The sequence below is a fragment of the Carya illinoinensis genome, chromosome 15 (genome assembly GCF_018687715.1).
Source record: "Carya illinoinensis cultivar Pawnee chromosome 15, C.illinoinensisPawnee_v1, whole genome shotgun sequence".
Taxonomy (NCBI): domain Eukaryota; kingdom Viridiplantae; phylum Streptophyta; class Magnoliopsida; order Fagales; family Juglandaceae; genus Carya; species Carya illinoinensis.
The window spans coordinates 9,985,926-10,058,014 of NC_056766.1; the positions used below are offsets into that span (position 1 = coordinate 9,985,926).

The 72,089-nt window shown below is 37.1% G+C and overlaps 3 protein-coding genes across 7 annotated transcripts; 2 read left to right on the plus strand and 1 right to left on the minus strand.

Moving 5' to 3' along the window:
• Positions 1–10,366: 10,366 nt before the first annotated feature.
• Positions 10,367–17,983, plus strand: LOC122296352 (THO complex subunit 5A). 2 transcript variants are annotated; one of them, XR_006238467.1, is made up of 9 exons: positions 10,367–10,712; positions 10,950–11,240; positions 13,850–14,186; positions 14,582–14,919; positions 15,054–15,313; positions 15,853–16,453; positions 16,535–16,669; positions 17,154–17,515; positions 17,611–17,983. XR_006238467.1 is itself a non-coding variant. In XM_043105961.1 (8 exons), the coding sequence occupies exons 1-8, from the start codon at positions 10,482–10,484 to the stop codon at positions 17,418–17,420; spliced, it is 2,460 nt and encodes an 819-aa protein (XP_042961895.1). In that variant the 5' UTR covers positions 10,367–10,481; the 3' UTR covers positions 17,421–17,983. The 2 variants fall into 2 exon arrangements, 1 of the variants encoding a protein (XP_042961895.1); XM_043105961.1 differs by having other exon boundaries at positions 17,154–17,983.
• Positions 17,984–28,046: 10,063 nt separating this feature from the next.
• Positions 28,047–32,182, minus strand: LOC122297232 (protein DCL homolog, chloroplastic). Of its 3 annotated transcripts, none has more exons than XM_043107221.1 (4): positions 31,674–32,182; positions 29,987–30,101; positions 28,471–28,648; positions 28,047–28,350 (listed from the first exon to the last, which is right to left on the minus strand). In XM_043107221.1, the coding sequence occupies exons 1-3, from the start codon at positions 32,015–32,017 to the stop codon at positions 28,472–28,474; spliced, it is 636 nt and encodes a 211-aa protein (XP_042963155.1). In that variant the 5' UTR covers positions 32,018–32,182; the 3' UTR covers positions 28,047–28,350; position 28,471. The 3 variants fall into 3 exon arrangements, with proteins under 3 accessions (XP_042963155.1, XP_042963154.1, XP_042963153.1); XM_043107220.1 differs by having other exon boundaries at positions 28,047–28,365; XM_043107219.1 differs by having other exon boundaries at positions 28,047–28,383; positions 31,674–32,180.
• Positions 32,183–40,152: 7,970 nt separating this feature from the next.
• LOC122296530 (serine/threonine-protein kinase tricornered-like) lies at positions 40,153–49,302 on the plus strand. 2 transcript variants are annotated; one of them, XR_006238579.1, is made up of 12 exons: positions 40,153–40,888; positions 41,516–41,690; positions 42,059–42,142; positions 42,705–42,946; positions 44,159–44,390; positions 44,570–44,734; positions 44,817–44,948; positions 45,208–45,321; positions 46,765–46,808; positions 47,524–47,602; positions 48,368–48,424; positions 48,863–48,877. XR_006238579.1 is itself a non-coding variant. In XM_043106306.1 (12 exons), the coding sequence occupies exons 1-12, from the start codon at positions 40,701–40,703 to the stop codon at positions 48,919–48,921; spliced, it is 1,575 nt and encodes a 524-aa protein (XP_042962240.1). In that variant the 5' UTR covers positions 40,156–40,700; the 3' UTR covers positions 48,922–49,302. The 2 variants fall into 2 exon arrangements, 1 of the variants encoding a protein (XP_042962240.1); XM_043106306.1 differs by having other exon boundaries at positions 40,156–40,888; positions 46,761–46,808; positions 48,863–49,302.
• The last annotated feature ends 22,787 nt before the right edge of the window (positions 49,303–72,089 follow it).

A 72,089-nucleotide genomic window follows, 5' to 3' on the forward strand; every position in this document is an offset into this window, starting at 1 on the left:
ATATACTTCTATTATATTGGATTTGCCCTCCAAACGATTCATGGACGTGGGTCTTGTGTTGAACCACGTAAATCCATGTGTCTCATTTTCTACTTATATTTTCTATATTCTTTTTCAATTTACTACTATGAATATACATACAGACATTGTACCAACACCCCAAACTATCATCATGGGCTTCAGACCGCATCATCAAGGCTCGAGTCACCAATGTGGGTCGAGGATGACATTTTCTCCTAGTTCGGCCTATTGTGCGATTTTTTACTTAATAATTGGCGTTATCTGTGTAATCGACTTATTTTCTACACCGGAAGTAGGAGAATGATGATTTTTTAGCTTTTGGATTCGTCTCTGAATAACCAGATAAGATTTCCCAACCTTTTCATCTGTCATTATTTTTATTTTATTACTTTGGATAATACTGTTACAAAAGAAAAAAGAATAAGTGAGAGAACCGTTTCTCACTCATATGGTTAAGAGCACTGTGCACATAAAACACATGCACCCAACATTTTATGATCGAAGAGAAAATTTCTTACCCATGCAGTTAAGTGCACTGTATGCACGTGTAGCAAGCACCGTGCATGTACCATGCACAGGGCACGTAAAGACACACCCAGGGCACACATGGCGGGTATGAGGGTTGGCCACCTCCTTTATGTGGTGCAAGACAAGGCCTGCCTGATAGCCAAGTGGGAATGACAGTGTCTTCCACTTGTTCTTCACCGCCATGCTATGTTGTGCACACTGTGCATAGTGCATACAGAAGGTGCATGCCAATGTGCACCATAAAGATCCACAAACTAGGCAACCATGGCTGCAACCAACACCACACAGCTCGTCGACATCTTCTGTCGTCGACCAAGAATTACTCGGCTATAGAGACTCCTCCCAACAATTTCTCAACGCTAGGCACAATAATATACCCCCGTGAAGACTGAGAGTTGGAGAAATCGTCTGCAGTCGCTACCACAATCACCGATAGAATCTCCTACCTCCATTGGCACATGCCTATGAAGATGGGCGATAGGCACAACGTCTCAACTATCGACATTTTCTGTGTCCACCATGATGTTTTTGGCCACTCCAACTCGCCCACTGTGCACGACACCATGCAGACATCAACATGTAGGCAAGCTTCCTTGCCTTCCTAAGGTGTTTTGCTACCCACGTACGTAGCGAGCAAGCTTCCTTGCCCACCCAAAGCGTTTTATCACCTATGTACACAGTGATAAAAAGTTAATATTTATATCGGTTCGACGTCTCTTGGCGGGCAACTATACAACGTCTCCACCATGCAACCAGACTAGCATTGTCATCGTAGAGCCAAATCGACATTTTCACTATGCAACCAGATCAACACATCAATTGTGAAACAACTCACCATCCTTACCCAATGTAGCACCTAGCTAGGTTTTGGCGACCAATGTACAACCAACACTCTTTATTTCTCATGGCGAGCAATATCTCGCCAACTTCACCTTTGACAGCATCTTGCCACCCTAGTGGCTGGCAGCAAGCACATAGCGGGCAAGTCTTGGCCCACCACAATGAAACACGCATTCTCTCTGATCCCTCATAAGTCCAAGTCAACTCACCAATATTCTAGAGCAGTGTACATATCTCAAATGAAAACATTTTGAACCTACGGCAAGCAATGAATGTCATAAAACTTTTTGTTCTGTATTGTAATTGTGTGGAGTACAAGTTTGAACCTTCCTATGAGAACATATGACAGATTGAGTTGCATCATACATGTGGCCAAGCTGCAAAACATCTTTTCATCTAGTTATTTGGTGCCCAATGGATTTCTAAGAAAGATTTGTACCGTTTAGACATAGTCATCAGGAGTCTCAATTCAAGCAAATAAAGTAGAGAGGATATCCAAGTGAAAAAAAAAAAAAATTAGTAGCGAATAATCTCAGTCAAGGAAGAGTTGAAAGTGATGGCTAACTTGGCCCCAATTTGCTTTTCTCAAACCTGCTATTTAAATTTCATTTACACTAAATAATTTATTTTTTTAGAAGTTCTCCCAACAAGACTTCCCAAGGTTCCAAGATAAGCCCAGCGGCTACCGTCCTGGGAACGTACTTCTTTGAAAATCACTTGCATGTTGTGAAACACCAGCTACAAAGCTCCTCTTGGGCACTGCATCTTAATATGTTTTCATCATGATAGACCATTCGGTATCATCACAAGCACCTCGACTATTTATCATTACCAAAGCAAGGCTACATGTGGGCCTCAAGCCTTAACCAAGCTCTAGAAAAATGATTTAAGTTTGTAAATTTCAAACTTGTGATTTCGGTTATTTACACAAACTAGTTTGTATTTTTAGCATGGCCGAGATCCACCTCCCGTAGCAGCGTGGTCGAGATCCACCTCCCGCAACATCAACGTGGTCGAGCTCTATCTCCCGCCAAAGCAATGTAACTGAGCCCATCTCTAGTTAGGTTCAACCACACTCGAGCAGTCAGATTAACCTCCCTTAACGTTGTCTAGTACGTCTCCTACTAGGTCTAACCCTACTCGAGCACACGAGTTGCCCCTCAATGTGGTCAAGCATCTCCTTCAGTAAAGTCAAGTGTCCCTACACTCGACTTGTCTAAGTGTCTTATCTCTCCTCACAACCCAATGCAGTCGAGCACATCTCCTACCTAGTTATCTAAGCTGATGCTTTGTGCTCGCATCGGTGATCAAAGGAGGGAACACTTCTCCAAAGTATCACATCTCTCCTCACCACCTAAAGCGGTAAAGCACATCTCTTCTCCAACAAATGTTGAGTATTGACACCCATGCCACAATTGCCGCCAGCAGATTACCTTCAAGAATGAGCCTTTGAGTTATACAATCGCCTCACACGAGTTACCTTCAAGAATGAGTTGACAGACTCGAAAACTACCTGAGATGGACACGAGGAGTCGATGGGCTCCCTGACCACTTATTGCGGGTTACTACAAACAAACTCTAACATCAATACCAAAATGAAAACATCAACAACAACTTGCATCAAGGGGCAAAAAATCCACTACCACCAATAATAGCAAAAGCAATCGTAGTAATGCACACTCTTTCCTAACGATAAACGGATATATGCAACCATCTGAATGTTTGATTATTAGGCAAATGTTTGTACAAACAAACTTCCCGAGAGCCCATCCTTGAAGGCCATTACTACAAATTTCACAAGTTTTCTCCAGCTTCATGCTTGCACCTAGTGTAACCAAGCCATTTCTTGCATATCTTTCCAAGCCAAGCTCCACGCTTACACCTAGTGCAGCTGAGCCATTTCTTGCCTATCTCTCCAAGCCGAGCTTCAAGCTCACACCTGGCGCGACTAAGGCATCTCCCACCTATCTCTTCAAGCCGTGCTCCTCACTCGCACTAAGCACAGTTGAGCACATCTCCCGCCTAACTCTCCAAGCCAAGATGTGCACTCGCACCTAGCACAGTCGAGCCATATCCTACCTATCTCTCCAAGCTGAGCTCCGCACTTGCACCTAGCATGGTCGAGCACATCTCCTGCCTAGCTCTCAAAGTTGAGCTTTGAGCTCATACCTAGCGTTGTCGAGAACATCTCTTGCCTAACTCTCCAAGCCAAGCTCTGTGATCACACCTAGCGCAATCGAGCCATCTCTCCCCTATGTCTGCAAGCTGATCTCCTCGCTCGTAACTAGCGCGGTTGAGCACATCTTGTTTCTACTCTCCAAGCCGAGCTATGCCCTCACACCTAATACAGTTGAGCCATCTCCCACCTATATCTCCAAGGAAAGCTCTGCACTTAGAGATCTTCATTGCTTAACACAAACTAACAAAAAACCAGGGACCGATTTTTTAAATTTATTTTTTCTACAGATTTGTGCAAGCTATCTTTGTCACGACTTGAATCGAAGATTTTTAAAGCCTTCTTGTTAAGAAAATCAACCTTAAAAATTGTGGGCATATTATTGGGGATAAATCTACCAGGCCCAATATAGCATTCCAGGTCCAATCCATGGGAAGCCATCATCTGGAAGCAAGAGAAAAGAAAGGAGGGGACAAGATAAGAGGGGAAGTTAGACACAAAGAGGGTAAGGTGACATAAAGTTGCCATTCCTTATCACTCCCAAGGGCTCAAATAAAAGGGGATCTTATGGAAAAATAAGGGAGACTGCAACTGGAAGACGAAGAGACTCTAGATAGACCATCTTCTCTAGACCAAAAGAGGTCACCAATCCCTATCATACAAAGAGGTGCGAGAGACCAAGAGAGACTATAAAATACTTCTATTATCGCGGATTTACCCTCTAAATGACCCATGGATGTAGGCTCTGTGACGCCCCCAAATTCCGTTTGGGATCGGACGGACATTTGAAGCGTCGAGACATGTAACACAAGGTTACCTGCCCCCGTTCATGACATATAAGATGCAATAATCCTAACATGCATCTAACATTATGCAATATTCGCAGCGGATAATTTTTTTTTTAGCAATACTATGCACCAAACTGAAAATATCTCAATACTTAAAACATACTTCATACATAAAGATCCATTGAATAACTAAGATCACAGCACTATTCCAAAATAGTTATGATCCAAAAGTACTGGAGATGCAACTCCATCGTACAAGTAGTAATTTAACTACTATATTAACATTAACGACGCACCGTCGTTCAGTCGACTGTGTCTAGTTGGTCAGCTCCTGATCCTCCTTCAGGTCCTGTAACAAGATCTACCATTCGGGGGGAATGGTAGTTGGGACTACCACAGTGAGATTTGATTACAAATCTCAACAAGTTAACAAAAAACTTCCATACAGACTAATGATGCATGTATGACAGTAAAAGCATAAATGCATAATCAAATTCATAAGTAATTAAAGCATAACTTAGCGTACAATATAGCATAATTGACATAGTTTAAATTGAATCATGAACTGAACTTGACTTGACATGAACTTGATCTGAAACTTGACTTAGCATGAACTTGCTCTAAAACTTGAATTTAATATGAAAAATACATACTCCACAGTTGTTGTGGCCCCATGTATTCTACGTGTAAATACATACTCCACAGTTGTTGTGGCCCCATGTATTCTACACAAACTTGACTTAACATTAAAAATACATACTCCACAGTTGTTGTGGCCCCATGTATTCTATGTGTAAATACATACTCCACAGTTGTTGTGGCCCCATGTATTCTATACATCACTATGCAGTTAAATACATACTCCACAGTTGTTGTGGCCCCATGTATTCTACATAAACTTGACTTAACATGAAAAATACATACTCCACAGTTGTTGTGGCCCCATGTATTTTACGCATCACAATTGTAGTTAAATACATAACCAACTTGAGATAGTAACATTTCGTAACATGGCATAACATATAACAGACAACATATTTAACATGACATATTTGTAATGTATAGTAATACATGACAGAATATATTGTGTAACAGATAAAAATTGATGACAGAATAAATTCTGTATAATAGACAATTACATGATAACTTGGCATGGTATGACATATATGATAACATACACACATACACTGTAATTCTTTTACTTAGCACACATACACAGTAGACTGCTAGTAAGTTAAAAGCTAACTTACCTCGATCTCCGTGTTTCTTATAAAACTTAAAGTGCGATCACGAGGAACTGTAATTAGTGATTCTAAAAGTTAGAACTAAATCACTAATAATTTGAAATATGAAAAATACTAACTTAAAGAGTAAAATTTTCATTTTACTCTCTACATGTGGGAAAATGACCGTTTTACCCATAACTTAAGGATTTTGCATACTAACTCCAAAAGTTTCCAAAATTTACATTCCTCATGTAAATCTTGTCCTAAACTTAAATATCAACTTAGAAAAATTTAAAACAGAACACAACTATGAAGAACACACTATGATCGAAACATCCATAGGCAATTTCCCTTTATTTTTGTTGCAATTCCTTCCAACTTCAAAACTCATGCTTAAACCAAAATTTTGCAACAAACAATCCTAAGTTCAAAACCATACTTAAAACATCCATTTAAAAAAAACTAATAATCAACACCAAACTTTTTTGTAAAAAGATCCAAGCACTTGAATCACAAGTTTTGACCTTAAATCAAAACATCTCCAAGAATTTCAAAAAATCAAATCTTACTTCTAACATATTCATAATATCATCCTAATATCAACCATGCTTTAAATCATCAAACTAAAGTCACCAAAATCACAAAATAACATTTGGAGTTTTTGGTTTTACACTTAGTCCAAAAACATAAACTTTTCCCTCAACTAGTTTTGATAAATCTCTTGATCTATGACTTATAAATATATGATCTTCAAACCAAACCATCACATGGTTTAAAAAGATGTCCTAAAACATATATAAGCTTCTAATTCAAGATCATATGGTTAGAAATTAACCAAAACATAAATTTAGCCAAGAATATCCACACTTTGACTTATTTGAATATCTCTTTGCATAAAATTTCATATCTTTGAAACTAACATCAAATATCTTCAAAATAATAATATAACATGTATATAAGATGTTTAGGATCCTCCAATAAAATTATCAAAGTCATTAGAATAGGTTTAAACCACCAAAGAGTTAAACTTTCTCAAAACAGAAACTGTTTTTCCTCTTCCAGTTTCTAAGTTTCTAAATCTAAGAACATCTTTCATCAAAACCTTTAATCATGCAAAAATCCTCAACCAATAGTCACATATACATGTTAACAATACTCCATAAAAATTTCGGACCAATATCTATCCATTAGCTTGGTCAAAAACTCCAAACTATAACATATTCTCCAGTTTATCTCCTAGAATGACCTTTCTATAGTTTACACAATATTTGACTGACCAAATGATCTTCAAATGGGGCAAATAAGATATCCATGTAAACTAGACTCAAAAAGGAACAACTTATATGAAGGATACTTTATGATAAAATACTTACAACAGCTTCGAAATGGGCATGCAAAAGATCTCCTAAAATCTGTCCGAGAGAGAGTGTTTGATAATCTTTTATTAGAAGGAGTAATTGAAGATAAGTTCATGGGTGCTGGCTGGACACATTTATGGATGAGATAAGGGAGGTGATAAGGCTGGAGTTGAGAGTTGAGTGTGGTTTTCTCCTACCCAAAATATCTATAAAAGATTATCTCATAATATTCTATCCAATAATATCTACAAAAATCAACTTAAGATATTTTTATCTAATAATATCTATAAAAATCAACTCAAAATATTTTTACCCAATAATATTCACAAAAAAATTACCTCAAGATATTTCTTTTTATCCAATAATATCTACAGTTTTGAACAGACGTTTTGTCCGAAAATATGAAAAAATGTTATTGCGCCATAAGACTTTAAATAACCCTCCGAGTCTAATGGCACAAATCATAATACATTTTGACACTTCTAACTATCTCCAATAATCAAAAATACACTTCTGATACCATAGTAAATAATAACACTAACTATGTAGTTAGACAAAAACCTATACGATTAATGGATTCGTGAAAACTTATGGGTTTTTTACGAGATTCCTAAAGTTAATAGAAATTTCACAATTGAATTTCTAGCGGGCTGTTACAGGCTCTGTGCTGAACCATGTAAATCTGTATGTCTCATTCTCTATATATATTTTATATATTATTTTTCTATTTATTGCTATGGGTGTACGTATAGACACCTTACTGACACCCCCAAACTATCATCTTAGGCAGTAGATTGTATCATCGAGACTCGAGTCAGCTTCGTGCGCTGGGGATTACTCTTTTTCCTATTCTGGCTTGTTGTGCAAACTTATGCGTTAATAGGGTCGAAATGAATTTTGTCAACTATAAGGATTCAAAAGATCATCTAACTTATTTTGATAACCCTAATAGTATGGACCTAACTCATCTTGATATTTTTGATTTCTTTATAGATCCTAGCCATAACAATTAATTTTTTTTATTATGTAATCACGTTACGATTGAGGTTTTTTTTTTTTTTCCCCTTCCTTTTAGTACATATTGTTAAACTTTCATTTTCATTAATAAGATTATATATATATATATATATATATATTTGTTTATAAGTAGATATAGATTCTATTGATGCATTGACCAATTCAAGATGAATGGTAAAGATATGTATCTGGTAGATAGTTGTGCAACGGATACAATTATTAAAAATAGGAAATATTTTTAATATTTAACATTAAATAGAGTTTGTGTCAATACAATATTTTGTTCATCGAACTTAATTGAAGGCTCCAGAAGAGCCAATATCATATCACCTATGGGACAAAATTTATTATTGACGATACTTTGTGTTCTTAAAAATAGAAGAAACATACTTAATTAAAGATATTTGTCGTAATGGTTATCATGTTGAAACCGTCAATAAAAGTAGTGATAAATATCTTTATATTATAACAATAAGTTTAGGCAAAAAGTCACAGTATATATAGATGATTTAAATCTTGTTGGGACTCCATAAGAAGTTCATAAAAATTGCAACTTATTTTTAAAAAATGAGTTTGGAATGAAAGTCCCAAAAAAAATTAAGAGTTTGTCTTGGTTTGCCAATTAAGTACTTTTCAAATGCAACTCTTGTCCATCAATCAACATATATAGAAAAAGTCATAAAACACTTTTACATAAACAAAGCTTATATTTTAGATACTTTAATGGTTGTCCAATTACTTAATATGAAATCAATTTCTTCCTTAAGAAGAAGATTAAGAATTCTTGATCATGAAATACCATATCTTAGTGCAATTGATGTTTTGATGTATCTTGCAAATTGTACATGACCAAATATTGACTTTTCTATCAACTTACTAGCAAGATACAATTATGCATCAACTCGAAAGCATTGGAATTGTATCAAACATGTTCTTTTCGTAAAACAATTGACATGAGATTATTTTATCTAAAATGGACAAATCCTCAATTAATCTGCAAAGAGGAAGATCACAAAGATGATACATATTCACTTCTGGTGGTACTGTTATTTTATGGAGATCTATTAAGCAAACATTAGTTGCCACTTCTTCCAACTACTAGGAGAATATTGCAATTCATGAAGCAAGCCAATAATGCATTTGATTAAGTTCAATAATTCAACATATTCAAGAAAATCGTGTTTTATCCATAATCAAAGATAGCCCAACAACATTATATGAATATAATGCTACTTGTATCACACAAATTAAGGGAGGCTATATCAAAGGTGATAGAATATACATATTTCAAGAAAGTCCTTTTATACATATGAGCTCCAAAAAAGCGGTGATATTGATATCAAGTAAATAAGATCAAGTAATAATTTAACATATCTATTCACTAAAACATTACCAACTACAACATTTAAGAAGTTGGTATAAAATTCTGGAATGTGCAACTCAAAGATATTTCATTATACTATTGAATTTCTGTATACTTTTGATGGAGAGATAATGATTATAAGGATTGTACTCTTTTTTCCCACGCTAAGTTTTTTTCTATTGGGTTCTCATTGGCAAGGTTTTGATGAGATAATTTTATAACATTCCAAAGTACACAAGAACATTGTACTATTTTCCTTTGCCATTGATTTTTTTTTTTTTTTGTCTATTAGGTCTTTCTTTGGCAATGTTTTAATAAGGTAGATTTTTTGTGTTTGGTCATCCAAGGAAGAGTTATAAGTGCATACATGAACTTAGTGGATGATAATTTAGATTCCACATCTTAGAATTCTAGCCAATTCATTTATTAATCCTTGGAATTTTTAAATTTATGAATGTATCTTGTTAATTCATGTATCATCCTTTTATTTCTTTATCCTTTTATGCCTATAAGAGGATGTCTTGATGATATTTTTATACAATATAGAAATTTGAAATGAATGATATTGAACTTCTAAAGAATTATCTATATTGTAATCTTTCAATTATCTTATTACTTCTCTTAATTTTATAATGTTTTAGGATGTTTTTGTTTCGGAGTTGTATTTTTTACTTTTTGTAAAAGTCTAGGCAAAGATAGAAAGAACAAAAACAAAAACGTGAGAAGAATCTTTTTATTTTTATTTTTTTGTTTTTGAAAATGGAACGAACGGTGGCCCAGTATTTGGAAGAATTTTTGTGAAAGGTTTCAGATGAATTTTCAGATAGTTCTGCCTGGCCGAACTTTTAGATGAAAATTTTAAATTTTAAGATAAAATATTAAAATTTTTTATTTTAATATTATTATTATTTTTAAATTTAAAAAAATTAAGAAAAGGTTGAATTATTTATTATATTTTATATTAAAATTTAAAAAAATTATAATGATGAAATGAAAATTTTAAATTTAAGATGAAAATTTCATGTCGATAAATTGCAAACTTCTGAACTTCTGAAGTGGATAAATTACAAACTTCTGAACTTCGGAAGGCCACGGCCCGCACTCTTATTTTACAAGCTTCAGTAGACACGATCATAACCGGGACGCCGGAGAAACCACCGGACGATGGAAGACGGGGAGATAGACGAAGGGGCGATGGTGGTGGACGATGAGGATGCGCAGTCAGCAGTCCAGCTCAAGATAGAGAGGTCGGCGCACGAAATGCTGGAAGAGAGCAAGGCCTCGGTGGAGGATACCGTGGCCAAGATTCTCTCCATCAAGAAAGAAGGGCAGCCCAAATCTCTTGTCCGAGAGCTCGTCACTCAGATGTTCCTCCACTTCATTACCCTCCGCCAGGTACCTTCCCTTTCTTCTCTCTCGCTAGGGTTTGTAATTTATGGTTTTGTGTTTTGTTGTTAATTCAAGCGATATTGTTTCTTCAATTTGATTAAGCTTACCTCTTTCCGTGAGAAAATGTAATTTCTTTGTTAGGATTGTATCTATAGCCAAACTGAAACTGATACTATTTTGCCTATGTACTATTTGATTGTTTACATTATCCTCTCAATGATTCTTTGTGTTGTTCTGGCGCAGGCAAACCGGTCCATTTTACTAGAAGAAGATCGTGTAAAAGCAGAAACAGAGCGTGCAAAGGCACCGGTGGACTTCACAACCCTTCAGCTTCACAATTTGATGTACGAGAAAAATCACTATGTCAAAGCAATAAAGGCTTGTAAAGATTTCAGGTCAAAATACCCTGATATTGAACTGGTTTCCGAGGAAGAGTTTTTCCGTGATGCACCTGAAGATATTAAAGGCAAGACATTGTCCAAGGACAGTAGGCACGATCTGATGTTGAAAAGGCTCCATTTTGAGCTGTTCCAGGTGCTTGCTCCTTATTGTATTTGGTTACTATTGCCAAGAATATGTTATGCTCTTTTCCCCAGAAACTTTGTGCAATCCGGGTACTCATTGATTTAGGAGTTATTGGTCAATTGTAATAGATTTTAATGGCATGAATATCCTTGAGCTTTTTGTATCTTTAGACAATCATGCATAGGTGTTGCTCTTGTACATGTCTTGTATGCTTGGGCTATGCCTACTTCTCTCATCAATGAAATTCCTTTACAAATAAAAAATTGATAATAATGCAAGTCCCACTTGTATATCATACTTGGCCGAAGGCTAGCTGGTGCTTAAAGTGTGGCTCTTATTGCCCGATCTACGTATTGATAGAAGAGGTGGTTGGATGGGAATAATATTGAAGTTTTGCACTTCTTTACTCGCACTCAGTTATGTAATTCTTTGCTGTCAAAATTGCATTTGATTGTTTTTTCCTTCTAAATGGCTTATGGAATAATTCTATTACAGCTTTTGTTTAGCCTTTTCAAATTTAACATTGGATATGGAAGCTTTGGGTTTTGGCATAACACAACTTTTTTTTTTTTGAGAAAAGTAAGAAGATATATTCAAAAGAATAGGCAGAAAGCCACGTTCAGTACAAAGAATGTGCTACACTACGTAGGATCGAAAGAAATAAGAAACTCATGTAAATTCTGGCCATTAAAACTAACAGCAATAGCCCAAGTACAGAGAGTTCTAAAAAAGAAGACTTTCAGCTCCTCCATTGATCTCTCTTTATCCTCGAAAGTCCGATCATTGCACTCTTGCCACACGCACCACATAATGCATATCGGGATCATCTTCCAAATTGCCTTAATCTGGTTGTTGCCCCTCAGACCTGTCCAGCTAGCAAGAACCGCCACAACTGATTCCGGCATAACCCAACCCAAGTCTAGTCTACAGAAAACCTCGTTCCATAACCCTCGAGCTACCTCACAGTGTAATAAAAGATGGTCAACAGATTCTCCCCCCTTCTTGCACATGCAACACCAATCTACGATGATCACCCTTCGTTTTCTCAAATTATCCGTTGTGAGGATCTTGCCCAAAGAAGCGGACCACACAGAGAAAGCCGCTTTGAGGGGCGCCTTGTGTTTCCAAAGCTTTTTCCAAGGAAACTGTGAGGGTTGCCCTTGTGTTAGAGCCTTGTAGAAAACACGGACTGAAAACTTACCTTTTCTCAACGGTACCCACCACAACGAATCTAGAAGCTGAACACTTGGTTTGGTTGAGTACAAGAGGCTGAAAAAGGCTTCAAAATTATCCATTTCCCAGTCTTGAGCAGCCCTGCTAAAACTGATATTCCACTGGATTTGCTCCCCCATGACCACCATGACTTCCGCCACTGATTTCTCTTTGTCGCTTGCAACCAAAAATAATGTCGGGAATAAATCCTTAAACGCACAATTGCCACACCAGGTGTCAAACCAGAATTTGATCCTGTTTCCCTCTCCTAAACGAAGCCTCGTATAGTGAGAGAAAACCTCCCATCCCTGTCTAATATGGTTCCACAATCCCACGCCATGAGCCCCTCGCACTTCCTTAGAACACCAACCACCCCATAATTCTCCATACTTATTTGCAATCACCAACTTCCAGATAGCTTCTGGTTCTCTATGGTATCTCCACAACCACTTTCCAAGTAGTGCCTGATTAAAGATTCTCAGCTTTCTAATGCCCATAACTTGTTCATGAGCTTGATGTATCTTAATACAAGTATTGCATTACTGTGTGTCTTGGGATCTGAAGCCTATTCAAGAAATGAAAAGTTGGACTAATGACTCTTCCTAGTATGTGTATGTATAAGTGAGTTCATATATCAACCCACATGCCCTTGGGCATGGCGAATTCATGTGAAGATGTGGATGTGATATTTATAGAAACGATCCTTTTTAGAGGATGCATGGTGCTTGTCATCTATCCTATAATCAAAGTCAAGTATGCCCTTCTTGATTTGCAAATTTGATTTCCTTTTGTAGCGCCTCAATGGAAAGCCCAAACCACATGACTTATACTCCAAAAGAACTAGTCAATGATACAATTGGAACCCCATTAGAACCTTATAAAGAGCAAGAACTTCTTCTTCTCAAGGAATGTGTGATCTTATACACCACCTACCCTTATTTTTATCATTTAAAGTATCACAATCTCTCTCTCTCTCTCTCCCTCCCCCCCCCCCCCCCCCAAAAAAAAAAATCCCGATGTCCTCGTCGGCCCCGTTCTTCATAGGTGGCATGGCTCAAGTTCCACATTTTTTGTTGGGATTGACTCTGATACCAATGGTAATGCCTTAATGGAAGGCTCAAATCACATGGTCTATACCCTAAAAGGACTATTTAATGATACAATTAGAGCGCTATTGAAACATTATAAAAAGCAAGAACTTCTACTTCTCAAGTAATGTGGGATCTCATACACCACCTATCCTTATCCTTATTATATGGGGTATCACACCTTCCCTGAAAAACAAGTCTAGTTTGTCACAATAAATTTGTATTCATTTAAATGCTCTTAGTTCATGTTTGATATTGTCACTTTCTTTAATTTGTCAAGTATGGTTTGGGATTGCTGATTTAGTAACATCTTATCAGCGAAAAGAGCTATGCAAACTTCACGAGAAATTGGAATTGCAAAAGAAAAAGCTTTTGGATGCAATTGCAAACCGCAAGAAATTCTTGTCAAGTCTCCCTTCGCACCTTAAGTCCCTTAAGAAAGCATCATTGCCGGTGCAGAACCAGTTAGGGGTTTTGCATACAAAGAAACTAAAGCAGCACCATTTGGCGGAGTTGCTTCCACCTCCTCTTTATGTAATTTACTCAGAATTCTTGGCACAAAAGGAAGCATTTTGTGAAAATATGGACTTGGAGATAGTAGGAAGTTTGAAGGATGCTCAAGCTTTTGCCCGCCAGCAAGCAAATAAGGACACTGGTACACTCTTTAACCACTTGTTGGATATTCATCTAATGTTTCAAGTGTAGACAACCTCTATAATTGATACATCATGGTCAAAATCACGGCTTTTTTTTTTTTTTTGGAATTTATGCAAATCTATACTCCATATATGCTTTCACATAGTTGCTTTTCTTTGACTTGGTGATGATAGAATTCTGCATTTTGCACAAACCAGGGGGATCAATTATTAAATAATTCAGATATGTTATTCACATGTATACTCCCAGTGTACCTGGCTTACACCTTCTTTACATTAATAAAATTTAATATTACTTATAAAAAAAAATAAGTCAGATATGTTAAGCCCTAGGAGGTTGGCTCCAGAACAAAAAAGGAAGGGAAATGAATACTGATGTGGTTTAATGGTTCAGGCATATCGACTAATGTAGAGAGTTCCAGATTGGAGGATGATGCACCTGATGAGGAAGATGATGGCCAAAGGAGAAGAAAGCGGCCAAAGAGGGTTCCAAGCAAGGAGAACCTTGATCAGGAGGGATTATATCAAGTTCATCCTCTTAAAACAATCCTTCATATATATGATGACGAGGTCTCTGATTTGAAGTCTGCAAAACTTATCACTCTGAAGTTTGAATACTTATTAAAGTTGAATGCCGTGTGTGTTGGGATTGAAGGGTCCCATGATGGATCTGAGAATAACATCTTATGCAACTTATTCCCTGATGATGCTGGCATTGAACTTCCTCATCAGGTATGAATGTTTTGTCAATCTTCTTGGTGATTTTCATTTCAATATTCCCATTTTCTATCCTTTTTTTTCTTGCATTTGCCCCCTTTCTTTTTTCATTTTTACATTGATAACAATTGATCTGGATCTTGGTACAGGCAGCCAAGCTTGCAGTTGGTGATGCCCTCACATTTGATGAAAAGAGAACATCACGTCCATATAAGTGGGCCCAGCATTTGGCAGGAATTGACTTTTTGCCTGAGATGTCTCCATTGCTTACTAGCCATGGAGCTCCAAGTGGTGAAACAGCTAAAAGTGATGCTGTTATATCTGGTCTTTCACTGTATCGTCAACAGAACCGTATCCAGACAGTTGTGCAAAGAATTCGTTCTCGGAAAAAGGCTCAGCTGGCTCTTGTGTGAGTCACTGTTTTGTATGTTTAGAATACTGGATCATCAAGGACAAACTAGAAATCACTAGGAGAGTGGTCAAATCTGACTTTAAAATTAATGTTTTTGTTCACTTTTTTAAGCCTTTTCTTGGCATCCTTTATTATAATATATTGTGACCAATATATTGGTCATTTAAAGATCTTCATCCTGCTCTGCATGTTCATTACTTATATTTGCTGCCATTTAAAAGTGGGAATTATATATGTTGGTGCTGGAGGTTGTTTGGATAGTGAGATGAGATGAGATGGTTTTAGATGAAAGTTGAATAAAATATTGTTAGAATATTATTTTTTAATATAATTATTGTTTTGAAATTTGAAAAAGTTGAATTGGGATTTGAAAAAGTTGAATTGTTTATTATATTTTGTATGGAAGTTTGAGAAAATTATAATGATGAGATGAGATGGGTTGAGAGTGTTTCTCAATCCAAACGGCCTCATGTCTTGTTTGCCAGCATCTCAAGATAGGTGTTATGTTGAAATTTCAAATTCTTATTGGCTTACAGGGCACAGCTTGATTTACTTATGAAGCTTAGGTGGCCTGCTGTAACTTGTGAAAGTGTTCCGTGGGCTTTGCATAACCCTGTTTGCAATTTGCATGGTTGGTCAACTGTAGGACACCAATCTATTCAGGCTTTATCTTTGCCCGTTGTAGAAACAGAGCAAGTTCGGGAATCTATAGATGCTGATATGAATGGCCGATCCGGTACCTCAAAAGAAGAGCTAGAGAGTGCAAGGGAAGATGGGGAGCTTCCATCTTTGGTTCCCTCTGCATCTGTCACAGGTGATGTTAAACTTAATCGTTTAAAAGGATCTAATCATGAGCATTCCAGGCAGCTGACTTTAATTTCAAAGAGCCTAGTACCTCCAATATCCAAGACAAAATCCCAAAGTTTTAAGAAACCTGATGACGATTTGGATCTGATGCTGGATACTGATAGCGATCAGGATGGGCCTGCATATATTGAGCTTGAGTCAGAAAATACTGCTACTCAATATTATGAGATGGGTGAAAAGTCATGGGTGAATTATGGGGCCAAGGAATTTTGTCTTGTTTTAACCAGGAACATGGATACTGACCAGAGAATTTGGAAGTTAGAAGCCAAGGTAACTAAATTCTCTCTAAGTTCTTGAATTTTGTCCATTCATTGATTGTTGGATGCTTCACATTTCATTCAATTATGGCAGATCATGTTTGGCATGGAATATCCTCTAAGGCCTCCACATTTTGCATTGAGTCTTTACAATAAATCCTCTGGGGGAAATCATTCAGAAAGTGATGGTTCAGAGTGGTATAATGAACTCTGTGCCATTGAAGCCGAGGTAATCAATAACCATGGGAATAGCTAGTTTCAGTACTTTGAATATGCTGTGGCCTACAGTATTAATTCTTTAAAACGTGAAAGCATGGTGGAAGGGATTATAATCCTTTTTTTTTAATAAGTATTATAATCTTATTCCAACTTATTAGCTGCTCTCGATGGCATAGATCACAAGATAAATTTTGCATTTTAACTTTTAAGTTTTAAGTGCATGCTTTAGAGTAGCTTTCTCTGGAAGAACTTCTATCCCATCCTTCATCATGGATTTGCTGCTTTTTTCTCTCTAAATTCCAGAAGTTAGTTGCTACTGACTTCCTGACATTTTCTCAAGCAAAACACAGCTTAAATGAGTCTATCTGCCAATTTATTTCCTTCATAATAGTTTGCGGATCATTAATATCATTTTTTGCTTCTCCTTGGTTATTACGTGTGCTTACATACTGAAATCTTCTTACAAGTTATCCTTTACCATTTGCATCTTGTAGGTCAATCTACATATATTAAAAATGCTACCCGTGGGTCAGGAAAACTATATTTTATCTCACCAAGTGTGTTATCTTGCAATGTTGTTTGACTATTTCGTGGATGAGTCATCCCGATCCTCAGAAAAAAGGAGGGGTATTTCCGTGGTTGATGTCGGCCTGTCTAAGCCTGTCAGTGGTAGGCTTCTTGCCAGATCGTTTAGAGGAAGGGATCGTAGGAAGATGATATCATGGAAGGACACGGAATGCAATTCCGGCTATCCTTACTAGAACTTTTGATATGGGATCCAGAGTCGATGAAGTTGGTTCATCTGTTGCTGCTGCCAGTAAACCAAGTGCTGAAAGACATAATAGAAGGATGAATGGTAGATTCTGTTGCTTTGATAATTGAAAATATTTGATTTACCTATAAGCATGAAGCACTGATGTTGATTTGATTAATTTGCCTGGATGCATGAAGCTTCTCATTATAGACATGGGCGTTTGATTTGTGAAATCGTGGAGCCACAGTCCGGAGGGGTTTCTTCTTAGCCATAAGTCATGTACTGCATTGTCGCGATTTTGGGTTACAATGTTGTGGAGTCTCGAATGTGTTTTGTAGTCATTGAGATTTTGATGTTTGTCGATTTGTTGTCTCTTACTAAATTGTGAAGCAGCCCAGATGGCTAATACAAAGAGGTAATAGCTAGATTGAATCTTGTAATTTTGCTGTATTTTTAGTTACTTAAAACCTTTTTATTTTCCCTAGCAACAGAAACAATTATGAATTTTCAATGTTATTGTATTTCTTAATAAAAATTCCAACCAAGGACATAAAAACTCTTTTAGATAAATGAATCTTTAAAAAGTGAATCTAGAGCTCAAAGGCTTTGCTGCAACTCCGATGAGATGATCTGAAATTGGCATGAGATACCCATAAGTTCCCGATGAAACCTCCTCGAATCGGTTTAGTGCTAGGAAAATTGTTTTAATTGTATGAGGTGCTCAGCCAGTCAGCAAATTTGAAGAAGAAAGATACCAGGAAGTAGGTGGCGGCATGGGGAAGCAGCAGAGCGGGCGGAAGTAGCTCATCTCCTGCCATCGGACGATGCCGTGCTGGCATGCATGTGGCTAATTTCCATCTGCCCTAGGCAATCCCAAAACCCTTACAAGCACACAATACAGCGTCCCAGAAACCCATACAGCTTTCTAACCTCACTGCCTCCCTTACTTCCTCAATTGACTTGGTACCAAGAATAGTTTAGAAAATACTCAATTACTATTTATTACTTTATTATTATTTTTTACTTATTTTTTACTACTATTCAACATTCTATTATTATTTTTTCATTACTCTTTAACTACTGTTTACAAATTTTCTCAATATTTCTCACTATCCAAACGTACCAGAATCTGTCATCATTTTCTTCTTCTTCTTCTCATTTGTTGTTGTGGTTTGAAAAATAAAAGTAATACCTAGATACAGTTATAAATTGTGCAAGTATCGTACACTCATTTTGAAAAAAATGAGACATACTATTAAAAAATTACTTTTTCATGTGAATCTCATATTTATTCATATTTTTCAAAAGGCTTTATAATTAACAAAACAATTTTTTTTTTTTGGAATATCTTTGATAATTGAAAACATATTGATTCTCTACATCACTTATTTTGATCAATTCTAAGGATTGCCCAAATTGCAGCTGATGTTTCAAATTAAGGAGAATTGTAATAACTTTGTATGCTCACATTCATATTGCTAAAGGAATGATAATTTAATTCCAAAGTAATCATGAACAATGCACAAAAAATCAGTGTGTCCGTGAGCATCCACTGGAAAAGACAGAGAGTCCCTGCACAAATAATTTTTTATAGACAAAAAGCATTGCTTTCTACACGCTTCAAAAGATTTTAAGCCATAATTTCGCATGCTTCTCATCCTAAAGCAAAACAAATGAGATTAAAGTTCCTTATAATTTTATAATTCAGAGGGATATAGACATGATTATGCTGATTTCATTGTATTTAATATTTGGATTCACATTGTCTGTGGACATCATATAGTATTGAGAAATCTAAGGACTGTAACTACCTCTCAATTTTGAAAATTTTTTTTATTAAAAAGTTATATGGTTTTGCATTTAAGCAATATGGTGAAGAAAAATAACGATACACTTACAACTATTTACAACTCATTTCAAACCAATCAGCAATTAATATGATTGAACCACCTCATTAAAAATAATTTGATTTTTACATAATTAATCTCATTTTAAATCAAGTTGTACAATAGTTGTAAGCTTGTTATTTTCTATTATGAAAAATCAACAATTTCTTAGGGGTGGACATAAACTAATAAAACCGGTTGGACTGACCAAAATTAACTGTTGTATGTCCGAACCAGCCGAAACCGATGGAAAACTAATCGGTTAGCACGAGGCCGAAACCGACATCGATTGGTTTGGATCCCTGTTTGAAGCCTGTGCAAGTCGATGAACTGATAGATAATATATATATATATATATATATTGTTTTATATTATTCTTATATAAAACGCTGCCGTTCAACTTAAGTAGGTCAAACGAGGCAATTTGGTTTAATAAACCAAACGACGTCGCTTTGGTTAAGGCTAAAGCCCTGACCCCTTCTCTCTTTTTCAACCTCACTGATCTCTCTCTCTGCTCTCTGCTCTCTTTTCACAAACCAGCAATCCAATGATGGACCAGAACTGCAGATTGGCGGTCCCACAAGCCGCTCCTTGCCTCCTACCATCCTCGTCACCGATACAGTCCCATGAAGAACCAATGTTTATAGGAGTAACTGCTTGCACAACGCTTATTCACCCCTTCGGTTTCTTTAATAGTAAGTTTGAATATTAAAGTTTAAAATTTTTTGCTAGCAAGCTGTACCCATCAATCGATGCTGGACTGAACGATTCTCTACCCTTCCTTCGGTTGGTAGGGTCAGTTTGGACTACTTAAAATGGGCAGTCGGACAGTGTCGATTTCGGGAGAGAACCCAAAGTTTTAAATTTTCTACCGTACCGAAAAGCATCTAGATCAAATACTGACCGTACTGGCTGAATTTTAGTGTAATAGCTGAAATTAGTGAATTTTCGTAATTTTGATTTTTTTCATAATTTTTACTCTAATTTTTATATTTAAAAATTATTTTTTTTAATTTTTTTAAATCTCCATTTCTCAAGAATTAAAAATCAAATTCCTACTTCTCTTTTCATGATAAAAATGAGTGATTATTTTTTTAAATAATTAGATTGAGAATTTATAAGTATTATTAAGTTTTATAAATATGTGTTTTAATTTTTTAAAATTTGTATTGATATTATTTTGAAATATAATTTAAACATATATAATTAATTTATTATATATAGACTAACCTGAAATGATACCTAAAATAGTATTGATACTAAAATATTTCATTCCAGCATTTTAATCGAAATGGTAATCGAAACGGTTTTCAAAACTTTTCCGAAACCGCATCTATTGGTCGGTTTTTCATCAGTACAATTTTCCAACCAAACGTTTGTAGCTTCATTGATTAGAAATTATTTATACCAATTATTTATGATCAAACGTAATTTTTAAGATTTAAAGTAAGACAAAGATAGATACTTAAAATATTTATCAAGCATTTTTTGAAAAGGCGGTGCGTTATAAGGAGGAGTTTTCCTAAATAAAATGGCTTAAATCTAGGTAACATATATTAATATAGTATCTCTCTTTGGACTGAAGTGCAAAGAAAAATACTTGAAGACCTTGATCATTTTAAGAGAGAGAGAGAGATCGAGAAAGGATTAATATTTGTAAAATATGTAAAACAGAAACAGAGAAAAGGAAGAGAAGGAAATAGAGAATAGGAAAAGAATGAATTGAATTACTTGAATGAATACTGCTTTACATCACATCTATTTATATACACGTATTGGCATTGTAAGCTATCTGATTTTACTATATCAGATACAAGAAAAACAAGAAATGTAACTAACTTATTACATCAACTAACTTAACTGTCATATAACAGTTTCTTTATTTGATTTTAGCATTTTTGCTTCACATGATTTTAATTCTAATGCTTCAATTTGTTCTTGGATATTCCAACACCCCCCCTCAAGAGGGGAATGGATATTAATCATTCCCATCTTGCGGACTAAATGATGAAAATTAAGAGAACCAAGTGGTTTAGTTAATATGTCTGCCAGCTGATGTTTAGAAGGAATATGGATGATCTTGATCAGTCCTTCTTGTAATTTTTCTCGGACCAGATGGCAATCTAGCTGGATGTGTTTTGTCCTCTCATGTTGAACAGGATTTGATGCAATTTCAGAAGCTGGTTTGCTGTCAGTGTAAAGCAAAACAGCTTGTGGATGGGGAATATGTAAGTCAGCCAGTAGATACATTAACCATTGAATTTCACATGTAGTAGAGGCTAGAGCTCTGTATTCAGACTCAGCTGAGGATCGACTAACAGTTGGTTGTTTCTTTGACTTCCATGAGATGAGAGAATCTCCAATAAACACTGTGAAACCAGTGACACTTCTTCTAGTATCAATACATCCACCCCAGTCACTGTCTGAATAAGCTTTTAAATGAAGATGAGAATCTGCAGATAAGAAAATGCCTTGTCCTGGTGTTGCTTTAATGTACCTGAGAACCCTTTCAGCAGCTTGAAGGTGCTTGGTACTCGGTTTAGCCATGAATTGGCTTAATGCTTGTACTGAATAAGATAGGTCAGGTCTGGTTATAGTGAGGTATAGTAGACGGCCAACAAGTCTTCTATATAATGCAGGATCTGGCAGAGGAGGAGATGAGTCATTGACACTCAATTTTAGGGTAGATTCCATAGGAAAGGCTATAGGTTTACATCCTGAAAATCCACTGTCTTGCAAGATGTCTAAAGCATACTTGCGTTGGCACAAAGAGATGCCTTTAGCTGATCTAGCCATTTCAATCCCCAAAAAGTACTTGAGTTCCCCCAAATCTTTTATTGTAAAAGAATCATGTAGAAACTGTTTAACAGTAACTATATCATCAAGATTATTAGATGCAATGATGACATCATCAACATAAATCAAGAGTGCCACAAAACTGGTTGAATTGTGTCTGATGAACAAAGAAGAATCAGATTTTGCTTGAGTGAAGCCAAACTGTAGCAAGGATGAAGACAACTTAGAAAACCATTGTCTTGAGGCCTGTTTGAGACCATAGAGACTCTTTTTGAGTTTGCAAACTCTAGGATCAGTTGGTGAGGAGTACCCTGGTGGTAACTGCATGTAGACCTCTTCATTCAAGTCTCCATGAAGAAAAGCATTGTTTACATCAAGTTGATGTAAATGCCAATGCTTAATTGCAGCAATTGATAACAAAGTGCGTACTGTTGTCATTTTAGCCACAGGGGAGAATGTATCAAAAAAATCAAGGCCTTCTTGTTGAGTGTACCCCTTTGCCACTAATCTAGCCTTGTATCTTTCAATTGTGCCATCAGCTTTGTATTTAACACGATAAACCCACTTACATCCTATTGCAGTCTTATTTGGAGGTAGAATTGTAAGTTCCCAAGTTCTATTTAATTCAAGAGCTTTAATTTCTTCTGACATGGCAGTTTGCCATTGAGGATGTGAGCTAGCTTGTTTGAAAGTTTTAGGTTCAAAGGTAGAAGATATAGTAGAAATGAAAGCTCTATGTTTAGGGGACAATTTTGTAGTGGAAAGAAAATGTGCAATAGAGTATGGCTTACCAGGAGAAGGAAGATAGCAATGGAAAGATTCCTGAGATGCTGAAGCAGGCTTGACCATATTACCACAATAGAAATTCTGCAAGTATGGGGGAGGATTCCTTATTCTTTCAGATCTTCTGGGATTTATATGTTCATGATTTATTTGAGGAATAGAAGGTATTGAAATCTGAGAGCTGGAAGGTGAATGTGAAGGTGAGACAGGAGGTGAATTGGAAGATGCTAGAATAGGAGAAGGTGAGACAGAAGGTACTGTAATTGCAGAAGGTATTGCAATGTCAGAAGGTGAAATAGTAGGTATTATATGTTCAGAATTTGAAATAGGAGGGACTGTATTGTTAGAATTTGAAATGAAAGGTGCTGCAATATCAGGAGATGAGATTGAAGGCACTGCAATATCAGGAGATGAAATGGGAGGTACTGTGAAATCATATGGTGAAGGAAAATCAGGAAATATAAAAGGTGTATGATTGGTGTTTGGTATAGAAGGAAAGATAGTTTCATGAAATACAACATTCCTGGAAATGAAGATTTTAAGAGTAAGGAGGTCAAGTACCTTATATCCTTTGATATTAGGTGGATATCCAAGGAATAGACATTTTGAGGCTCTAGGTTGAAATTTTCCTCGACTGTTTTGAATTGTGCTAGCAAAACATAAACAACCAAAGACTTTGAGGTAGTTGTATGCAGGTGGTTTTTGAAAAAGAAGAGCATAAGGTGTATTATTTCCTAATACAGATGATGGAGTTCGATTAATGAGGTGTGTGGTAGTTAACACACATTCACTCCAATATGATAAAGGTAATTTTGACTGGAAAAGGAGAGCTCTAGCTACATTTAACAGATGCTGGTGTTTTCTTTCAACTCTACCATTTTGCTCAGGAGTTTCTACACAAGATAGTTGATGGATCATGCCATATTTTTGATAAAGATTAGGCATGTTGAATTCTTGGCCATTATCTGTTCTAAGTGTCTGAATTTGAGTATTAAATTGGGTTTGAACATAAGTAATGAAATTGATGAGTAAGGATCTGGTTTCTGATTTTGTTTTCATAAGATAAAGCCAAGTGAAACGTGTATGATCATCCACAATTGTAAGGAAAAACTTGTAACCAGAATGTGAAAGAATTGAGAAGGGACCCCAGATGTCACAATGCACTAATTGAAAAGCTTTATTTGCATTGCTTTGTGATACAGGAAAAGACAATTTCTTTTGTCGAGCTAGGGGACAAATCTCACAGACATGATTGTGAGATGATTTTATACAAGGATTAAGAGAGCTAATGATTTTCAATCTGGTAGGAGAAGGATGTCCCAACCGAGAATGCCATATGTTAGGACTGATGGAAGAGGTGTTGGCCAAAAAAGAATTGGTTGAGTCATGTAATGTCTGCTGTGTGTTATGAGGAAAAATAAGGTGGTATAGGCCAGCTCTAACTTCAGCAAGCCCAATCATCTTCCATTTGTTGATATCCTGCAAGACACATTTAGATTGAAAAAGAAACAAGGCAATAGAGTTTTCTTTAGTCAATCTTGAAGCAGAGATAAGATTGATATGAAAAGAAGGGATGTAAAGAGCATTATGTAGCACTAAATCAGAAGAAAGTTTGACAGTTCCTGTAAAAATAATAGGAACAAGTTGACCATTTGGTAAATGGACTGAAGATGGTTTGGTGGGTATTTTTATTGAAGTAAAGAAGTGGGGAGAACAGATCATATGATCTGTTGCTCCACTGTCTAGTATCCATGGAGAATTCAAAGAATTAACAGTTGAACAAGCAGTGAAATGATTACCTGATGTGGAGGCAGTATTGACTGCAGAATTAGAATTGATAGGTGAAGTAGACAAGCTATTGGCAAGAGTGATCAGATTTTGTATTTGCTCTTGAGAAAAAGGCAAGTTTGGGATATTTGAATTTTGCTCCAGAGAAGATGCAATGTTTACATTGGGCAATCGTGTTGAATTGAATCTTTTTCCTCGAGGGCCTTTCCATCCTGGTGGATAACCTATGATCTGAAAGCACTTGTCTGCAAGATGTCCAGAAAAACCACAATGGGAACAAGTGATTTCAGATTTTCCTTTGAGTTTGCTGAACTTGGAAATATTGGGATAAGCTTGTCTTGGTGGTTGTGTAGCAGCCATAGCATGAGAATCAAGAGGAAGACCTACTGCATTTGTCAAAGATCTTTGGCTTTCTTCTTGGAGCAGCAAAGAAAAGACCTTCCCCATTGATGGTAAAGTAGAAAGAAGCAGTTGACTTCGAATGGCTGAATAAGAATCATGTAAACCAACCAAGAACTTCATCACATAGTCTGCTTGTTGGCGATCAGCAAGATTCTTTAAGATGGCACAAGTACAAGTGTTCATAATTCCACAAGTACATTTAGGGAGAGGGCGATAGCTAATGTATTCATCCCATAAAGTTTTGAAATCACTAAAATACTCAGTGATTGAGTTTGAGCCTTGAGAAATAGAGCTTAAAGATTTCTCTAATGTAAAAACTCGTGGGCCATCACTTCGAAGATATCTAACTTTTAGTTCATCCCAAATGTCAGATGCAGTGTTAAAATAGAGAAGACTTCCTCGAAGTTCCTTTGCAATTGAGTTCATCAACCAAGACAAAACAAGATTGTTTGCTCGCAGCCAAGCAACATGAAGTTTTGTGTTATCAGGACTAGGTTGAGGCAAACTTCCATCAATAAAAGCAAGTTTGTTCTTTACAGAAAGAGCAATCGAGATTGATCTACTCCAAGCAACATAATTTGCACCATTGAAAAAATCAGAAACAAGAAGAGCTCCAGGATTATCACTGGGATGGAGATAGTAAGGGCTGGATGAATCATCAGATGGATTCATTGAAGATGAAGATGAAAAAGAAACTGCCATATTAGCAGAGGATTCCATAGCAACAAAGAAAGCAGCAAGAAAGCAGCAAGAAAGCTGAAAGATAGATCAAGAGAGCAGCGGAAATTTTATACTCGATGATACCATGTAAAATATGTAAAACAGAAACAGAGAAAAGGAAGAGAAGGAAACAGAGAATAGGAAAAGAATGAATTGAATTACTTGAATGAATACTGCTTTACATCACATCTATTTATATACACGTATTGGCATTGTAAGCTATCTGATTTTACTATATCAGATACAAGAAAAACAAGAAATGTAACTAACTTATTACATCAACTAACTTAACTGTCATATAACAGTTTCTTTATTTGATTTTAGCATTTTTGCTTCACATGATTTTAATTCTAATGCTTCAATTTGTTCTTGGATATTCCAACAATATTAGTGAAACTCATGTTCATATTTTTCTTAGTGAATGAGAGATTCTAAATTTAAGTCTCAATAAACTCAACCGCATTCACTTCTGCATGGAAACTCCACGTAGATAAAATGTCTCAATCTTTAATCTATTTGCCATTTTTGTTTGAACCAGAAGAACATGATCACAAAATTCATGTGGCTAAATCATATAACACGCAAGCAAGAAGCCTCCCATGCAATTATGTTCCACATATCTCCATTTTGTCCACACACGTGGTAATAGAGACTTTATTAATTATCCTTTTATTACATTCTCATCATCTCATGATGTGACATTAGATGATTATAAATTATTTATTATATTTTATTTATAAACTTATCATCTCATGTCACATAATAGGATGATGAGATGATGATGAGAAAATAGATGATGAATATATTTTTTCTATTCTTTATAGTTTATCCTCTTTGTCTGTCTTTTAATGTGGATTTTGACAATCAAGATTCAAGTAGAAAATGACATACAATAGTTAGCGTTCTTGTACCTTACCCTTAGAAAGGATTCCATGATTCGATGTGAGACCTTAGATTTAATTTACAATAAATATAATTTTACAATCTGATATATTATATCAAGTGTACAAGTCTATGTGTTGACATCTAATGTAACCTCTCTTTTTTAGTTTGATAATTTCTTTTTCTGTATAAGACACTATACATGACATGTTATTCCTGAAATGTTCGCTATTCTTATAAATATGATAAGTCATAAAATATCCCACTATTTCTTATATAGAGTAGCATGCCTATTGCATTTTATAAATCTATCTATAATGTACATAATTTTTGAAGTATGAGATTTGATACTTTTGAACAACACCATTCCTTTTTACCTTAAATGCCTGTAAATTTGATAATTTAAATTTAACATAATTTGAAAGGTCGTGTTAATAATATTATACAATTTGAAATTTAAGAGATGTGACACACTTCCATTTAATTTAGGGGCAAGTTAGGGATCTAAACGAAAAAATCGGCTTTTATGGTAGACCCCGCTATTACTTGATAGGAGTACAAAAAATTTACACACCTTTTAACTGTATCTAGCATTACTCATATTGCTACTCCCTGTTAACTTTTAGTCTTCTTCTTCCTTCAGTAATTAATTACAATTAGAAATCGAAAAAGATCACATTCAGATCACCCCCACAATCAACCATATATATAAAGGGTACACCATTACTTACCAACGATATTTGGGAGAAGATATCAGTTTATCCATTCTCTTATTTTTCCTTTATTTTCTTTGATTTTCAAATTGCTAGTCTGCTCTTTTGGTTAAACATGCTAAAATACTGGTGCCTCGATAGAACATACCTTTCTAACTCGTCTCAGTTGTGGCAATCATCGTGTCCCTTCATTTTCAGTCTTATGGACCAGTAATCCTTTGTAGAGGAAAAACAATGCAGCCCCTAAGGGGTTATCTTTATTGCCTAGTCATAAAAGAAATCCACATATATTCATTCCTCTTTAAAGATAAGCAGATGTGGCTTTCAAAAATCTCCACAATATTTGCAGTTTTGGGTAAAGAGTAAGTTTTGCACTTCCCTAAATCATAAGCCTAAAACCCACAAACTGATAAAGAAATGAACTTGAACTTCAATAATGTTTGTGCTTCAACACATCCTCATGGGGTATTCTTCTTATTAGTCATGACAAACAAGATTATAACATGACTTCCCGGCCATAATGGATAAATAAATCTGAAATATTTTATGAGGTGTTGGCATATTGTTTGGTTGTCTCTGTGAAAGAAAGTAGTCTTGCAAGAGAACACTTTAGTTTTGCATGATTACAAGCTTCTCGTACCAGAAGCATGAAGCAATCCAATATAACTGAAATAAATTGATTGAGAAAGAAAGTAATTCTCTGTAGAACATAAAGATTCTATGGTCAACCAAAAAAAATAAAAATAAAAACCGACAAGAGTTTACTCTGAGTCCTTTTGAATCCAGAAAAAGAACTGTGCTGAATACAAGATCATTTGGAATTGATAGTACATAAAATATTTGACAAACAGAACTTGCTGGAGTGGCTTTACAAAATTCGGTCAAATCATCCAACGGCATTTGGTCCCATCTTTTCCATTTAACTTCTTCCAACTTCAAGAAGTCATGAATATCAAAATATCTCCCCCTAAGTAATATGTTTCTTCAGTGCACAAACGTACTATAAGCAACAGGAAGAAAATTAAAAATAATACGAAAATTACTTGCTACACAACGATACAAGTGGCAGTTAAATTGAAAGTGTTACCTTAGATACTACGCCTATGGTTCTGAAAATGTCTGAGAATGAAACTGTCAGCATATAAGGGATAGTTCTTCTTGATAAGGCCCTTTATGCATTTCCAATATGAAAAGTCAACCATCTCTCCATCCTTTCGAACTATGAACAGACAGCGTGATCTTTCAAATTCGGGATGATACCCAATCTGTCAACCCAAAAAGGAAAATATGAATCATTTCCAATTCAAACGCAAAGATGTTACATTAAAAAAAATATTGGAAAAGAGATATTTTGTGATGCCCCATGGGAGGCCCAAGCACCCCCATTGGGTTCATACTCCAACATAACAAGTCAATAATACAATTAGAGCCCATTGGAATCATTATAAAGAACAAAAACTTCTCCCTTCCAAACAATCTAGGATCCCATTCACCACCTATACTCATTAAGTATGAGATCTCACACATTCAATGTAGAACTTTATTATATTTTTATGAACAATAACATGAAATTCAAATGCAAACAAGGGACTGCCCTTTGGCATCTAGCCCCACATATCAAAAGAAAAAGTTCACTGCCCTTGAGACCTGCTGACCCAGTTACTTGCACCTGAAGATAAGCTGCCATCATTTTGGTAACAAATCTAGGAGCATGTATGCTGTTGCCTCGATCAAGAAGAGAAATCACCATGGTTTAAATGAAAACCAACAATTTGTGATTTTTGGGACTTTGCCTTGGTTATGCAAAGAAATCACCACGGGTTTTAAAGAAAAAAATGGCTTCTTTGGGATTTCTCAGGACTTTGAACTGCACTTCAGCATGTTCTTGACTGATTAAATTTTAGTTTGCATGTCTACAAACACCAGAAAATAAGGAATAAGTTTTTTATTTTTTTTATTTTTTTATTTTTTATAGTTAATAAGAGTTTTATTACCATAAATAGGCATGGCCCAAGTATAAAGGAGGTATACAAGAGGAAATGCCTACATACAGCAGCTAAGAAGAAAGAAAAAACTATGTCCTTGTAAGTTATGTCCTCGTAAAAGAGACAATTGCACAGGACGTCAAACACCAATCTAGGTGATTTAGATGGCCAACAGAGCATTTGAGCATGGAACTAGAAGATCACAATGCCTTCGCAACACAACAATCTAATTTCCTGACATGATATGTAAAGAAACAAGAAATTCCAAAAGGAAGTGGAAGTACGAACATAAATCAAACAGATGATACTCATGAGTGATACCCATGAATTCCAAAATAGCTATATGTGAATTTACCTGGAATATTCCTATTTGGCCAGGGCTCATTATAAAATCACAGCCGTTTGTTTTTAAGCCAATAGAGTATTTGGTTAAAGCTAAGTAAATCAGAAAGCAACATTTAGGTATATGAATTGTGTTACTGAGATTGCTGAACAGCCTCTTCAGAATTAAACTGATCTTTTTGGTCTTTTTTTTTTTTGGGGGGGGGGGGGGGGGGGGGGGGGGGGGGGGGGGGGGGGGGGGGGGGGGGGGGGGAGGAGAGAGAGAGAGAGAGATACTGTGATATAATCAATCCCGCATCCAATCTTCTTTTCAAACGCAGGATGAAAAGGAAGCAACCTCTCAAGAATGGTTGTCTCGTGCTCTGCACTTAATCTTTCTCCACTTTGATATCTGTATCAAGATTTGACATTTCCACATTATGAAATTTTGTAATATGAATGAAAACTAACAATATTTATACTCACCTTGTAAATTAGTTGAATTTTGGGTTTCCTTATTAAGGAGTTTGATACCATTACATTGACTATAATTTGTGTTTTTATTCTCAAATTAGACGACAAAGTACATTATATTGCCATAGGAAAAGCCTAACGACTTCTTATTTTTAATGTTATAGGAAACATGAACCAAAAAAAGAGGGACAACATGCAGCCATAGTGCCTTGCGTCCAAATAACTTCCATGTTAAGAAAAACCGGCTATGTGAATGTTGAGTTAAAGTACAAATATGCACTAATGAAGGCCTTCAACAGGACCACGACCATGTCATTACAAAATCCTGTCCAATATATCAAAATTGAGGTACCCCTTATAGATTTGCAGACTCTCTCTTAACCATGCATCCCCAATATACGAACCAAACTCACTTTAACCTTTTCTTTTATGTAACTTCTTAATCCATACTTTTGTGAGAAAGAGCAAGGATCTTGTAACTTTGATGAGTCCAATTACAGGTATACACAAGTAATCAAACATGAAAAACCAAAAATCCTATCAAGTCAAATATAAAATAAACAAATTGATGACCATAATTTTTGAAAACCAGAATTGTCCTTTGAACTACATAATAGATTAATAATATTCTAATATTCATATTAGCGGATAAGTTAGTACTTATGCAGTCAAATACACACCATATACCATACAGCATGCCTAAAGGCAATTGAACAAACCCTAGGGGTTGGCTCAGGTGTTATGAGTCTTACTCTTAATGTTATGCTCCCTCAAAGTCTAAGCTTCAAACCATTGGGCGCAAACAATTTCTAGGGGTCACGCCCCATTGGTAAAAAGATATGATTTACCTGAATTGTGTGATGGGGACGTGTTACATGGGTCAAAAGTTTAACAAGGTTAAAGACATGTTGCGTTTACATGGTTTGCGGGATTCCTCAACATTAAAAAAGGCAATCAGACAAATATACAGAGCAACCCACCTTTGTGTCATTTTATGTAGTTACTTTTTCCCAGTTTTAATCAATCAATTACTTCTCCAGCCAAAAGACGGTTAAATCAATTAAAACGCCATGTTTCTTCCAATCATCCCAAGCCCGCCCTTTGACCACAAAGCTACTCCCTGACGATTCTGTTAGCACAATGTCTACAATCTAAGAAATTGGATTCACGACTCAACTAGAGCTCCATAAAGTATAATAACCTAAGAAACATAAACAAAGTTCCGTCATTTGTAATTTTTTTTATAACGTACAATAAAACTTTATTGGATCAAATAAATAGGCGTTGCCCATGTAAACTAATGCCATGTAGAATTTTTGGTTTAAGGCAATCAAGAAATGAAACTAATACAACGTCCACATTAGATAATAGAAGTCTTCTACTTGTCCCCCTAATAAAACGTAAAACGCAATAAAGTCATTCAGTTCCTAAAGTTCAAGAAATCGAATTGCGAAAACAACAGAAAAGCAAAAGAAAGTAGAAAAAAGAAGGCCCTTTGGCTTTTGCTTACTTCCCAGAATGAAGAATCATCCGAACAAAGCCAACTAGAGGAACCGTGTCCTCCAGAATCCGGTCCTCCCAGTCAACCCATTTCTCCTCATAATCCCTCATCTTCCCTTCTTCACTCTCCTCGCCCTCATCCGAAATCCGGCTCGAGTCCTTTTCCTGCGAGACAACGGGCTTCCTCAGCAACTCGGAGCCGTAACCGTCCGGTCCGGTCCTAAGGGCACGGAGACGCCGGGGAAGCGACGCCTTTGGGAAGAAAGGGAATGATAGAATAACGGGTGAGAAGTGGAGTGGGCTAGGGTTTGTGGGTAGGTGGACACGTGGCGGTGGTTTAGATATGGAAGCCATGGCCGTGATCCTAAACTCTGCTGCTTGCACTTAGAATCTGTATACTGCTTTAGCAGCTTTACTTCAGTATTTTGCTACGAAGTAAAGGAAGAGGTCTACCGTCTTTCGGCTATGCTTCTCGGTTGGAACGGGTTAACGGTCACATGTTATCATCATCGCTTCTTTGCTTTGTATATTTTCTCATTTAACTATTTTTGTCTCCCTCATATAATTAACTTTGATTGAGAATATGGTAATGACAACTATGTGGCTATTTTATGATTTTATCACTTAATTAGTGGTATTAATTATCTTTTAATTTTGGATTTTGTATAATCATAATAAGGGTGGTAAATAAATCGGTCTGGATCAACAAAACTAATTGGACTGAATTCTGGATCAGTCGGTCTTTGTCTCAAAATATGTGGACCGGTAAAATTCAGTTCGGTCTCAAAGTCTATAAATTTTGGATCGGACTGGATCAAATCAGACTGAACCCCTAAAAATATTGTTAATAATTTAATATATTATTTTTATATAATAATTTAAATTTTTTTATTAATTTATTTGAAAAAATATATATGAAAAAATAATAAAATAATTAAGCTGGACCGAACAAATTGGACTAGACTAGACCGATAGCTACCAGTCCAATCCGATCTTTATGGATGTTCAATCATGTTCGGTCTGAGAAAAATGATGGATTGATTTGCACCCCTAATCGTAATTTATTTTAATATATATATATATATATAAAAGAGATGGTATAGGTATATGTATCATTACTAAATATATTTTCTGAAGATTGAGTTATATATCTCTACTCTTATCTTCTTATATTAATTTAGCAATGCTCATTAATTATTAATTATTGAGCTTTTCTTTCCTCAGAAGAAGCAAGAGTTAATATAAAGCTTATGAAAAATGTACAGCACGATGCGATGGAAATATGATAAGAGTATTGTATATAACATCTTTTTTAAAAAACATAACTTAGATTAGTTGATCCTTGTGATGTTGACAAAGTTATAAATAAGTCAAGTGAGTAATATTTTGTGACTAGGTTGCTTGAGACCATTAATGCATAAAAATATGAGAAATGATACTTGCAGTTGTGAGTGTGTAAGTGTTGTATAATCATTATAAAAAAGTAAATCAATACAGAATCCACGTGACAAAATTAATTAATTTTTTAATAGTAAACTCAAATTTTTTTCAAAACGACAATACAGTATTTGTGTACTTCACGATTATATGTAGTATTACTTTAAAAATATATAACATTAGGTCATTTTTTTTATTAGGTGAAGAAAGTTATATCACATTTTTTAACATTTTATGTGGTTTTATAAGCCAATAACTTAAGAGAGATAGTCACTTCAAAATTTCTTAGTAACATTTTTTTCTTATTATTAATTAGCAACACTGGCTTTATTAGATTTACAGTCTTCCCTTAGCTTTACTTTGGGGAAGGGGGGACAGTTCAAGAATATTAACATATTATATAATTTTTTTTTTTAATATATTCATATATGATATATTGACTACACCTTTTGCATAATCTGAGGTCTTGATTCACTGAGTCGCCTATGGGAGTGGACACGATCAGCCATCTGATCTCATTGGTGCCCAATTGGCTCCCTTCAGTGGCCATTAAAGGCCTATAAAAGCTCCATTCGTGGAAAGGAATGCTAAATTGAAAACAAGAAGATGCACATTGTCATCCCTGTAATTTGAGAACCCAAAAAGAGAAGAAGTTTTACATATATAAATAGGAGTGCAAACGAATAGAGCAGCTCGTGAACAGTTTGACCTCGACTCGTATATACTCGATTCATTTGATATGTGAGTTGTTCGTGATCACAAATATTGATTTGAATATTAAATAATTCAAACTCGTGTAATCTTGACTTGACTCGGTTTAGACTCATAAACAAAATTTATATAAACTCGATTTGGCTCGTTTTGGGCTCATTAAAATACTCGTAATATGTCTATATATATTCTTACATATATTCTTTTATTCTATATATTTTTATTTGTTATATGTATTATTTTAGTTACTTTGTATAAGTAATATACTTTGTTACTTTATGTATAACTAGGTTTTGAAAGAATAATGTAAAGTATAATAATATATTAAGTTCACAAAACTATATAATAATTGTATACTTTAATATTAAATTAATAACTTTATTATATAATTTTTAAAATCATGATCAATAATTATATTAGACATCTTGATGTAAGTATAATGTTAGTGCTTTGCCCAGTGTCCAAGACTTCACTTCCCAATATGACATGATCACTAATTTAACACTATCTGCATCCCAATACAATATGACACGATCACTAATTTAACACTATCTGCATCAATTCCCATCAACATTGAGTACTATTTATATCAATTCCCGCTATTAGCCTTTCAACTTTTTCCCAAGTACTTCACTTCCCAACACCTTTGACATGAGTTAACACTAGTTACATCAGTTCTCAACTTGTCACCATAAGGCATGACTTCAACTTAACACTAACCACCATTTTTTTCTCTTCCTTCCCAAACACAAGACTATGCCCTTCGGCTTTCACTCTCTGCTTCTGCTTCAATCTTCTTCTTCTTCTTCATGTGCATTTCTATCGAGCTCCAAACTTCTATTGAAAAGTTACAAGCACACCAAACCCTCACTCTATAAGTCTTTTATGCTCCTCTAGTGTTTATACTCTTCTAAAGAATCCAAAATCTTTTTTTTTTTTTTTTCCTTATTCTCTTGTCCAAGTCATGGGTTTGATTTTGGAAGCAAATTTTGCTACATCGCCTCATGCTTGTGTAAGAATCTAACTTGATCCATAATTTTTTTTTTTTAATTTTTCTCTATTTCTCTAATAGAAATTTGACTAAATGCAACATAATCTCATTCTTTTGCTTTGTGTTAATGGCTTATATTCTCCTTAAGTTTAATTACTTAATAAAGAATGCACATTTTTACACAAATTTTAGGTTATATTGTTCATATGATTTATATTTGTTACATGTTCATATCGTTTGCATTATTATAGTTGTGAGTTTTGTGAAAAACTTATCCTATAATTCGTAAAAAGAAAGATAACTTGCGTCTTGCATGATACTTTATCATGAGTATCCATCTTGAACCTGTTTTAATTTATTAAGAATTTGTTCTAACAAATTTTTCTCTTTTATTTTATAAAGAGAAGAACTAACTTATAAGGAGATTTTGTTGCCCTGACGTCAATTGCTGGTAGGTTTTTGGTTTTTAGTATAATCGCAAGTTTTATTATTAAATTGTTATTTTGTTATATCTGTGTATTTAGTTCAAATGTTGCTGCTAATGATGTGATATGTTTTGCATCATAGGTAGAGAGGGATTGGCTACTGGCTGGTTTTTTTTTTTTTTGTGAATTGGTTCACTATTAGATTTGAAAGAAAGTATGTTGTAGTCCTATTGATAAGTTGTTTAAGTAAGGCTTGGGTGCAATTATTCTTTGTGAGAGTTGTCCAACTGGGTAAGGTTGTTGGAAATTTGGAATGTTTATTGATAAGCTGCTTAACCTTTTCTTCTTCTTCTTCTTTTTATTTTTTATTTTTTATTTTTATTTTTTTTATATAATAAATTTTTTGAAAGCTTGGACATATATGATGGTTTCATTACTTGAATAGTTGACTTGCTTGTTTATTATTTTTATTTATTATTTTGCAGGTTATTATTCAATATGTGCTTCATTCAATTTTAGACTTGGTGTTTATTATTAGTATTTGTTTTTTTTTCTCAATAAAATATTTACTCTTAGTTAAGATTAGTAAAATTAAGTAGTTGAGCCTAACCAAAATATTTATAGTGCATTGTGAGAAAATGAGAATGTGAGTAATTCATAATATCCCGAGAATTTCATTTAAATTTCTTTTTACATACAAACGTTCTTAGAGTAACTTTTCTTCAAACTTCCATTGATGCACAAAAGGTAATTATGATAAGTTAAAAATTATGGGCTAGTGAAGGTTTATATGATTTTATTCTCTTTAAATTAAAACCAACTTATACACACCTATGTCGAATGTAGAATTGGTGCCTATACAATTAATTAGGGTTGGTAGATGTAATAAAAGATAAAAAGGAGGATTTCAAAAACTCCTCCGTTGAAAACCTAAAAGCTCTCTCTAGGTAAAAGAAACCAGGTAGCCGTCCGAGGGAGGTGGAGCTTCGGCTCCTCCCTCCCTCCCCCCCTAACCGTTTCTGTTTTTCTCTTCTGTTTTTCTATGTTTTATCCTGAAATAAGATCGGCTCCGGAGGCCTCCACCAGAGGCTGTGACCCGAGACCTCTTCTTCTTCTTTTTTACACCCAGCTGGGCGGAGAGTTTTTCTTTTGAGGTGGAGGTTCTCGGTTGCGGTTTTGGGCGAGATCCCTGACTGTTTTGTATAGTCTTCTGTGGGATGGTCCCCAGAGGGTTACGGCGTGAGTTTGAATCGGGTGATTTGCTCCTGGGGATGATGGTTTGCTTGTTGGCTCGGGGTGCTTCCCGCGGGGTTAAGGACCTCTGTTTTACCATGGAAAACAGAGGGTGGTTACGGGGTGCAAGCCGAGCTGCATGGAGGTTTTAAAGGGTTTGGGGTGGAGACCGGAAGCTTCTCATGGTGGTTACTCCTCTGGTTGGTGGCGGATCTCAGGGGTCGCAGTGTTGATGGTTTTTTCTTAGTTCTTCTTTATTTTCGATTTTGTTGTTAGATCTGTTTAGATCTGGTGTTTTGAATAGGGGTTGGGAATAAGCCTCGGGTGGCTCTGTGTCCGTTTAATCTCTGTTTGGTTTTCGTTTCTGTGTGGTTTTGGTTTTGGATTTGGCTCTGTGTTCGTTTAATCTAGCTGCAGTAGTTTGGTGATTGTGGCCGGGCGACGGAGACGGTGATGTAATCCGTGAGCAGGGAGTACGCCGCTTCCTCCGTGAAGCGGCCAAACTTTCTGTCGAAACCTGTAGGGATGAAGGGCTGAGCAGGGGCCGGACGGGGGAAGAAGATGGGTGGCGGCGGCTTGTGTTGAGATGAAACCCTAACAGGGTTGGGCCCCCATGGCCCTACGGGCTGGATCTTTAGCTTGGGCAGGGCCTGTAGTTCAGGCTGGGCCATTTAGTTTGACCGGCCCATTTAGTTTTTTGTAGTAATTATGCTTTAGTTTTATAAATAATAAAATAGGCTTATGCCCCACTCCTCTTTTGGAGGAATGTGGGTGTTAGTCCTACTCCTCTTTTGGAGGAAGGTAGGTGTTAGTACTCTTTCTCCTTGGGAGGAGAGAGGTTGGTTATTCTCCTCCTCCTTGGGAGGATGGAGCGGGTGTGTACCTCTCTTCTTCGGAAGGAAGGTTGTTTAAGCTCTGGTTTTGATAGAGCGCTTTCTCTTCTGACTTGTTGTCAGGAGAGAAGGTGTAGAAGTTTAGACAATGTCCGTCACAAAGAAATTTGTTGACGGGGAAGCTCCTGAGCAGTTGCGTTAGTTGACTTATAGTCGGATCTCCTGTATTGATAAGTCACAGTTGTAACTTCGATTATGAATGAATGCAGATGCATTTCCCCCTTAAAAAAAAAAAAAAAGAATTGGTGCCTATACTCAAAGGTGAAAATCAACATATTTACATTGATTTATTTGGGCTTTGTATGTGTGGGTCTTTGCAATGAGAATGTTTTTTAAGCAATGTTGTCATATGTGCATCAAAAATGGGGTTGAAGTGAATAAGAGTTTGAGGACTTTTCTTCTACCATCTTTTTAGATTGTTTTCCAAGTTGACATGCTATAATAGTGTTCTACCATTTAAAATTGTAATATATTTTGTGAGACCTTAGAAGTTGGGATTATGTATCTATTTGTAACTATATTGGGGCGGCAATGTGGTGAATCATTGATTATATACCTATTTGTAACTATATCGAGCTACTTGAGCTTGTGCTAGGCTTGTTTATTTTTTATTTTTTATTTGAGTTTGAGTCAATTTCGAAGCTTTTCTCCGGCTCGAGTCGAGTTTTAGCTCATATATATGCTAATTGAGTTCGAGAACCCTTGTTCTAATTCGGCTCAACTCGGTTCATTTGCACCCATACTAAATTAAATATATTTTCCATTAGAAGAGTGTTGCTCTACCTATCTTTCCTACTATTGGATTTGAACAAAAAGAAATTAAAATAAAAAAGAATTAAAAGAAGAACTCCCAAATGACAACATGGTTGTTTAAGTTAAAGGAAATGTCATTGATCTATGTGCTACCACGAGAACATAGGACCTAGTCCAAAAGGGATCTAACCGGTGGACAAGAAAACCAACTCGCCTCTATGGCGAGCAAACACACGGTCCATGCCAATTTAGCCGGTGATTGAGGTGGCGAGCAAATATCATATATCGTATATGGCGAAAGAGCACAATGTTGAAGTAAAGATGGGCGAACTTAGGGCTGGATATCAACTATGAGCTGCTAGGACTCACATAATCCCATATTTGAGGAAGTGGAATTCTCAAGATTTGAGACACTACGTGTGTATCGTTGAATGAACAAGACATAAATAATGGAACATTAAGACTATGTTTGGATATTGAGATGAGTTGATTTCTTTATAAATAATAGTAAATTGAGATAATATAATAAATTTTATGTGGTCCACCTAAAGATGTACTGAGTTGAAAAAAATTATGAGTCTAATATGTAAAAGATTTTGAATTAAGTAATATTTAGTGATTTGAGAATTTTATATTTGAATGTTATGATAGGTCTAAAATAGAATCCAATTGAAATAAATTAAACTCATTCAAGTATAGCGTAAATGTTAGAGTGATAAGGAATCTCCGTTAGTGGAGATCAGAAAAGCTTCAGCTGCTACACATGCAACATCAACAAATCCTCAAGACCTTGCCACCATCTTCTTCCTTCCTTATATATGTCGATAGTATTCTCTATGCTTCTTGTGGCGCAAGCAAGATTATGATCCATTTGATAATGCATTCTTGCCCAATTTACAGATTTTCCTATAGCTAGGTGTTGAGGCACTTTTCTACCTACCACAAGTCACCAGCCCCATATGCTTTCCAATTTAGTCTTTGGTACAAGATCCACGAGTCTTTCGACTCTTCTCAATTTATCTCATTTAATTATTATAAATTTTTTAATTTTTAACATAAAATATAATAAATAAGTTAATTTTTTTAAATTTTTAAATAATAATAATATTAAAAAAATAATATTCTAATAATATTTTATACAACTTTCAACTTTCATCTCAACTCAACTCAACACCTAAATCAGATAAATATTTAAGTTTTATAACACCCATTATGCACTAATTTATTTGAATTTTGTATTTATTAATTTTTTAAAAAGAATGTTTATGACTACAAATATAATTTATCTAGATTATACACCACTCTATTTATCAAGAGAGCATATTATGAAGACTACTTTATTAATTTCAACCGTATTTCTCAATTTTTATATCTATTTGAATTTTAGGCAACCTTTATACGTTGATATGAGTTAAATTGAATTATAAATAATAATATTTTATAAATTTTATTAAAATATGTTTAACTTTTTAAAATTAAGATAATTTAATTTTTTAAGTTAAAATATATGAAATAGATTGAGATGAATTTAATTTTTTTATAAAAAGTTAAAAAAAATAGATTCTATCAATAAATTTTTAAGATAAATTGACTTCAATTCAACAACCCAACGCTATTTTAACATCTAATTTTTAAAAAGTTTTAACATAATTATATAAAAAATAAAAAATTTTATATACTATATTATTATTCTTATTGATAAATACGTTATATTTTATATAATAAAATAAAATTAAGATGAAAATATATATTATAAGTTTAATATGATATTATAATGGGCTGAAACTATTTAATTTTTTATTTTTATTTATAAATGGGTGTGTAAACTTTTTAATTTTTTTAATGAGTATTTAGCTGGAAAAAGATAATAATCAGACTTTCTCGAGATCTAAAAACAATTATTACACAAATCAGAATTCTATGGAATTCCAATATTATTCAGTGCCCGGTGATTGACCCTAGGGCTCAGAAAGTCCACGAGACTACCCGAGGCTTTCTGGAAAACACAACTGCCAATTTAACAAATTCCAAACCTCCACTCTCCTCCTTAACACGTACTACACACCCCCCAATCACGAAGCCCACAGTGTCCTTCTGACTTGGGACAGCGAAGAAGAATTACACGCTTCGTATCGTGTAGCACGCGCAGCCACGTAAGCTGCTTTTAGATCTCCGCCGACAATAGCGAACGCACGCAAAAACCCACGCAGAAAGTGTTTGTGAAGATGACTGAGAGAGACAGAGGGAGAGAAAAATGACAATCGAAGAGTGTAATAAAGTGGGCAATGAACTGGCAATGGTCTGTTCCTTTATCTTCTGCTGCTGCTGCTGTTGTTGTTAGCTGTCTGGGGTATAGAGTGTGATCCAAGCCATCGTTTTCCTAGCACGGAGGAAGCATTTTAAACAGTACCCGTGCCCCTTTCTTACGTTTTAAGGTCACTGATTCGTTCCCTAGATCTCTCTCAGCTGAGCTGTGTGCTGGGGAAAGAGGTTCTCTCTCTATTTCTCACTGCAAAAGCTCGTTGGTCTTTGAAGTGCTCCTCTGACTGGGTAATTTGAAGGTCAGAGATTGGTTTGGTTGAAGTGGAGGGAAAATGGACGGTGGCGATAGGACAGTGAGGTTGGGAGCCCTGAACATGAATCCCGATCGGGCCGGCTTAGACACGGGTCCGGATGTCTCGGTTTCGTCCCCCGTTACCAGGCAGAAGGCCGCAGCTGCCAAGCAGTTCATAGAGAATCATTACAAGAACCATCTTCAAGGACTGCAAGATCGTAAAGAAAGGTCCAGATTCTTTAATTTTTAATTTTTATTTTTGCCATTTAATATCTGATTTTTTCTTCAGGTTCAGAATTTTGTTGTTTATGCTCGTATTCTTCTTGTTTGATTTAATAGGTTTAGTTATCAATTTTTTAGAATGCGGTGAAAAGATTGGCATTTTTAAGTATTTCTTCCTTTACCGTGTATGGCTTGGCCGCATAGCTTTGGCATGTTTATGTTGGGTATATACTTCTACTACAGAATATTCGGATATGGGTCGTTATATGTCTTTTAGTTTTTATTGAAGCTCTGATTGGCAATTTGAGAAACGGGGACTAGTTGAAAGAGAATGAAAACGTCATGACATTAGTTCTCGGTTTATACTTTCGTTTCTCGCAGATGGAAATTAATTAATTAATAAAAAGGAACATGATTTGTATACAACAAGTTCAATTATACTGGTCGGAATTTAGATCCTTTTCATTTCTCAAAAAAGAACTAATGGCATAGTGCTTTTCTTGTTATTAAAAATAGAAAGTAAGCGAACTAATATGTGCTTGCTTTGTGGTGATTAAGGGTGGCCATTGTAGACCCTCTCTCTCGGAAAACTGCTTGTTTTTAATAATTTTGTTTCGTATTACCCTGTTGTAGACGTCGAGCACTTCAAAGGAAAGCACAAGAAGCTCAGGCATCAGTTGAGGAACAAGAGGAGATGCTGAGGAGTTTGGAGCGAAGAGAAACTGAATACATGAGGCTGCAACGACGTAAAGTTGGAATTGATGACTTTGAGCAATTAACTGTTATTGGTAAAGGTGCATTTGGTGAGGTATGTCAAAACATTATAAGATGGAAACTTCTGGCAGATTTCCCCTTTTCTTTTTAACAAACTAGTATACTATATTGTGTGGTATACTTTTCAAGTACTACATTTCATGGGACATGTTCACCTTAAACATGCATGTCTGTATATCATATAAAACTTACTAGTGTTTGGTCAGATTGATTCTTACCTCATTGAGACATATCACTCGTCACTTTGTGAAGGCCACTGCCATATCGTAGTATGAGTAATTTGCAGATGTTATTAAGATGCTTTTGACTCTGTGAGTTCCCTTGGAGTGCCTAGAGGAATAAATTACAGATGTAACTTCTTGTCATTGCCACGCTAACACATTGTGAATCCAACAAATGCAGGTCAGGCTATGCCGTGCTAAAGATACAGGAGAGATCTTCGCTATGAAGAAATTGAAGAAATCAGAGATGCTTAGCCGTGGACAGGTGAAGTGATATTTTAGCTAAGCTAAAGTTTTGAATATTGGTCTCTGTTTTATTTTATTTTTATTTTTAGTTTTATGATCGATAAGTACTACTTTCTCTGATTTTCTCATATTTTTTGGAAGCCTTACTCTGAAAAAATGTGCATTTTCTTTTCTTAATGTTACATCTGATATCATTTCATTGATCTTTATGTGTCTTTGTCAGCATGCCTAAACAGTCTGTCAGAATTAACCTTCAATGAGGTGTGTGTGGGACTAGGTTAAGGGGGAGTGGTTAAACTCATTGCAACAAATTCAAAATGTCATATAAGAAAATTAAGAAGTGAATGTTGACTTGTGCTACTGGATCAGTTGGTCAAGACCTCTGATGTCTCAAAAACTACAGTTCCAATAAGACCTCAAATATACTTGAAAAGGAGTTTACATTGAGCAATTTGATGAGATTAGTTAGAAATCCACTATCTGATCCTTTTGTATGATATATGTCTAGAAATAAATACCTCTTGTATGCTCTTTTGCAACAGGTTATGTATTAATTGCTGTACTTCCTTCCATAATTTTAGGTGGAGCATGTTCGATCTGAGAGGAACTTGCTTGCAGAGGTTGATAGTCGGTGCATTGTGAAACTGTTTTATTCTTTTCAAGATTCTGATTTTTTATACCTTATCATGGAGTATTTACCTGGTGGAGATATCATGACATTATTGATGAGAGAAGATATTCTTTCTGAAGATGTTTCACGCTTTTACATAGCAGAGAGCATTCTAGCTATCCACTCAATTCATCAGCACAAATATATTCATAGGTATGATATTTACCGTTTTATGCTCTTTTTAAGGTCACTATTTGTCATATACCACTAACCCCTAGGGGTTGGCACAAGTGGTAAAAACCTTGGTCTTGGTGGTATGCTCCCTCTATGTCTAAGGTTCGAATCCTCTTGGCTGCAAATAATTCCTAAGGTCCATTGGATCGGGGGGCTATCCCCTTGAATTACCTGAGGTGCACTTGCAAGAAACTTCTTGCCGAGAGCCTGTGCTCCATTGGGATTAGTCGGGAAGCTATTCTCTGACACCCGGTGCAAAAAAAAAAAAAAAAAAAAAAAAAAAAAAAACGATTTGTCATACATCATTGTTATTATTAGATTTGTCCATGTATGCCTTAGGATGCAAGCGGGAATCATTGGTTGAGCTTCAATGTTATAGGGAATCTACAGGCTTATAAGGACATACAAAAAGATATGCTTCATGTTAACAAACCCTGGCTAGGCCTAGTTTGCCCTGCACAAACTTCACTTCAGAGCCTGAATATCGATTGGTCAAGGATAGCTTAGCAGACTGTCATTTTGTTACAAGTCATGCTAGGCTGAGACCATATCTGGCCTGAGACTTGCTCAGCAAATTGCTGCCTTTTTCCTTGCAATTATACATTTTAATTTATCCTTTTAGCTACCATAAATATGAAACAAAAAGAAATCTAGATGTTAATTTAACTTTTAGGATATATTGATTGATATTTATTGTTCTAAATATGGTTTCAAGCTCATTTGGAATCACGTATTTATCGTCCAAGATCAGCCTCTTTGTAATTTAAAGTTTTGATTAAGCAATACTTGCTGTTGTCTTCTTTCCTTCTCGATCATGACTGACAGACCAAGTTAAGATAATAATAAAAATTCATCAGGGGGGCCTTTTGATGCCCATTAGGATTTTCCTAAGGTGATCTTTCCATTTTGTCATTGTCAAATCACCCAGTAATAGGTGACAACATCCTCTTATGTTTTTATACCTGCCATCAGTTGTCTTGCTTTTCCCTTGACTGAACACTGGAGTAGCACAAGAAAATGAAATATTTTATGGCAGTAAAGCCTTTTTGCTCTTTCTCAACTGTTATGGATTTGAGTTGTAAATTGAGAATGGAATTTTAGCTGTGTTCTTTGTTACACATAAATAAACGAATCTTATTTTCTGGTGAAACATTTACACATTGGCTTACTCTGACAGTATACTACTTGTAGGGACATAAAACCAGATAACCTGATTCTGGATAAAAATGGTCATTTGAAGCTTTCAGATTTTGGCTTGTGTAAGCCTCTGGATGATAAGTATTCAACAATATTACTGGAAGATGAGGGTTTTACCACCCAGGAACCCACACCAGAAAGTGAAGAACATTCTGGATGTGATAAAACACCTTGGACGATGCCGAAGGAACAATTACAACGGTGGAAACGTAATCGTCGTGCATTGGTATTTATCAGAATTCTCTCTCTCTACTATGTTGAATTTGAGTCTTCTATTTCATGGGAAATATCAAGCATCACATGCAGTCTTTAAAGCATACCATGTACAGATTCCATTTTTCTTTTGTCCTACTTGAGCAATATTTCCACACATTTCATGTCATCAATCACAGCTATGTTCTTTAGGCTTATTCAACTGTTGGAACTCTTGATTATATGGCACCTGAGGTTTTGCTCAAGAAGGGGTATGGAATGGAGTGTGATTGGTGGTCACTGGGAGCAATCATGTATGAGATGCTTATTGGCTATCCCCCCTTCTGTTCTGATGATCCAAGGGTCACATGCCGCAAGGTAATACTAATTTGTGGTTCATATCTCTTTTCACAAGTCTCCTTTATATTTTCTAATAGATGACAGTTTTGTGTTGTACCAGATAATAAATTGGAAATCATGCTTGAAATTCCCTGTGGAACCAAAAATATCAGAGGATGCTAAGGATCTGATATGTCATTTATTATGTGATGTGGAAACGAGATTGGGTACCCGAGGAGTGGAAGAAGTAAAGGTAACTGCTATCCAAAAAAAGCCAATGTTCTTAACATGTAACAGGTAGTTTAGAAAAATGATGGGTTGAAAAATAATTTGATACTGGACATAAATCAGAAGGTAAAATGCACATTTATAAAACAGCAGATCATGTGGTCATTCTTAACTTCTGAAAGTTTGCATCACATATTACGAGACTATTCCAAAATTCGACCAGCAAATTTGTACGTCTATATTTGAATGGGTCATTTTTCTCATATAAGTTAGTGGTTTTCCAGGCACATCCATGGTTCAAATGCATTCAGTGGGACATGCTGTATGAAATGGAAGCTCCATATAAACCTACCGTTATTGGAGAATTAGATACACAGAATTTTGAGAAGTTCCCTGATGTGAGTACACTGAAATAGCTTCTTTGGTTTTGTACTCTTATTTAGGACATCGTTGAGTTGAAACTTCAATAAGCGTAAAATGCACCAACACCCTTTGTGTCATGATGTTGTTCTATAGGGAACCCTTTGGGTTTTCCCTTTTTCCTAACTGCACCCCTTATGTTTCCTGAATGTTTGAGTGAGGCCCTTGCATCCATATATTGGTAACAACCGTTATCATCATTTATTATAAACAGTTGCAATTATGCCACGTTAGAATAGTTACCTTTTTTGGCACCCTTGTAATATTATATATTGTTGAAAAATGATTATAAAAAAAGAACATAAGAAAGAAAAGCAGAGAGTTAGAGACAGAGGGCAGAGAGAATGAAGGGGAAAAGAGAAAACCAGTGATTGCTGCTGGCCTGCAGAGACAAGGAGCATAAGTACTCCCAAGTGACCAAGCTTGGCTTCTTCATGAAGGCTGCTACCACCACTCTCTTCTATCAATGAGCACTGGATCATCAACCAGCTTAACCATGATCTCTTTGATTGAAAATTTTCCAGTGGATATGCTTATAAAAAAATCTCACTAAATATATATGTATTTTTTAATTGGCACTGGGTGTCCAAAAACAGCTTCCTGACTAATCCTGAGGGTGTACAGGCCCTTGGCAAGGAGTTTCCTGCAAGTGTACCTTGGGTAATTCAATGGAAAAATTCCCTAGTCTGATGGCCTCTAGAGATTTTGTTTGCACCCAAGGGGATTTGAACCTTAGACCCGGGGGGAGTAGACCCCCAAACACAAGAACCTCACTACTTGAGCCAACCCCTAGGGGTTATCTCACTAAATATGGAAGCTTTATAGATAAAATATCTCTTTTTCAATATTTTAGTAGTTAATAACTGGTAGAGAAAGAGGATGTGAGATGAATATGTTGGTGCAGAGTTCGTGATATTTACACCTATTGCCAATATTGTGCTAGAAAAATAGGAGCCACAAGGGATGCGATTATAAAAATTGAAAGCATACCAGAACGACTAGATGGAAGGCCATCAAACCATATCCGGTATCAGGGCATCTTAACCAAATAGAAATGCGTGATATCCTTCTAGTCTGAAACTAAATAAAATCCTTGTTTCCACCTTTTTGGTTCCAGAACATGGAGCCTGTGCATATTTGCAGCATTCAAGGCGAAATGTTTGTTGAACCGGCGATGTTTTTTATCAGTTCTAAATGTTTCCTAAGTGTCTTCCCCTTGTTCTTGTTTCACTTCCATTTTAAATGGTGCATTTGTTTTCATTGAATGTGGCCTGACCATCTCAACCCTTCATTCACAGTGGTTAAAATTCTATAGAGGTGGAAGTTCCTCTCTCATTTTCTGTTCAGACTTTACAATTTCTCTGAAAAAAGAAAGATAACAGGTTCTGATTATACTTCTCATTCTGTTTTCTAATAGGTAGAAGGTCCGCCATCTACAATACCAACAGTGGGACCCTGGCGGAAGGTACTGACTCTATGCTTTCTCCATTATTGGAAATGTGTACTTAAAGCTTTCTCATAAATCTAAAGCAATTAGTCTTTCTAGAATTTTTTTTTGTATGAAAAATTTGTTAGTGTTATCTTTAGATGAGCTGCTAAACACTAGAGTTGAACATATCATACAGGTTGCATATTTTTGACATTCTTCTTTTGAAACAGATAGTTGTTATTTACCTGCCCAAAAAGGTTAAAAAAGAAGCCAGTTGTCATTCAAGTTCTCATTTCCGTGAACTATCTAATTACTATCAAACACAACTGAACTGCTTACTAAGCAGAGTTTCTAATAATGTTTTCTTTTATAATTATACGGAACTTGGAGATTGGTCATTTTGAAAGAAACTTAAAAGAATAACTTAGCTATATATTTTTGTTTGGAGATGTTAGGATTTGGGGTATTTTTTCTTAAAACTGATATTTAATCTGAAAATTTCAATAATCATAAGAACGGTAGTTGTGAAATTGTAATTGGATAGTTGTTCCTTTTTTCCTTGTGTTGGGTGATATACAAATATCTCAAAGCCCCATTAATTTACTTCTCTTGTCTTCCTATATAGTTCTGATAGGTTTGTCTTATTTGTTCAGTTATTTATGGTGATCAATGTCCTTGCAAATTATCAGCTTTCACATTGACATTGGACACTATAAATCCTCAGTTAGGCTTTTCTCATTTGGTATTGCAGATGTTGACATCAAAAGATACAAACTTCATAGGATTTACTTTCAAGAAGTCAGATATCCTTAAATCACTTGAAAGTTCAGGTACGTTGCCGTTGTCATTTGTTAGCTTCCCCTCCCAGAAGATCGTACGTTATGCAATTCTTTATTACTTTCAATTTCTGATCATTTGGTTATTTTATCCAAAATTTTGACAATAAATGAAGCATACTGGTCCAACTTAAGTGTGAAAATACTTGAAAGGAGCTATTGACAACCTGTTGAATAGGTGAACTTTGATGATGTAGAATCATATTACATCGGATACACCATCATGAATGTAATAGTTCAATTTTTTTTTGGTCAGTAATGAATGTAGTAGTTCATTAGCTGGTACCAATTGATTTTTTGGGGGTATCTACCCTCCTTTTAAGTATTTATTACCTATCAGGAAAAAAAGATCTGTCATCCTTTAAGTACTTCATGAATAGTATATCCTCTTTGGGTTCATGGATTTTCCTTGTGGAACCTTGCATGATTTTCCTTGAAGAACCCTGCAGTTTTTATTTCTTACACAAAAAGGCCTTGCAGGATTTACTAATATTAAGCGCATTGGCATTATGTATACAATATTTTTTTTCTCCCACTTTTTTCTGATTTGATAAGATGAATAATAAATCTGGATAGTTTCATTTTGTTCGGAAGCTCAAAAATACCAAATACTTGAGAAATTAAGCTGATTTCTGTTTAACTCAAATACTTTTAACGTTATTGTGTTCCCGTTAATGTACTGAGCATTGCATTTCTGTACTATTCCGTGATACTTATAAATAGTGGAGCCAAGCTCATCAATTTAGATGTGGATTGCAGGTACAGATATGGGATCAAATGGACCGTCAAAGGCCCCATCACTCATTTCCTTGTTAGGTATGATTACTTTTCATTTTTGCTTTGTTTGATATTAAGGTAACGTAGAAAATACCTATACCGTATTTGTTCTTATCGGATTATATTCCACAATTAGTAATTGCTACCTATCAACATGGCATCAGATTCTGATTGCCCTTTTCTGCCTTTTCTCATGATCGAGCAGAACAAAAACTCATATAAAAAACATCCTAGAATGTCATTTACTGGGGAGTACTGCTGATTACATAGATAATGTTTTCCCCCTTTTTCTTTCCTTGTGCTCCTTTTTTGGGTGGGGTTTCATGTACTATTCTAGTGTTACAGGTGTCTTGTTTAACAGCATAAGTCATCTACATAAATCTTCGTAATTCTTGGTTTTGTTGATTTCTAGCAAGCATATAGATTGGTAGTTGGCTTTATTATCATTTCTTATTTTTCTTTCTCTACTCCCTGTAGGTCGGATTGACTTGCAAGGAACTATAATACCAGAGGAGGAGCAGAAGCAGGAAACCTGAGTTTATTAAACGTTGTTTTGTCCTGCTTCACAAGAGTTAGGTCTTGTTATTTTCTTTACAAACAAACAAAGAAGATCAAGCTACCACACAAGACAGGTTTTGGTTTAGAATAGTCGTGTGAAAACATGAATAAGGTCATGATCTTGAGCACAATTCTTTGTATCTCCCAGCAGATGTCTTAATAAGTAATACTGTAAAGCCAATTTCCGTTCTATATGTCTCGCTCAAGAAACAAGAAACTAAAGGGTAGTTTAAATTTTTCTCAGTATATCCAATGTAACATAGGATCAGCTCATTCAATTTTGTCTGCGAAAGTGGATATATGTTTGCAAGTTATACTATTCTTTCAATGAATGCTCTGGAGATTGGTTTGGGATTCAAGAGAAGTCTATCTGGTTGGATATTCTTGTAAAAATCTATTGATTTTTTGTCTCATCCCCCTCCCCCAAACAACACAATGGTTTGACTTTATGACTGATATCTTTATAAACATCCCTGATCTTTTGTAGTGGTTCTCTAATTAAGTGGCCCTCCATCTTGACATTCATGTAGCTTTATTCTGCCTAGATATTTCAATTTTTAGTGTTCAATTTCTTCAATAGCTTTATCACATCATATTGGACCTTTTCGTCGGCAAGTGTATAGAGGCAAAAGTTGTGCAAAAGTTGTGCTCATAAGGTAGGGTTAGTTATTACTGGTAGAGTTGGTTGAAAGTTTAGAAATTATATTTTACACCCTCTTATGATGGCTATTATCTTATGCTACCATTTTTTTTAAATTTGCATTAAAAAATATCAAAATGGTAATTTACTTTGAATTAAAATTTTTTATAAATTTATGCAATCGGTTAAGTGGTACTGTTTTAATGTTCAGATTTCAATATAAGGGAAAATTATCATAATTTAGTAGTTTATTGTGTCTGCTGATAGTTTAGAGTGCATATTTTAAAAGTGGTAGTTGGGAGTACAAAATGTAATGTTTCTTTAGAGAAATTCATTTTGTACCCTTGCATTATTAAACTATCAAAACTGTCCTATTGCATCTTTCAGCTGCGAAGACTATATTTTGCATTCTCATTCAAAATTTGACCATTAAGATGTATGAAAATTAAGTAATTGGACGAAACTTTTATAGTCAAAATTTATACAAGGTGTAAAGATATTTTTAATAATTTGAGGGTGCAATGCATCAGTTTTAATAGTTTGAAACACAAGGTATAAAACTCCTAATTTGAGAGTACATAAGGTATTTATTTGTTGTGAAAAACGATGACAATGAATTGAAATATAACACCGAATGAGAAAACGATCACACACGCAATCACACACGACACAAGATGTACGTGGTTCGGCAAATTGCCTACGTCCACGGGAGCTGCAGAGGATTTTTATTATTGAGGAATCACACTACAAGATGGGTCACAACACTGTTCATCCACAGTGTTTTCGTAGCTGCTCTGTTACAGACTTAAGAGGCAAAAATCATATTTATAGTTCAAACGGCGGAATCCCTAAATCGTATGTTCGCTCGAGCGGCGTGTCGAGCGCGCGTCGAGCGAACTTCCCTTCCGCATCCCGCTCGAGCCCACTGTCGAGCTGACGTCGAGCGTTCGACTCTGCCTGATTTCGCTCGAGCGGCCAATGCCTCCGCTCGAGCGGTGTGGACCAGACTCCACATTCCTCAACAATTCTCCCACTTGGAGACTGGTACACTCGCTGTATCTCCGTCTTCCTCAAACATGATATCCTCCACCTCTGCAACTCACTGCTCCTGTCTTCATTCTAGAAGACCAACTGAAGTTGCGCACAACTTCAGTTTCTCAAGCGTAACACCCTTTGTCAACATATCAGCAGGGTTCTTGCTTCCACATATCTTTTCAAGTAACAACTGTCCGTCATCTAACAATGACCGTATGAAGTGGTACCTGATCTGAATGTGCTTGGTCCTGGAATGGAATGCTGGATTCTTGGCAAGGAATATGGCACTCTGACTGTCACTGTAGAGAGTGCCTTTCTGATTCTTCTTACCCAATTCTTCCAAGAAGCCTTGTAGCCATACCATCTCCTTTGCAGCCTCTGATACTGCAATATACTCAGCTTCTGTTGTAGACAAAGAAACTGTTTTCTGTAAATTAGAACCCCATGACACTGCAGTACCACCAAGTGTATAAACAAAGCCCGTGGTACTCTTTCTACTGTCAATATCTCCAGCTAAATCAGCGTCAACATAGCCCTGCACCTCCAAGCTCTCTCCAGAGAAACATAAACAGGTTTCTGAGGAACCCTTTAGGTACCTCAAAATCCACTTCACTGCTTCCCAATGTTGCTTTCCTGGGTTACTCATGTATCTACTCACAACTCCCACTGCATGGGCAATATCCGGTCTTGTACAAACCATAGCATACATAAGTGAACCAATGGCTGAGGCATAAGGAACCTTACTCATGTAATCTCGTTCCTCCTCTGACTCTGGTGACTGATTCTTGCTGAGTCTGAAGTGACTTCCCAAGGGTGTGCCAACTGGTTTGGCCTTGTCCATATTGAACCTGCTGAGTACCTTTTTCACATACTCAGCCTGTGAGAGTCTCAACGTACCTCTGACTCTGTCTCTGACAATTCTCATGCCAAGGATTTGCTTTGCAGCTCCCAAATCCTTCATTGCAAAGTGCTCTGACATCTGCTTCTTCAGATTATTGATCTCATCAATACTAGCCCCTGCAATAAGCATGTCATCCACATACAATAGCAAAATAATATAAGAATTGTCAAAATGCCTGACATAACAACAGTGATCTGCCTGACATCTAATATACCCTGCACTGTGCATAAAGTTGTCAAATTTCTTGTACCACTGTCTAGGAGCTTGTTTCAGGCCATACAAGCTCTTCTTCAGTCTGCAAACTGAACCTTCCTTTCCCTGTACCACAAACCCCTCAGGCTGGTGCATGTAGATGTCTTCTTCAAGGTCTCCATGAAGAAAGGCTGTCTTCACATCTAACTGCTCAAGAAATAGATCTTCAGTGGCAACCATAGCCAGTACCATCCTGATAGTTGTGATCTTTACCACAGGAGAAAAGATCTCAGAGTAGTCAATACCCTGCTTTTGCTGAAAGCCTTTTACAACAAGTCTAGCCTTGTACCTCTTACTGCCATCATGCTCAGTTTTCACCCGGTACACCCACTTGTTGTGTAATGCCTTCTTCCCTGATGGAAGTTCTGTCAACTCCCATGTCTGATTCCCTAGCAAGGAATCCATCTCGTCTTTCATGGCCAGCTCCCACTTGCTAGAATTCTCATCTTGCAAGGTTTCTTCATAACTCTGCGGTTCTCCACCATCTGTCAACAGAATGTAATTCAAAGTAGGTGAGAAACGCTGTGGGGGACGTATAGTCCTAACTGACCTGCGAATTGCAACTGTAGGAGTAGACGGTTCTGAAACTGCCTGCGGAATAATAGGAATGGGTGTACTGGACCCACTCTCCCCGTCACTCTCATCTCTACACTGCACTGTGACCTCTGGTAGGTCATCCAATCCTACAAACTCGGACTCCTGAGGAGCTACTGCAGGAACTGTACTCGACTTATCCTTGTACATCATTTTCTCATTGAAAATCACATTCCTGCTTCTTATGATTTTCCGACCCTGATCATCCCAGAAACGATAGCCAAATGCCTCGTCTCCATAGCCAATGAAATAACATTTCTTTGACTTAGCCTCAAGCTTACTGCGAGCATCAGAATCAACAAGCACATAAGAAAGACAACCAAAGGTTTTAAGGTGAGAAAACTTAACCTCTTTCCCGCTCCAAACCTCCTCAGGCAATCCACAATCCAGTGGAACTGATGGCCCTCTGTTTATCAAATAAACGGCAGTGCTGGCTGCATCTGCCCAGAAAGTGGGTGGTAGTCCAGCGTGCAACCTCATGCTTCTAGCACGCTCATTAATGGTCCTGTTCATACGCTCAGCAACTCCATTTTGCTGTGGTGTCCCAGGAATGGTCTTCTCCATTCTGATACCCTGAGCTGCACAGTACTCCTTGAACCCGCCATCAACATACTCACCACCATTGTCAGACCTCAAACACTTCAGTTTCAAGCCTGTCTCTGTCTCAACCATGGCTTTCCAAATTTTGAAAACATTAAATACTTCAGATTTATGTTTCAAAAAATAAATCCATACCTTTCTACTATGGTCATCAATGAACGTAACATAGTAGCGAGAACCTCCAAGAGATGCAACTGGAGAAGGACCCCACACATCTGTGTGCACAAGATCAAGTCTTCCTGTCTTTGGCGTCCTGCCACTTTTCAAGAAGCTGACCTTCTTTTGCTTCCCCATAACACAACTCTCACACATACCGAGATCAACTGTCTTCAGTTCTGGTAGCTTGCCTCTAGACAGAAGTTCCGTCATGCCCTTCTGACTCATATGGCCAAGCCTACAATGCCACAAATCTGCTGTGCTCTCTGCAACGGTAGTAGCAATAGTGTCAATTAAACCAGTAGTCATATAAAGTGTACCAGTTTTCTTACCCCGAGCTAGTACCAATGCCCCTTTTGTGACCTTCCAGGTGCTATCTGAGAACACCACTGAATGACCACACTCATCAAGCTGCCCAACAGAAATGAGGTTCTTCTTCAACTCAGGAATGTGCCTGACCTTTTGCAAGGTCCATTTGTTCTTGCCAGGGAGTGCAATGTCAATGTCTCCCATCCCCACTACGTTCAAAGCCTCACCATCAGCCAAATATACCTTCCCAAAATCACCTGCAACATAATTCCTCATTAGTTCCCGGTGGGAAGATGTATGGAAGGAAGCCCCTGAATCCAGTATCCAGTCATCAACTGGACTATGAACTGCAAGCAATAGTGCATCCTGTACTTCTTCAGTTACCACATTAGCACTATCATTCTCCGTCTTCTTGGGGTTTTTGCAGTTTTTCTTTATGTGGCCAGCTTTGCCACAATTCCAGCAAGTTGCCTGCTGACCAGGCCTCGACTTGCTCTTGCCCCTATACTTTGATTTTGATCTTCCTCTGTTTGAATTCCTGTCATGTGATCTCCCTCGAGATTCAACATTTAGGGCTGAACTCAAACCCGAGGTCTCGCCTGAATCTTTCCTGCGCACCTCCTCAGCCAAAATCAAATCACGAATATCATCATACTTCAGTTTATTTTTACCAGCAGAATTACTAACAGCCATTCTCATGGCTTCCCAACTATTTGGCAATGAAGCCAATAGTATCAGTGCACGTATCTCATCATCAAATTCAATTTCAACAGACGACAATTGATTTGTGATAGTATTAAAATCATTCAGATGTTGTGCAACAGACGTACTATCTGCCATTTTCAAATTGAATAACTTTTTCATCAGATGTACCTTGTTATTCGCTGACGGCTTTTCATACATACCTGACAAAGCCGCCATGAGATCCGCCGTCGTCTTCTCCTTGATGACGTTGTGTGCAACGGATCTCGACAGGGTTAATCGAATAACCCCCAGAACCTGTCGATCCAACAGATTCCAACTAGCATCATCCATCTTTTCCGGTTGCTGCCCCAATAGTGGAAGATGGAGTTTCTTCCCATAGAGGTAGTCCTCTATCTGCATCCTCCAGTATCCAAAATCCGTGCCATCAAACTTCTCGATCCCCGATACCTTCAATTCATCTCCAGCCATCGTTTCTCCTCAGACCCGAACCTTGGCTCTTGATACCAATTGTTGGCGTGTCGAGCGCGCGTCGAGCGAACTTCCCTTCCGCATCCCGCTCGAGCCCACTGTCGAGCTGACGTCGAGCGTTCGACTCTGCCTGATTTCGCTCGAGCGGCCAATGCCTCCGCTCGAGCGAACTCCTCCTGCTCGAGCTCACTGTCGAGCCAACATCGAGCGTTCGACTCTGCCTGACTTCGCTCGAGCGGCCAATGCCTCCGCTCGAGCGGTGTGGACCAGACTCCACATTCCTCAACATTATTTGTCTTCCTTTTCTCTCTCTTGCATTTCTTTAATGTGATTGCATGCATGTTAGTAATCATACATACAATGGATTCTTCGACTATATATTATGTAATGGTGTTGGATGGTCGGTGCTAGGGATAAAGTTGATTGGGTCCATCCTATTCGAAACCTATCACTAATAATAGAGGGAGAAATAAGACAATAAGGGATAAGACAAGTTGAGTTAGACTTGTAAAAAGAAATGACTTCATAAAGTAAGTAGGATTCAATTACTCTAAAGAAGGAAATAGACCTCTATAAAATGAGGAGATTTCTACAAATCTAAGGGGACTCTAGACGCATAAGACACCTCAAGTCTCCTCTCCTCGTAATGATGGCATTTCCTTCAACCTCCATATCTTCTAATTTTCTCCATAGTATTGAGAGACGTGCGAGGTGATGAGAGATTGTAAAATTACTCTATCGACACTTATCCGGTAGTAGCCTGTTCCTTTTTGACAGCTTCCCTCATCTATCAGTATTCAATGACATGGGTTTCCCTTGAACAATACTTGAGGTGTTTTTGTCATGAAGAACAAGCAAAGTAGGTGATTACCTCACTTGGGCCGAATATTGGTATAATACCTCATTCTATGCTTCTATCCAAAGGAGTCTTTTTGAGGTGGTATATGGGAGACCACCATCGATTTTGGTGAATTATGAGAAAGGGACAGCTAAGAACGATGAGGTCGAAAGGGAGTTGATCACTAGGGATGAGATCCTAGTAAATGTGAAGAGAGAGCTTAAGAGAGAATAAAAAAGTATTATGATGAGGGAAAACGTGTGGTTGTGTTTGATGTGGGGGACTGTGTATATTTGAAACTACAACCATACGGACAAAAGACCTTGAGGAAGAAGCTTAGTTTGAAGCTTTTCAAGAGGTATGATGAGCCTTTTAAGGTGTTAGAGAGATTGAGGGAAGTGGCCTATAGATTGAAACTTCCTCCCACATCAAGACTACATCTGGTCTTTCATATGTTCGTGATGAAGAAGAGAATTGGGGACTCTAGACTCATAATTGAAGAGCTACCGAGCCTTGATGATGAGGGAATGATGCTTTTGCGACCTAGAGAAGTACTTGAGTATAGGGCGGTAACACAGGGAATGAGTAGAAGGAAGGTTTGGCAAGTTTTGATTCGATGGCAAGGAGTGCCAAGGGAGGAAGCCTCATTAGAGTATTATGATGATATGGTGTCGAGATATCCACAATTGATCTTTGAGGACAAGGATGTGCTTGAAGGGAGGGGGAATGTTAGAACCCCTAGAAAAATGGCCACGGGCCATGCCTCGACACTACCATTGACATGCCAAGACAACCCCCTGATATTGTGATGCAAGTCTCACTCTCACTCACTTGTAATTGACATGTTGGGTGATTAAATCTAAGGTTTTTTGCTTATTGGTTGGCTAGATCTAGGGTTACCTCAAGGCAACGTAAAGATCCAAATTGGTTGTCGGTGATAATCAATACTAGGTTGAACTAACACTTAACTCTCAAAAGTATTGAAGAGAAAATTCTCATTCATTGAAAACATAACATTAATTGATGAAATAACAATGCAAAGCAAAATATAAATAGAAAAACTCCTAGGGTTGGTGCTACATACCTCCCCCTCTCTTCCTTTAACCTAAATCTAAATCTAGATCTCACTCTTAGATCCACTCCTAAGTTTTAAGAATCCTAAGTTTTAAAAAAATCTAATGCCTAAAATAAAGGAAATTAACTAGGAAATAAGTTAGGAATTAAACTAAGAAATAACATAAATATATTAAAAATAAATAAATCCTTAAATAAAAAGATCATGGGCGGCCACCACCATGAATGACGCCTCCACCCCTATTTTTTAGGAACTTGTCATTTTGTCATCGAACCTTGTCATCTTATCATTCAATCCCTAAAATTAAGGAATTGACCAACACATGAAATTCCTATAGTTGCACTTGTCTTGGACGCCCATCGCTTTACCACCTGAACCATGCATGCAACCCAATGCAACCCTCTTAGCCTCGGCACGCCTAGCCTTCCTAGTGGCATTACGAATAGCTTGTTTTGCATCTCCATCACACTACCATTGACATGCCATGACAGCCCCTCGACACTATCGTTGACATGCCTTGACAGCCCCACTAACACGCCACAGGCATGCCATGTCATGTCCAGGACAACTTAGCAGGCATGCCATGACATGCCCTTGATGCGGTAGCCAGCCAGCATGCAGCAGCATATCCAACATGCTAGTGAGGTTGCTGGCCAAGCCAGCATGCACTAGCATGCTAGTGAGGTTAATGACCAGGCTAGCATGCACCAGCTCGTGTAGCACAGCAAGCGCACGTAGGCAACATCAGCACATAGGCTAGACCAGCGCATGCGCATGCACATGCCAGCAGCCTGCCCAGCGCTTAGGCCAGGCTAGGCCATGTGCACAGCAGCACTGGCCATGTCAGTCGTGCACAAGGCCAGGCCCCCCAGGACATCAATGCCCATGGTCCATGCCATGGGCCATCCTAGACCAAGTCAAGCACCAATGAAAGCCATGGGCCACTATGGGCCCCACACCCATCTCAAGCATTATTTAATTTTTTTTAATCTTTTTATTATTTATGGGATCTATTAGGGTTTTCAACTATGTAAGCATATAAATAGGACCCTTAGCATTTCTTTTTGCATCTTTTTGTATATTTCCTTTGTGGACAAACTATTGTCTTTGAGATTTATTTTTGGTGCTAGGCACTTGGATTGCGTGAGAGCAATTTGTGAATTCCAAGCAGAGGATCTTCACATTACAATTCATAAATGAGTGATGATTCATTTGTCAATCTAATGACAAGCTTCTTTTCACAATTCCATTGTTGATCTTTACTTTCATTGTTATTTCTCTTTGATTCCATAAAGTCTTGCATATCCATCACCATTCACGCCAATGCCATTCCATTCAATGATCCTTGAGTTATTCATCCATTTAACACTCTAGATCTACCATTCCCAATAGATCTAGCCGTGTTGCCCATTGCCATATACTTTTCATACACCTTCTTACCTACCAAACACCATTTTAGCCTCCATTTACCCTTATTCCATTAAACACACATTCCATAAGGCCATAAAACCTTAGATCTAGCCTAGATCTATTTCCTCTATTGCCTTTGCCGAAAACCCTACTTCCTATAAGGATTTCCTATATTTTAGGAAACCCTAACCCTAGCCTCCACTAATTCCAAATTATTAGGAGTTCTCCTAAAACCCACCTAAACCCCAAAATCCCTACCTCTTTATACCGTAGCCGAATCCCCATTAACCCTAAAAGGGTTCCTACATTTTTGGATCTCATTAAATACATCCTAAACTCTAGCCTCACTTTACAAATCCTAGGACTTCCCAAGTGGCACCAACACCCAAGAAAGACTCTCCAATCCTTCCACATTGCATCATTGCTCACATACATTCCATTGATTTCCTAATCCACAATTGCCATCCAAACCATCATTAATCATTAAACACCATTGCTCAAGATCCTTACTTAAGTAAAGACAAGCAAGAAAATGAGGCACTTCGGTCATCTTAAGGAGAAGCGGAGCTAGAAGATTATAGTGTTTAGGGACTTGATCGAGGTCCCTAACACCTTGCCTCCTGCCATAGTAGCATGTTCAAGCCTGACTTCTCGCCTAAACAGTGTGATCAAGCCTTGCCTCCTGTGACAACAGGGTGGCTGATCATTGTCTCCCACAACAATAGCGCAGTTGAACCTTGTCTTCGGCAACAGCAGCACGGTCGAGCCGTACCTCTTGCTACAGCTGTGCAGTCAAGCTTTGACTCTTGCAATAGCAACATGGTAGAGCCCTTTCTCCCATAATAGAAACACGGTCTAACTCATCCTCCTACTACATCAGCGCAATCTAACTTAGTCTTTCACCATAGCAGCAAGGTCAAGCATCTCCTTTAGCAAAGCTGAGTCCTTTGACTCGCGGAACAATGGACGATGAAATTCTCTTAATTGCTTTGACCTTTGCCCACAAAGTTGAGTCCCTCAACTTGAGGTGAACAATGGGCAATGAAAGTCCCTTGACTACTTCAACTCTCGCTTACGAGGCTAAGTCCCTCGACTCGCAAGACAAATAATGGGTAATGACATTCTCTTGACTACTTTGACCCTTGCCCACCTAGCCAAGTCTCTCGACTTACATGGTGAACAATGAATGATGATAGTCCTTTGACTACTTTGAACCTAGCCCACTAAGTCAAGTCCTTCGACTTGCACGATAAACAACAGGTGATGATAGTCTCTTGATTGCTTCGACCCTTGCTCACAAAGTCGAGTGCCCTTGCACTCGTACCACAAATGTCGCCAATGGGTTATCTCTAAGAACAATGAGCCCCCAAGTCCACCTCATGCAAGTCACCTACGGGAACAAGTTGATGGGCTCAACAATTGCTTAAAATGGACCCAGGAGATTGAAGGGCTCATTGACCATTTAGCATTGGTTACAACAAATTAGGGGTGGGCAGCGGGGCCCCGTTACCCGCTACCCCGCCCCGTTCGCCCCGTCCCCGCATAGTGCGGGGCGGGGCATCCGCACCGTCAGGGCCGGGGCGCGGCCCCCCGGCCCGTAAGCTGTAACCCCAGCGGGGGCGGGGGACGGGGACGGACCCCCCCCCCCCCGGTCCGTTTTTCCCCCGCCCCGTTACGTATCATATATAATATATATATATATATATAATATATAACCATCTTAGATAAACCAAATCCGTAACCCAAACAACATAATCCTAACAATCTAGAAACCATAATGTTGCGAAAAACATCACTTACCTTGGGTTGAATCAGTCCAAGTAGGCTACAGCAGAAAGGGGTGAGTGGTGAGTAGTGGCAGCATGCGGTGAAACTTGTTGGATCACAGTGGTTTGAATGGAGGGCAAGTAGCGGCTCGGCTTGATGGCAAGATCAAAGCAGTGGGTGAGAAACAGAGAGGGAAACGGACAGAAAGAGAGGCGGGTAGAGAGGACTTACCGGTGGCTTCGTTCGACGTCGTGAGCAACGGTGTGGCAAGTGACGTTCTCGAAGCGGAAGGGCGGGCTGATGAAGAAGGTTCGCGAACTCGCCGTGCTCTGCGACGTGGAACTCGCGAACTCGCCGTGCTCTGCGACCCCGAAACCCATACCCAGAAAGTTTCTCCCGAGTCCCTCCCCTCCCCTCCTCCCTCTGCCACGCCGGACGCACGCCGTCCCTCCTCCCTCTGCCACGCCGTCCCTCCTCTCTCTGCCACGCCGGACGCACGCCCAGAAGGGGGGTGCGGGGGGCCGGACGGACTGCCCCCCCACCCCGTACCCCGTCATGCGGGACGGGGTACCCCGCCCCCGCACACCGGAGGCGGGGGACGGGGGGGATTTTCCCCATCCGCCCCATGCGGGGGCGGGGGGGTGCCTACCCCGCACCGTATGGTGCGGGTAGCACCCCTACAACAAATGAACTTTAACATTAATATCAACAGAAAATTGCCTTAAGGGGCAAAAAGTCTACTAACACCATAAAAAACAAAAACATTACTACCAACTGGACTACACGATCATTGCTCAGGATAAACAGTCACTTGCAACCATTTGAACACTCAATTATCAAGAAGACGTTCACGCAAACAATCTTCTTGGGATTTATTTTTTTTGCATATTATTGACTTGAAGATTTTCAAGGCCTCCTTATTGAGAAAATCAGCTTTAAGAACACGAGCACCTGTTAGGGATTAAGTTGACTGGGTTTAGCTCATTGAAAATCTATCACTAATAATAAGGGAAGAGATAAAGCCAAGATATAAGATAAGAAGAGATAAGCAAGTTGACTTAGATTTGTAAAAGGAAATGGTTCCATATGGCAAGTAGGACTCAATCACTTCAAGGAAGGAAAAAGACTTCTATAAAAGGAGAAGATCTCTACAAATCTAAGGGGACTGGACGACTCTATTATGCACAAGACACCTCAAATCTCCTCTCCTCAGAATGATGGCATCTCCTTCTACCTCCAGATCTTCTAATTTTCACCATTGTACTGAGAGATATGTGATGAGTGTACAGAAGTGCACTCTAAATATCCTATTATTAGACTAAACTGCTAAAATATGAATAGAAATCATAAAAATTAATATGTATTATTGAATTGAGTTTCTATTTACTTTGAGATACTTTTAAGTAGATTTTTACGTTTAATTTCAGAGTATATAAAAGTGCAAATCAAAACTCATTCAAATTCAAAAGAAAACTTTCATGAGAGTTTGAGAGCAATTTGAATCAAGAAAAAAATCACAAAAGGAAATCACAAGAAGTCCAAGTCCGAAATTCGTTAGGAGATAGCCTGATATATTTTAGTATTTTGATTGTAACTTTCTACTCACATATCGGATTGATGTGATTCATAATACATTGGAAAGCTAACTTAAAGGGCTATAAATTGGTTTTTGATAAGGATTTCTAAATTCGAACTCCTAAAGCATGTACGTGGTTGCCAAGATAATCCTAAAATTTAGGGTATTTTTTATGCGAGAATCATGAAGACATTAGGATTTCTTTCCTACCCTATATAAGTATATCATTAGCAGGAAATGGAGAGGGATGAGAGGCATAAGAGATAAATCTAAATAGACTAGAAAATCATTTTTATTTTTGTACTTTTTGAATTCTCACTTCTCCCATGGAGAGCTAAATTTTGGGTAAAGTTTGGAGTGGAAATTAATTGATGAGAATACTTTTACTTTATTTCAATTCATAGATTAAGCTTTATTATTTAAGATTTTAGGATTCAATTCTCTATTTAGTTTGGATTTTATAAGTTTGAGACAATTCTATTAAATCTTGCTATGGTTTAATTTGGTTGAGATATAGGATTATGAATATATATTTGTAACTTAAACATGTTTTTCATGCCTTCGATGTGATCTTCTACTGCACTATTGTTTGTTAACATAGGGTCGTCTTTAGATCTGATATTTCTTTTTATGTATGAAAGCCATGGTTTGTTAAGGGAGAATAGATTCTAAAATTAAATTTGAGAAAATAGATGCATATAATGTCATATCTTGCGATTAGGAATTTAGTGCTATAATTCTTAATTGCGTACATAGTTTGGATTGAAAATTCAAAGTATTAGATATGATTGAGAGAAACCCGAAACTTTAGTTACTTTTTTATTCATGTCTTAATCTCATTTTAATTACGTGCTTTAGGTAGAATTTTTATATTCTCATCATATTATCATTTAATCTTTTTCCTTAAGTTTGCATCTTGTAGCATTTCTTCCGACTCTTGTGGATCGACACCCTGAACTATACTATACTGACCGCGTAATAGTTTGGGCATAATCAACATGCGAGGTCATGAGAGACTATAAATACTCATTATAGTGGACTCTGCCCTCAAACAACCTATGGGTGTAGGCTTTTATGTTGAACCATATAAATCCGTTCATCTCTTTCTTTATTTATATTTATTTATTTATCGTTTATTCTCATAGATGAATGTTCAAGTATTGTATCTACACCCAAACCATCATAGTGTTTTTGACTACATCATCAGGGCCGGAGATGACTCTTTCTCCCATTCTGGCTCGTGGTTCAAATTTATGCATTAATAGTAAAAATTAATCACCTTAAAGTCAATATAGTTCGATGACTGATTAAGTGCATAAGAAATGATTACTATTGATTCTTGAATTATAATGTATAAAAAACACATAATTAAATTTGAATAGTCTTAATTATATTCAAAGTCTTTTTAGACAATAAGAATTGAGATTACAAGACCAGATCTCTATAAATATTAAAGATATCATTAATACTATAAAACTCATATCGTATTTATTTGAATTTACGTTTCAAAATTCAAATAAAAAGGGCTCTTACCTCACCCTCTCTAAAAGATTTTTTCATTTTTTCTAAGCAAAACCATTATTTTCCATCACCGGGAGGGAAGGAGCTTAGATCTAGGTTTTTTTCTTTAGTTTTCTTTTTCCTCTAGGCTGGAAATGTTCAGATCTACCTCTGTTTGGCCATCAAATGACAACACACACACACACACACACACACACACACACCCCATCCACCAAACTCCTTGCCTGTCAATTTTCAAGAAGTCTTCATGATCACCGCCATTGGACTAGTGTATGAAACACATCTCTAATGAGTACGCATGTGCCACTAATAGGTTCTGAGGGCTCTGATCTTCAAGATAGGTCGCTTACCACCTCCATCCCTCTTGCGTGTGGCTTACGACCATTTGGTGCTTGCCACATATTTAGGGCATTTCGATCCTAACTATCTTACCGTGTTCATGCTTTTCTCAAACAAGAACATAGATTAAGACCTTGTTTAATTATACAGATGAGATGGGAAGAGAAATTTATGAACATTAGTGATATAGTTTGTGAATAATAGCATAATAGTTTGAGTTAAGATGTTTTATGAGGTTTTAGAAAAGGAGAGAAAAAAAGTTGAATAAAAATATTATAAAGTTAAGAAATTGTTTGAATATTATTTTTGTTTTGAGATTTAAAAATGTTGAATTATTTTTTTTATATTTTATTTGGAAGTTTGGAAAAGTTGTAATGATTAGCTGAAAAAGTTGAAAAATTGAAAATTTTAAAAAATATTTATATTTGAATGTTATTTAGATGTTAAGATGAGATGGGATTACTTGAGACCATCTTTAAAACCAAACGAAGCCTAAGTAGACGTGGAAATCTCCTACAAAAACACCAAAATGATTGCTTGTAGTGCTCTGATTAGAGTATTTGATCTCAATTCTTTGGTTCACTCGTTTGGAAGATGGCAACACAGTTTTCAGTATATTAAAACATTGTTTGGTGAAGAATTCTGTATGCAATCCCAATTCAGGGACTATAGCACATGTCAAAAAAGGAATCGTCTTATCCTAAATGAAATGATTCATTTCATTGCTCAGAGGGAATTTGAATAAGAATTCTGAAACTCATTCCCCCTTTTTAAAACCCATTCCCCCTTCTCCCTTATCAATCGAAACCCTAACCCCTTCCACTGAAACCCCTTGCCCCTTCCTAGTGATTAAGCTTCGACCATCATATGTTGCTAATCTTTAAGCTTTAACCATCATACGCTGCTGAGCTTCGTTTGTCCCTTCTTCTAGAGCCTTAACTTCATCCCCTTCCTGGGAGTGCCTGAGACACCCATTCTAAAATCTCCCAAATCTAAAACCCATTCCTCCTGAGTTCATCCTTCCCCTTTCTCCTAAGTCCTAACTTCATCTTCGTGCAATATTCCCCTTCCGTTTGAGCCCTAAGCGAGTCTCAGTTGTGTCAAAGGTTTTTAGATTGTTTTTACACTTTATTTTATTTTTACACTGCTGTGTGTGGGGTCGGTTTTACTTCTAGTAGCTACTGAATATTTGTTTGTGTTCTTGATTGATACTGGTAGATGAGAGTTCTACTCTTGGATTCTATAATGTTTTTGTTGATTTTGATTCAATTTCTTCATAATAATCTTTAGTTTATGTTTTTGGATGTTGGTAGTCGTAGTTGAGAGTATATGTTGCTAATTTATAGCTTTCTGTGAATATTTCAGAGCTAGATGTTGTTAATTTATTTTAGAGCTATATGTTACTAATTTTTGTAAGAGCTGTATATTGGTAATTTAATTTAGGGATTGCTAATTTATAGCTTCCCGTGAAGCTTTTGTCCAAGTTAGTTGTTCTGACAATACACATGATTTGATCATACATAGGTATATATCAATAGGATTTTTAATTTACAAGTTGTTATTTTGCCCACTTACATTCTCAAATGTATTTGTTATTGATAGTCGCAATGCATTTGGAAGTTACTCTTTTGCATGCCATTGAGACATCCTCAAAGGGGATAGTGTATCCATTTCGCGGCCCTCATTTGAAGCTATAGTGTGTAAGACATTAATGTTCGAACAACAACTCAGATGTTGGGTGGTTGATGAGATGAAACTTGTTTGTCTAGCTTTATCTAACAACATCTCATATGTTAGGTGCTTGATGAGATTAAATTTTTTTGTGTGCCTTTATTTTTGAACTTATCAAAGTGTTTGCCTTTATTTTCAAAATGGGTTTCACCCATGGATTTCTCCCTCTTGCTCAGCCTTACTCCGTTATCGCTAGCCTCCAGCGCCACCAAGCACCACTATGGCATCACCTTGACCACCCATTACTCCTCCCCTTGACCCGAAGCCCGTAGCCCCTCCCCCGCCCTCTCACTCTCTCACGGGTTCCCTCTCTCCCACACAGCCAGACCTGCCACCTGCAGCTCCAAGCCGCCATCTTTTGCCTTATAGCACCACCCTTAGTCTCTCCATGCCCCTCTATAGCCAGCCAAGCTCCCCCTCCATTTTTTTTCCTTGTTTAAGACCCATGACCAACCTATTGGAAAGCACTGTCAGTCGCTGCTCTGCTACTTTTGGAGACGCATTTGATTTTTTAGAATTTCCTTCTATCATTGTAAGTAATTCTGCAAAGAATTTTCTTAAGATTTAAATATATTTTTACACTGACATATTTTCTATAGTCTAGTTAGCTGTGCTGGACCTTGGGTCCGAGGAGTTTGGATTGTTGGATCGAAATGGAGAATGAGACTGTTTATGAAATTGGATTGTGTTTTGGATATTTTATATGTCGTGTTGGTGTCATGAAATTCATCATATGTTCATGCATGCTCATGTGTTGTAAATGAAAATTGAGTTTTCATGTGAGAAAGGATTTTGGATATGTTTGTAATGAATGATTTGAAAGGAATGAAGGAGAGGAGAAAAGAAATGTGTGGATGGTGATAAGTAAGGACGGTGGTAGAGTCCCGCTTGTGATTCTCACCTACGATGCATGCAGTAGGAATGGTGGTAAGTATGGATGGTGGTAAGTCCCACCTATAGTGCTAGCGATAAGGATTGTGGCAAGCATGGATGGTGGTAGAGTCTCACCTACGATTCCCACCTATAATGACTGATAAATGGATATGTTGGACCATTTTCTTGAAAAATGATGATTTATGATTAAATGGATATGAGCACCATTTTTTGAAAAAATTGTGGGTTTATGTTTGGGCCATTTTTCAAGAAAATAGCGGATGGTATTTAATGTCGTATTTTGGGTCAAATGAGATTTTTGACGTGCGTTAGAAAAATGATCATTTTAGGAGAAAATGATGGTCTTGGGCACATGCATGTTTTATCATGTGCACACATATATGTTGGTTGCATTAATATGCTTTTATCTCATTGGTTGTTTGGTTGGTTACTTACTAAAATTCACAATTTCACATACTATTCGCATCCTACGGTTCCTTTTTATGGAATCGTAGGTTTTGATGCAAAAGAAGATGTTAAGCATGAAGGATCGGCTCTACCCATGGAGTGACATGTGGTCATTTTCGGACCATGGAATATGTTCTTTTTTTGGCTATGTAATTTTGGCTTGTATTATATTTTTGTTGGATAACTGTTAACCTATTTAAGGATCTTTTACTTTCATGGTTCTGTATTTAAAAATTTTCGTACTTAGTTGACTATCCATTATTTATCTGCTGTAATTTTTGTTGTACACTTTTTGCATGTACATACACTTAGTACTTATTATTGGGGTGCATGACCTGTGTTGTCATCATCGCGGCGTCACACTTCTCGAGTTTCTGTACGTAGAAGTCAGAGGCGTCACAAATTACATACCTTATCAATTTGTTAAGTATGTTGTATCAAATATTACAACACCTCCAAAATACCCATAAACAACTCTTCAATGTGCTTTGGTCCAAAAACATTTTGTAATATTTCATCATGATTCAAATCCATCAATGAGTAAAAAAAAGCCATCATTCTTATACTACATTCTCTCAAAATATTCACGAAGTGCATCAGCACCTCTTTTCCCAAGTCTAAGGTGTTGCATCTTGTCAATATAATTTCATGCATATTTCTTAATAAATGAAAGATTCTCAAATCCACCAACCTCGAAAACCAATGAGTTGGGACTTTTAGCCATACCTATGCCTGCCCTGTTGTTAATGTCTAGCTTCCTTTCGATGAATTCATTAATAGCTTTATTACATATAAAGAATTTTTGCCTTTTTGGGACTTAGGCCTTGATTCTGTGCATTCTCAATAGTATTTATGCGCAAGACCCCACCAATCAATATATCTTTACCTTACAATTAGCCTTCGTTGTTAGACGTGGTTTAGTGAGGTTGGTGGTACGATTCCTTGCCTTACGACCACAAGCATAGCCAAGTATTATATGTCTAACACTCCCATCATGTTCCCTTTTATTTCGTTAGGTCATTACGCCAATCCCAGTATATTTTCCATATTTCTTATAGTAATTAATGAGTTCCTGTTCAGTTTTTAAAAACATTTTAGTCGTTGGCTCTAAAACCTCATCCTCATCATTCCTTGGCATTGACTCTAACATCTCTTCATTAGCATTAGAGTCCAACATTAGCTCTAAAACCTCCTCATCAGCATTCCCCAGCATTGGTTCTAATACCTCCTTATTAGCATTGCCCAGCATTGACTCTAATAACGATACTTCCTCATTGGTATACACAACTGAAATAGTTGTAGTGCCCTCATCTACATGTTTCTCTCTCACATTTGGGATATCTGGATAAGTATTGCTTACGATTGCCTAGAAGATGAGGTGGCTTCAACCACCTCGTTCGTTTGATTACTTGAACATCTCAGATAAGGAAATGACTGCCCAAAAGGATATGGACTTGTGGTTCAAATGAGACTCCCATTGCTTGCTACAATTTACAATATCAATGATAAATGTAACCTAGACACATCCCTTCGAACATAAAAAAGCTTGATAAATAAATTTATTACCTTGTGTCTACATAAGTAAGGGTTTGCATTTGGACACAAACCCAACGGTGGAAAATATGTAGGTGGCATAGTCTCATGGTAATCACCCATATAGTTATACGCTGACCAATATAGATATAATGGTCTTGATATTTTCTGAAATAAAATCGACAAGTTATTTATAACAAAATTATAAATGAAACCAATAACATGATTGTCAGATAAAATGAAGAATACTTGAGTGCATGTAGCAATGTTGGCAGACATTGTGTTGGTAGGTCTTGGATATGTGCTTTCTTCCCATCCCCCCATCTAGTTTTTATGATCCCTCTTTATTATGTGAAAATGTATTCCCAATCAGTCAATGACTCCAGAGATCATATCTCAAGTATATTTCAATATTCACTAGAATTCAAAGTCTATCAATATATGGAATGTGACCATGAAAAAAATTTTGATGATAAAGACTACAACTTTTTTCAAAGGTGATCAGTACTCAAGATTTAACAAGTTTGGTTATTCCTACTTTCGCTATTTTTTTCCATTCAAGCATCCACATTCATGTTCATAACAAAAAAAAATTTGTGGGTTCTAGTTCTTCCACACACATAGTCTCTTTATAATAATAAAGAGGAGAAAAAATTAATGAGGGATCTGATCACCATAGAAAAAATGTCGGAAAAGAGAGAAAAACAGTTATTGAAAACGAATATTACAAAATATCTATCTAACTGCGTAAGTATAAGTATTGAAATGAGATTGTAGATCATGTCATGGGAATAAACTATTGTTGAGATCCAAGAAAAAGTTTAGAAGAATATGTAAATTGGTTCTCATATTGGAACAAATAAATTTACCATCTCTGGCTTGATTATATCCTATATATATAAATCTGCCAAACCAAAGTAAATGCAAAAAAAGAAAAAAAATAAAGCAAAGGTTCTATTATTTTATGTAGTTAGTGATCGACGGTGGTGGAGAAGATCATGACAACACTGATAGATGGAGCTCGAATCAAAGAGAGCCTGAAAGAAATACGAAACAAGAGTTTGCAGAGTGATACAATGTCAAATTGATGCATGAGGAAGCCGGTGGTGGAAGAAGCCGATGGTGATGGAGGTGCTTGACGATGGTGGAGGACAGAGATAGAATAGGAAAGAGAATCACTTGAGAGAGTTGTGTTGAAGAGAATCGCTGGAGAGAAGGAAAGATGGATTCTGGGGCATTTATGTCATTTAACCAAAATTATAGAGAAAAATACAAAATAGTCCAATTTGTACACATGCAGTCCCTGAATGGGGACTATAAGTAGACGGACTCTTGTTTGGTACATCCCACTTCCTACTCTTGTGTTTTTAATTTTGTTTAATGAATGCTTGCTTATTAAAAAAAAAAAAATCAAATAAAACCCATTGGGAATTCAACACCATTCCTATTAATGCTAAAAACCACACAACAGACCAGAATAGGAGAAATAGTCATTCCCGGCCCGTGGTGCTGACCTAGGCCTCGTTCAGTATTGTCTGAAGCCCACGATGGTGGTCTGGAGCGGTGGTATAGTGCTCATACCTACATCCATGACAATGAATAGAAAATAATTATAGAAAATGTAAATAGATATGGAGACACACAAATTTACATAGTTCAGTACAAGGCCTACGTCATAGGTCATTTGGAGGGCAAATCCACTATAATATAAGTATTTTACAGTCTCTCACGGTCTCTTATTTTTCTCTATACAATGGAGGTTGGTGATATCTTTTATGGAGAAAATAATATCCTAAAGCTCTCATTCTGAGATTGAAGATGACCTCTTTCTTGTCCTCCTCTCCTAGTCTCATTTCTTAGATCCCTTTTATTCTAGGCCTTGGAGTGGTGATGAAGGGCCGCTTTACATCTCCTCTCACCTTTCTGACTTGGTTTTTTCTTCTTTTATCATTTTTCTCCCTTTTCCTCTAACACCATGCCTTCCCTTTTTGTCTTATCTCCCATGCATATTTTTCCTTCCTCTATCCTTCTGCTCCTCTTTCCTAACCTTCTACATTTTCTCTTGTCCCCTTTAGCTTCCTGATGGTGATTTGGGCTTAGTAGGTCTTAGGCTGGGCCTAGTGTATTTACCTCCCAATAGATGCCCTTGATTTTTAAAACCAATTTGCTCAACAAGAAGGCCTTGAAAATCAGTCTAGTCGTGATAGTGATAGCCTACTAGAACCTTGTAGAATAAATTTTGAGAACTGTTCCCTAGGTTTTTGTTTGTTTATGCTAAGTAGTAAAATTTCTTGAGTATGGAGCTAGGCTTGGAGAGCTAGGCAGGAGATGTGCTCGATTGCATCAATTCCAAGTGCAGAGCTTGGCTTTAAGTGTGAGGGCTGTGTAGTCAATGGACTATCATCACATGTTGTTCGCAGTGAGTCAAGGGACTCGACTTTGTATGTGAGGGTCGAGCCGTCAAGAGGTTGTTACTGTCCATAGTTTGTGGTGAGTCACGGGACTTGTCTTTGTATGAAAGGGCAGAGTAGTCAAGGGACTATCACCACCTATAGTTTGTAGCGAGTCAAGTGACTCAATTTTGCTGAACTTTTAGGCAAGGGTTGAAGTAGTCAAGGGATTGTTATCGTCGTTGTTTGCCATGAGTCAAGAGACTTAGCTTTGAGTTTGTTTGTACTAACATTTGCCTAATGGTTGACAGATTACATGAGACTATTTATTGATAGCAAAGAGTGCATCTTCCAATCGTTTTTGTTTTCGATGGTGTTAGTGGAGTTTTGCCTCTTAATGTGAATTTTCGTTAGTGTTTCCATTTTGGTATTGATGCTAGAGTTTTGTTTGTAATAAATCGCACTAAGAGAGAGCTTGTCGACCCCTTGGGCCCATCTTAGGAAGTTGCTGAGTCTGTCGAATCATTCCTAAAGGTAACCTATGCAAGGTAGTTCTAGAGCTCAGAGGTAATCTACACAAGTGTAAACACTCGGCGTTTGCTGGAGAAGATATTGTGCTAATGTTGTTGTTCAATTGCGAGTCTAGCAATTCTGCTTTTATGTGCACTAAGGTTGGGTAGTCAAGGGATTATCACCACCTATTGGTTAGCGGTGAGTCCAGTGATTCGCGAAGGACCAGCAGTCAAGGGACTGTCACCGCCTGTTGGCTCGCGGCAAGTCCAGTGACTCAGCTTTTATGTGCGCGAAGGTCAAGCAGGCAAGGGACTGTCACCACTTGTTGGTTTGCAACGAGTCCAGTGATTTGACTTTTGTTGAAGAAAATAATTAACTGCACTAAGAAACCAAAAATGGTTAGCATATCACAAGTGTGAGATTTACAAACTTAAATCGTCTTACTAGATCATGGAGAAACTTTAAGGTGCGCTATCAAGGCTTGTGGGTAGCCATGCTTTGGAAAATGATGGAGATCTGGGGTGCCCACAAACTGAGTAGTGTATTATGATGAAGATAGATTAAGATATTCGAGCGGTACCAGAGTAGAACTATGTAGCAGGTGTCCAACGTCACATGGGTGATTTCCAACAAAGTATGGTCCCTAGGTGTGTAGCCACTAAGGACTCTTGTAGAACCTCAATGAGTTTTGTGAAGAGATACTCCAAAAACTAAATTTGTTAGTGAAAATGAAATTCAAAAGCGAGTTTTGAGAGAGATAAACTAGAGCGATTTAATTGTTGTTTCTGATTTTTGCTTGAGAGATTGTCCTTCGCTGATTGTTGTTGTTATTGTTATTTTTTTTTCATATTCCCCATGCTTTATTTGCATGAATCAAGACTCTTGGTTGATAAGACCGGCTGAGAAATTGTTGTAGGGTTGAGGAACTCATGACCATTGATCATCGCTGTGGGCGAATAAAAATGTCCCATGTAACGTTTGGCCAAGCACATGCAATACTCTATCATCGTGGCAGATGATAGCCACACTGAGCAACTCTGTTGGTTGAGCCACTTTCTTGCAGAGTTGAGGAACTTAGTCAGTCGAGCAAGTTGTGTTTGCTTGCACTGTGCACTAAGTTGACTCTTAGTGGCTAAGGAAAGGTGGTGGCCAGTTAACTTATGGTCAAGGAGCTGAGGTCATGCAACTCATGGGTGAGGAACCCATGGTTAAGTAGCTTTAATAGTGGCTGAGGAACTTTGGCAAGGAGCTAATGGTGGCTAAGGGACCTATGTTAGCCAAGGAACTAAGGCCAACCAACTATGGGGAGAAGCAGCTAATGGTGGCCGAGGAACTCAAGTAGGTGGGCAACACCATGTGGCCAAGCACCTTCTTATGCAAGGTCGGGTAACTCCCTATGGTCAAGCAAAGTGCTACTCGCTATGCACCATGGGTGGGCAAGGGAGGTCCTTG

Bases quoted from the DNA above. Each gene is read 5' to 3' on its own strand.
- LOC122296530 (XM_043106306.1), top strand. From the start codon at position 40,701: ATGGACGGTGGCGATAGGACAGTGAGGTTGGGAGCCCTGAACATGAAT. The intron at 44,391-44,569 runs GTATTTATCAGA...TATGTTCTTTAG, and splicing joins AACGTAATCGTCGTGCATTG to GCTTATTCAACTGTTGGAAC. The intron at 46,809-47,523 runs GTACTGACTCTA...TTGGTATTGCAG, and splicing joins CAGTGGGACCCTGGCGGAAG to ATGTTGACATCAAAAGATAC.
- LOC122297232 (XM_043107221.1), bottom strand. From the start codon at position 32,017: ATGGCTTCCATATCTAAACCACCGCCACGTGTCCACCTACCCACAAAC. The intron at 30,102-31,673 runs GTAAGCAAAAGC...ATCTTGATACAG, and splicing joins ATGATTCTTCATTCTGGGAA to ATATCAAAGTGGAGAAAGAT. The intron at 28,649-29,986 runs GTATCTCTCTCT...TTGGGTTGACAG, and splicing joins GCGGGATTGATTATATCACA to ATTGGGTATCATCCCGAATT.
- LOC122296352 (XM_043105961.1), top strand. From the start codon at position 10,482: ATGGAAGACGGGGAGATAGACGAAGGGGCGATGGTGGTGGACGATGAG. The intron at 14,187-14,581 runs GTACACTCTTTA...TTAATGGTTCAG, and splicing joins GCAAGCAAATAAGGACACTG to GCATATCGACTAATGTAGAG. The intron at 15,314-15,852 runs GTGAGTCACTGT...ATTGGCTTACAG, and splicing joins AAGGCTCAGCTGGCTCTTGT to GGCACAGCTTGATTTACTTA.